The sequence below is a fragment of the Condylostylus longicornis genome, unplaced genomic scaffold (genome assembly GCF_029603195.1).
Source record: "Condylostylus longicornis isolate FDR11 unplaced genomic scaffold, ASM2960319v2 ptg000017l, whole genome shotgun sequence".
Taxonomy (NCBI): domain Eukaryota; kingdom Metazoa; phylum Arthropoda; class Insecta; order Diptera; family Dolichopodidae; genus Condylostylus; species Condylostylus longicornis.
The window spans coordinates 8,128,712-8,200,800 of NW_026577986.1; the positions used below are offsets into that span (position 1 = coordinate 8,128,712).

The 72,089-nt window shown below is 25.4% G+C and overlaps 2 protein-coding genes across 2 annotated transcripts; both read right to left on the reverse strand.

The window, feature by feature from the left end:
• Nucleotides 1-4,979: 4,979 nt before the first annotated feature.
• Nucleotides 4,980-23,090, reverse strand: LOC129606043 (uncharacterized). Its single transcript, XM_055516095.1, has 2 exons — nt 23,020-23,090; nt 4,980-5,409 (listed from the first exon to the last, which is right to left on the reverse strand). The coding sequence occupies exons 1-2, from the start codon at nt 23,088-23,090 to the stop codon at nt 4,980-4,982; spliced, it is 501 nt and encodes a 166-aa protein (XP_055372070.1).
• A 40,073-nt stretch (nt 23,091-63,163) lies between these two features.
• Nucleotides 63,164-63,742, reverse strand: LOC129606044 (uncharacterized). Its single transcript, XM_055516096.1, has one exon. The coding sequence runs from the start codon at nt 63,740-63,742 to the stop codon at nt 63,164-63,166; it is 579 nt and encodes a 192-aa protein (XP_055372071.1).
• Between the last annotated feature and the right edge of the window lie 8,347 nt (nt 63,743-72,089).

Consider the following 72,089-nt stretch of genomic DNA (forward strand, 5'->3'; position numbering starts at 1 on the left):
TTTAAACTTTTAACTATGTCACAATTTCCATCGAAACTATATCATTCAAAAAGATTATTAAATTTCGAGATTCATTGTTAAAAAAAAGAAAAAAATAATTTTTATTTCAAAATAAAATTTAAAGATTTCATAAAATTGTTTCCATAGGTATTCTTTTTTCAGAACTTTTATGATTTTGTTTAAAATCTAAAGATTTATGGACTACTTTTTCTTCTTCCTTTATACTTGTTTTTTTAATCCTTTTATTTAAAATTATTTCCTTTTCTATATTTTATTTCCTGTTATTCTTTTTTTTTTCTATTTTTATTGATTACTGATGTTTTCATTTTTTTTTTCTCTGCTTGCTATTTTTTTTTTGGATTTCGCTTTATTTCCAAAATATTTATAGTTTCGACCATGCAATTTATTAAAACACTTTCATCATTTTTCGAAAAAAAAAAGAAGATGAAGAACAGAAAACTGGATATCAATCATGGTATTAAAGTTGATCTGAAGTGTTTTAATTTTCTTGGTTAGCACATTTTTATGATTTCAAAATAGTCGAATTGAATTTTGTACAATTTGTGTTCCAGCATTCAGTGTCGCTAATTCTTTACAATACCTCTTTATTTATGAATTTAAGATTTCAAAAATTTTTGAACGAGAATGGATGCGAATGTTAGAAGGTAGAAAGAATAAGATGTTTCAATGCATATAAGTCAGAAACTCCTTCACATTAATGATTTTAAATTAGATTTATGACATTTTTGGAAAAGGAATGTAGTATTTAACATTATGTGAGTATTTCTCTGATCAGAAAAGTGAGTTACAAATTATAATTAAGTGCAGTATAGTTATTAGAAAAATTTTCTATGAAATTTTTATTTTTGTCTTTTTCTTCCTCTGAATAAATCTGTTTGTAAACCAAAAAGTTAGCATTAACTTGCTTGTATTACAATAAATTACAGCGAACCTAATATTATTTTAGTTTTTTTTTTCAGTAAAGTATTGTTGTTGCCACTAGCTTTCAGTGTGAATAGTTTACAAGCGAAATGCTGTTTTTATATTGAAGTCTATTATAAAATCTGCAAAGCTCAGCTCAAAAATTTAAAAATGAAACAATCGTCATTAAATTTATAAGAGAACTAAAGTCATCTATAAGAAAAAATTAATACGACTCATTTGTTTCTTTTTACTTAGGCTGAATCAATTGGAATTTAAAAGAAATGGAATCATTTTGAGTTTATAACAGTTTTAAAAATTAATTTAATTAAGGGTAATTTCAGTATTGCGATTTTTTATTATCTATAATTACAATATTCCATCAAAGGTTATTTAATACTCTGAATATCATATGATACTTGTAATGGCACATATGGCACAAATACCTCAATGTTTTTAAAATATTAGTTGAGAGGAGTAGTTATAAATGTATTTGTTCCGGTTTAAATGGCTCAATATTTTTATATGTTAAAATAAACATCAAATCTTGAATATTCAAATTTTTATTGGTTGGATTAATCCAAAATACTCTGATAGCTTGTATAGTGTTATATTCCTTTAAATGGAACACAACAAATTTGGGTGTGTTTTCCATTTTAAATAAATTTAAAATATCCGGTTGTTTTCTTTATTTAAATTCGAAACAAACTACATGTTTTCCCCATTATCTTACCTGATTCGAATTAAAATTTGTTTTTAAGAAAATCTGTTATACGAAAGAAACCCATCTTATACTCAACTCTGTCAAAATTATTTAAATGTCAAAATTTTATAAATTTAATATGAAAAATTCATAATAATGTCAATACTAAAAGATAACAACGTATTTGACGTTATTGACACTTAAGTACGTTTTTAACTATGGTTATTTTTGATAAATGTTTCATATTTTTTTTTTCTTCCTCTTAGATTTTCTTTCTCTTTATCGTCATTTTCAATCAAAAGGATTACAAAATCATAAGAAAAAAATTAAAACAAGAAAAACACAAAACTTACATTCATGCTTTTATTCTTTCTTTGTTGAGTCCCAATATACAAACTAACACACACACACACACACACAACATCAATGTATCTATGTTTGTTGATTCTTTCAACTTGTTAAGTAGGTACATCGGAAGTTCTTATCGGATTTTAAGTATAAAAATGAAACAAAAAATATAATATAGAAGAGAAGAAATATAAAATTCAAAGTAAGTCAAACCTTTTGGAACATACAAAGGATAAGAGAACGAAAATAATAAACGAGAATAACAAAAATAACACTGTAAAATTAGAAAAAAAAAAGAAAGAATGATTTTTCTGAGAAGAAATTCAAATCACGTTTTTCACTTTTGAGTACTAAATCGAACGCATCTTTAGATTTACTCTTTTTTTTTTCTGAAACTTTTTCTGTATTATTTTTATTCCATTCATAAAAGAAATATCAAAAATAACAAACATAAAAAAGAAAAATAAAATCTTAAATAAAGGATACATTTTTATATATATATATATAAAAAAAAAACAAAAATAGGTTTGAATTGTACAAGAATAAAGGATGACTTTATCAAAATCAAAGAGTTAAAGAAGAAAAGAATCTAAATATAATTTGAACAAATTTCATTTTTATAATAAATTTTATACAATATTGAATAGATTGACAGAAGGCGTATATGCGACAAACACATATCGACGCCAAAAATGATTTGAAATTATAATCGAATTGGCCGACTGTTAAAGGATTCATGTTATTTTTGAATGGGGAATACATAATAAAAGTATTCGTAGACCCGTGAATAGAATTTTTTGTGAACGTGTTCGTATTCGTGGAAATTATTCAAAAATCCTGTATGCTATATTCAATAATTACACATAATTTTGAAAGGCAACTACAAATTTAAGCGAATAAAACTTTAGAAATATGTGTGCAAACTTCTAATATGGTATACAATTTTTTAAGTTATTCCGAGATCTTGAAGAATACTGCTGTAGCACATTCAATATAAAAGCAATAAACCGAAATTTTTAACATTGCCAAAATGAAAATTTTTATTCAAAAAATATTAGCTCGTAATAATCTTCCTCTAAAGAGAAAAGTTTTTGAATGCTTTCAAATAAAAATTCTTTCCGTTTTGAGGAAATTCTTATAAAAATATTTTATTCCCTTTTATGTAAGGAGTAAGTAAAAATTTTTGTTTTTGGCAGGATTTTTTTATCGTAAACAATGAACTATTATGACTAAGTTCTAAGAGCATATTTGAAAAATATCGGTTCTAAACACATATCTGAAATGAGAACCTTTGTCATCGTCATCACTTTGAGATATTTAGATAATGTACAGAGAGAAAATAGAAAAATAAAAACTAAAACTTCTTTTACTATTTTCGAATAAGTAAAATAATATTGAGATGCAATGATTTAATTTGAGTTAAATGCTAAATAATGTAAAATGATATAATAAACTTGTAACCAGTTTTAAAATATTACCTCTCAAAACTTCATCACCTTAAGCTATTATATTCGACCATTACATTTCATCATTGTGAAACAAAATTAATATCATAAATCTCTTTATGACTTTTACAGGATTATTTACTGTTATGCCATTATAATATAACAGTTACTATATAGCACACTTCTAGCGGATTAATGGGAATTACCTCGTAGTATAACAGTTAAAACGTAAAACTAAATTAAATTATAAAAATTGCATACTGTTAGGGGATTAATTTCTCTTTATGTCGTAATTATAACAGTTATACCTATAACATTCGGGCTGAATTTTGAATATAATTCTATTTTAATGTTACCAATACCTTGTTCAGAAACAATATTATTTTTATCCTTCATGTATGTATCCTTGTAAAAAAAAAAATAAGTAAAGTTTAAGGTTGAAATCAAGAAAAGGATATGTTTTTTGAATTTTTTCTTCAATGAATTCTAATATGAAATGTTAAAATTTTTTATCTTCTATTCTTTCTCTCTCTCTCTCTTTCTCTGTCTCTATTTCTTTTATAAAAGCTCTGTATATGAAAAAAAAATAAAAAAAATAAAAAACCCGATTTTTACATGAGAATTTTTTAAACAAAAGGATACAATAACAAAAAACATAAAACCTAAGAAAAATAAAAAAGGATTTTTCTAGCTTTGATCTACAAGCAGTCGTTCATTGTATATTTTAAAATTTATTGAGCTGAAATGTGAGATTTAAAGTATATAATATAAAAAAAAATACTGCATTATATAAAATTAAGGTTAATGTTATACAAAAAAAAAAAAGAAAATAGAAAAGGCTTTAAATATAAATTTTGCACTAATATAACTTCAAATGAAGTATTACTAAAATCGAAAATTTAATTTATTAAATTAAATGTAATATTAATAAAATTTAATATTACAGATAAATTTAAAAACAATTTATATCAATAAAATAAATCATTGTTATAAAAAATTGAAAAATTGAATTTATTGTTATTGGTGAAATTCGCCAGTTTAACAGAGAAAAGAATTGGTTTTACTTTACGAAATCTAATATTGTTTCCAATGGCTTCACTTTAAATTTCTTATTCAACATTATTGAGTATTGAATATCAAAATTAGATTCTTGTAATATTCTAAAAATATTTTGAATTTTAAAATTAATATACAGAATATTATCTTAATATTAAAAAATTCACATTCCATCTATAAATGATGATGGTTTTTGTTATAGCTACTGATAGCCGCCGTTTCTGGCTATGGGATATTTGTTTTGCTATACTGAAATGCTTCAACTAAGCAAACAGCTGATATAAAAAACCAAATCCATTTCATACGTTTTTCTAACTTGTATACTTTTGCTGTTGTTTGCACTACTTTCAAGCAAAAAAATTAAAATGAATATATAAAGTGAGGTTTTTCAAGAATATTTCAAAATAAAATTAATTTCTGAGGACATATAATCAATAATTTCAATAAATTCTAATCTAATGAATCTAATACAGAGCAGAGATAATTCTCTAATTTAATACATAGATCTACAACTCGGTGTGGGTTGTGGCTTCATCTACTAATTTCCTCCATTTATCTCTTTCAATTGCTACGTTTTTCCGATTTCTAACACCCATTTTATGTAAGTCTGTTTCCACTCCTTCCAGCCACCTTTTTCTTGACCTTCCTCGCGACCGACTACTTTCTAGGTTGGCAGTAAGCATTTTTTTCGAAGTTTGGATTTGTTCCATTTGTATTTCATGGCCAGCCAATCTGATTATATTTAATTCAGCGAATTCAACATTCAGTTCATCATTATATCTGATTCTCCAGCTATTTTCATCTTTTTGTATTGTTCCGAATATTTTTCTCAGTATTTGTCTTTCGAATATTCTAAGGGTGTTCTCTTCAATTGCTGTACGCGAATAACATTCTAAACCATATGTAACTACAGGTCTAATTAAAGTTTTATAAAACCTAAATTTTATGTTACGTGATATGATTTTGGATTTAAATAGTTTTATGTTTGCATAATAGCTTCTGTTTTAGACTTGAATACGTTCTTGTATGCATTTGCTAATAGTATTTTTATTATTGATTTGCACCCCCAGGTAGTTAAACTTAGCTATACTCACTCGAATTTATATTCTCCAACTGAGATATTCTGAGAACTCCTTCTTGCTTCACTTCTTGATAGATAGCTCCCAAATAATTAAAGTAAAATTTTTGCTTCTTAAACTTATATGAAATTATACGAAACTATATGGGGTTCTGAAAATACGACCTTACACGTACTTGTTTATACCGTATTTTTGTATAAAGAAATTATTTACTTACAGGCTAAAACAGTGCCTAAAAATGTTTGCCCACCACAGTATAAAATTATTAATATGGAATTACAAAATTTCCTTAAGGAAAAATTTTTAATTATTATTTAAAATTTATATTATTAAACCACAATTAATTTTTATATAACAGTTAAAAATTTCAATTAAAATCTCTTGAAAAATTTCTATTTAGCCATTTAGATTTTCTTTTAATCCCTCACCTTTTTAAAAGTAATCAAAAAATACTATACATTCAATTTTGATATAATCTTAGCTTCGAAATTTTCTAAAAATAAAAAAACTTATTTTTAGAAATACCTCTGTATAATAAGAAACCCCTTAAGAATATAAAAATGTTGAATTTAAAATTATTTATCGATTTTAATTAATATTTTATTTTACTGGCAATCTATAGCAATGGTTATCGTTTTTGTAACAAAATTGATAATAAATCATTTAATATTATGGTTCTTGTATTGGGTATATGAGGTGTTCGACTTAACTAATTAGAAAATGAAATATAATAATCCATACATAGAAAAAACATTTTGTGTGTTATAAAAATAGTAATGAAAAAACAATATTGGAATTCAAATTCAACTTGCCTTCAGTGCCAAAGTAATTAACCTTTAATATTAAAATTTATAAAATGTTATCATATTAAACCCACACATGAGTATAGTAAGTATATAAAATGTGATAATGATATTGAAAATTTGTAGGACCAATATATGAAAATAAACAATAATGATTATATTATATACAGTGTTGTACTCGACCGAAGATAATAACCCATAAGTAGAATTAATAAATAAGGGGACTTTAAAACTTAGAACAAACAAGTAAAGACCCTTTTGAGTAAATTTAATACTTCCTTACCAGAAATTGGGTTAAGGATAGATTTTCCATTTTAATCTTAAAATAATTTTTATCAAATTTTATAAGACTAATTAAAATTCAATATTAAATTATTTTCCTATCATAATTAAATAATTATTATTATAGGGTTTAATTATTAAACTCTTTCAATTTTACCCAATTTAATATACACAAATACGAGTATTTGATAAAAATTATAAGATAAGTAAGTAAAAAAAATTCAATAACATTTTGAGCAGTGCCACCGATTTGCACTTGTTTATTATTTATATAGTAGGTCTAGCTACCTGCGAAACTCTATAATAAAACCAATTTCATAGCTCTACTTACCTGACGTTTAAATTAAAATATATAGGCTTTTAAGGAAATCCAGAAGAGCATGAAATATTCGAATTCTTTTTTGTTAGATTAAACTTCCTTTCAACTTTCTGCCACTTCCGTTGAATTTTATGTAATTAAATTAAGCATGTGGCAGTGTATATATGTAATTGCTTTCTGAAAAATCATATGGTAATGCTGATTGCCATAACAACCTCACACTTAAAGATGTAAGTAGAAAACTATTATGTCAGGTACGTAGGTACTACCATCTTTTTCCTCCGAAGACAGACTACCTTTTTCTTCCTACGTGAAGGGCATATTATTTTTGATATGGAGCTTGTAATCATTTGAAGGTGTTTTCTCAGGTATGGAAATGTAAATATATTCTAGGCAAGCAATTACTCCAGAAGTATCGAGTAACTGCTATATATAAAAATGAAAGGTGCAGGCTATTACTACAGGCAATTCAGTGGGTTTATACCGACTGGAACATTTTTACTTGTTCTTAAATGGAAAATTTTAATTTGGAAACATCTTAAGCGTAATCAAAATTGCTCTAATGATTTTTTTAACAGAATCTCTTACCATAATACTTTAGATTTATGAGAAATCAATATAAAATTTCTCTACTTAATTATATAATAAACATTTCTAATTATAATTTTAAATCTATATGTATTTATAGTAAGGATCTAGATTATAAAAAATGTTTATTTAAAATATATACTTAATTATAGCACGAATATTCTAATTAAGTAAGAGTTTAATCATAGAATTTTATTAAATCAACTAAATATCGATTAGATCTGTTAAGAGGATAAGCGAATACAAGAATTCTATGCTTATATAACTACATACATACATATATTATATAATTTTGATTAAAAATAAATTTAATATCCTTAATAAAATCCCTTCAAGTTTTTTGTTCTTTTCCTATATAATTTTCCTATATTGGGAACTAAAAATATCATAAACTAAATTAAGATTATATTATTATTTGAGTTCATTAATTATGCGTTTTTAAGATTAATGTTTGCGAGTAGATCGTGTTATATCATAAATAATTTATTCATTTTACGAGTATATATAGGGATAGGTGCTGGTGGTAATAAATTTTTTAATATCCGATATTCCAAAATTTTATAATATGAAGGAAGAGCAATAAAAGAAAATCTCATTACCTCAATATACAATTATAAATAGTTTATTTAGCTCTTAATATAAAAATTAAATTAAGCGTTTTTATATCGTAAAATATCTACGTGAATTTTAATTTTATTAACGTAATCTTGTATGCTCCTTAAATGCTTGAAGTATATACGATAATTATTCATTATTGATTTTTACGATAATTCACAATGTGTAGAAATTAATCGATTACATAGTAGCTTATTTAATAGTATCTTGAATATCTTTTAGAATCTAAATGTAATATGGAATAAATAAAATTATTTTCCTGTATTTAAGTGTTACAGAATTCTTATGAATATGTCTTAGTAATATACAGCGGAGTCGCTTTATAATGAACACTCCATAAAACAAAATTCTTAATCTATTTAATTGCCACTTAATTTAAGTGGCAATTTTATTTTTAAGAATTTTGTTTCTTAACTTTTGGTTTCAATTCCCTTATTATAAAAGAAACTAAAAGAATATTAGGTGTCCATCCTCTATAGAGATTCTAGTGTATCTTCTCTAGGAATTGTATGATTCTATAGGGATTCTAATGTATATATAGTAATATTCTGATATAATATTGAAATGATAGAAATAGTGGCACAAATACATTGTGTTTTAAAGAACTGTAATGGAGAATTACAAATTTTTGAAGGTTCTGAGTCATAATTTTAAGGCATGTATTAAATTATACATATATCAACCCTTTTGGTATACAATTCTGAATTAGTATATTGAAAATTTTTTCAAGAGTTGAAAGCAGATGGTGTCAGATAAGGACAATAAAAATTGTCCTTATCGGCTGATCTGGAAATAATCCTGCTCTAAAACAGACCTATTAAATATGAATTTTTATCTAGTTTGCTCTAAGATAAATAAAGCATTGTGAGGGTTAACGAATATCCTTGATCTCTTAGTGCAATTCCATAAATATGAAAGTACATATACATGACTCTTTTGATCTGAGAAAATAATTCGACTTTAATTAAAATTTTAGATAGAAATTTTCAGTAAATACAGCTGTTATACTTTAAAAAAAATTTTATACAAAATTAATTCTATATTTCTACCTTGGATTTTCTTAGTAATGCGTAATGCACTATTTCAAAAACATCATAAACTTTCGTTTTAACGTATTTATCCACGTATAATATTTAGAGCGGAAAAATTTGAATTTTGAAGAGATTTGAAAATTCGTTTAAATTTTAAAAAGAAAAAAATCAAAATTTACAAATACAAATTTTCTTCCTTTTCAAAAAGGATCTTATGTACTTGACAAGGTTTACTTCCGTTTAAGGATTTTTCTTTTCGAAATTTTTGTTTTCGCTGTTTGTTTTTTGTTTTAGTTTCATATTTTGATATTTTTATTCCCATGGGAAAAATCTGAGATTTTCCTTAAATAACTCTTTTTATGAAAATCCTTTATAGTTTAAGATAAAAAACAAAACAAAAGTAGAAAGATTACAGAAGTGAAGGAGTTGGAAGGAAATTTGTTTTTCTCATAAAAAATGGAAAAATAAAATATACTCAAAAATTTTGAACTTTCTCTTCTTCTTTTGTAAATCCATTTGGAAATTTTATGTCAGGTATTTATAAAAATTGATCCTGTTTTGTTCTCTTAAATTATTATTATTTTTGACAAGGGTATTTTTTTTTTTCCAAAATTAATGTTATATAAAATTAGCTGAAAATACAAAACTAAAATGGATCATTTTATCGATTAATAAATAAAAACAAAAAAAATAAAGTTGGGTCAAACCAACGGTTTGTATTGTAGCACTTTTCCCTTCAACAAGTGAAAATTCTGCTTTTAAATACAGTCTATGTATACCTATCAAACTATTAAAATTATTTTCATTCATATACAAAACTATTTCTAGAATTGCATATATTTAGGATGACGCATATATGCAGTGTTTGAAATAAAGCAAAAATTAATATAAAAAGGGGTTAACATAATGCTCGATTTTAAGGGTTAATTGTGTGAGTTAAGAGAAATAATTATATTTTTAATTTCATGGAATTTACCGTTAGCTTTTTGCGTTTATAAAAATTTGGAAAAGCTTGCGGTTTTGGAAATATAAGGTGTCAAAAATTCAAATTTTACAAATTTCAAGAGGCGATAACTTGAGAGGGGGTGGAGATGGAAAAAAATTTTCTTCTAACGAAATGAACTATTTGTTAATGTCTAAAAGCTCCTAAAATTTCAAGCTTCTACAGGCTGGGGTCTAGAAGAAAAATGACATCAAAAATTTGGAAAAAAAGGACTTTAGATAACGGTAAATTTGAACGGCCATTTTGTTTTTCTAAAGTTTAACTATAGTATATCACGCTAGGGGAAGCAAGCCACTGCCTTTCTGCGTTTGCAAAATTTCAAAAATGCTTATGGTTTCATTGCAACAAATATTTAAAAAAGGCCATTTTTAGAGTTTTGGGGGGGTATAACTTCTAGAGGGGGGGAGATAGGTAAAAATTTTGTTCTACGGAAATAAGTTTCTAGTAAAGATCTATGTACGTATGAAGTTTCAGCTTTCTATCTTAAAGGGTGTAGAAGTTTTGTAAACAAAAAAAGTGTCCACGGACGGACGGACGGACGGACGGACAGAGTGAAACTAATAAGCACTTTTTTCAAAAAATTTTTTGGAAAAGTACTAAAAACAAAAAAATGTCGAAGGATGAAGAATAAAGTTTGGTACTATGATGGTATTAAAATAATTTTTTCCTTTAGGAATAAGGGTTTTCTTTAAGGAATTTTTTGTTTTTTTTTTTGTTTTCTTGAGGCTAAAAAATTTCATGTAATAAGGAGATATATTTTATTAATCTCATTGGTTTGAACAGGGTGGTTTAAGAGATGTATAAATTCCTAACTGCACAATATTATGGATATGACAATAGTTGAAGAAAGTGACCAATTTTTTGTAATTGTCATTTTTAATTTTAATTACATTTACTATAACAAGTTCGAAAAATCCTGTGCTAAAAAGTATATAAAAGCCCTCATAGCATAAAGTAGTCTGAATAGTTAAATTGAAATTTCAAGCTCTCATATCAGACACTGAAATACATATATACGCTTTATTGAAAATAATTTTCAAAAGAAAAAATTCCTGTATATAAGTGCAGTAAAAAATTTAGAGTGCCGTAATGTTATTGTGAGAAAATCCATACTATACGGCAATTTAAATTGAAACTCCAGAGAAAGCTTAAAAATGAATTAGTTCAGGATCAAATTAAAGGTCAAAATCTATACTTTTTAAATTATGAAAATCTGAAGCTCTTTAATATTTTGTGATTAAAATTTTTTTCAATTATTTGCATTATTCTTGAAACAATGAGTTAATATTTTTTAAAAGAACATAAAAGGCGTAATTCCTGCATTAATTTAGGCGGAAATTAATAAAGTTAATTTGGAAAGAGAAGTGTAAGAATAAAAATTACATAAAATCAAATTTAGTAAGGATATTTTTTTTTTAAATATTTCTGATTGCTTAAAATTAAACCTCACAGAATTTCACATTATAGTATGATTAACTAATTATAAGATTTTCCTTTTACATAAGCATAACACTAAATACAATATGAACTAAAATTTCTTGAAACAATAAAATTATATTTTTAATAATTCTATTGGATGTAATTAAATCTTAAATGAATTTTGTCTATAATATAATTTTAATTGAGTAAAAATTATAAAAATGTCATGAATAACTTTTAATAAGAAGAAATTTTAATAAATTTTGTGTATCATTTTGTTACAGGAATTATTTTTAAACAAAAATAATGGTAATTAAACTACTGAAATATTAATTGACACTAATATTCACCTGCATTCAATTCAAATCACTAAAGATAAGGTGTTGATATGTATAGATAGATTTCTGAGTAAACAATTATAATAACCATCTTACATTATTATGTGCTTACAATGGTCGCAAATAGTAAAAAATGTTCTGTACGAATTACAGTCGCATCCGTTTGTAAGAAATGTAAGACTCATATTGAACATAAAAATTTTTCTAAATGGTTTACTCAAACCGGCCTCTTAATGAATTACGCCTTATGTTAAATAAGAAATACTTAATGAATTTCAATATTCTTTGTAACAATAATTTTGACATTAAACTAAGAATAATCAATATAAATGAAAGTAGTTCTCTTTAGTTTATATTATTCTTTTATAATCCCCCCTTAATTATACTGATCATCAATGGCACTCACTCTTTAACATCACGTTTTAATTATTATTATTTTTCCGATACACTCTTTAATTTCTAAGTTCTTCTCTATAATTTAATAATAACATTGGTATTAGTTTAGAGCAAATATATTTTTGTTCCCATAGTTAGTAAAAATTATTAGGTCCTTACTGACTTCAAAATAAATAAAATTTTGCCATTCTATTATATGGAATAATATTATTGTTGTCAATTTAAAATTTCAGTGAAACTTTTATTGGTAAATCTTATTTTTCCCTTTTATATTATTTTCGATTATGTAATAACAAATCTTGAAAGGAAAACAATAATAATATTATACTTACACTGGAAATAATTTTTTATGTAAAATTGCAAAAATTAAAGAAATGTATGCATGTAGGCCCATTCAGTAATAGTGATAAAATATTCAATGAAAGTAAAATGCTACTCGTACTCGAAAATAACAAATTTAGAGTAAAATTTTTTCTAAATTTTAAAGTAAGTCTAAAATAAGTTTTACTGTCGCAAATAAGATCGCTGCAATTTTTCCTCCTATGTTGCGTAATCTTACATTTTATAATTGTGAGTAATTTTTCTTCAATTTCTCATAATCACAATTTAAGTGAGAAAATTTAAGAGCCTTTACCAAATCGAATCAAATTTTGTTAGCTATATTCAAAATTCTAAATTGAATTAGCATTAAGAAGCCATTTTAAGCTTATATTTTTAACAGTGTATTCAATTCTATATTAATTCTATATTAATTATTCTCTTTTAAAATTCGTCTATATTGAAATGTAAAGTTCTCTTTTTAAGAATTTTATTTAATTAATATTGAATTTTTGATTGCATACCAAAAATAAAATTTCCATTTTAATTTATTAAGAACAATATTGTTAGCTTGCTATATGGCAATAAGCTTATTTGATTTTGAATATATAAATTTGAATTTTAAAATTTTATTTTGTTTTAAATTTAATAATATTAAATTCAATATATGTTTTTCAAAATATTCACAATAATCATATTATGGTTTATTTGGTATTCTTATTGAATTTTATATTTTATAGAATTTCAAGTAAAATTTCAAATACAATCTGATTTAAAATCAATAATATTTTTGTTAATAATGTAGGAAATTTTATGTTTTATTCTTTTAAATATAATATTTGGACTTTCTTTTATTCCAATTTATTAGTCAGGTTTCAAAATTTATAGGTGTATTAGGTTATACATGCAGAAATATAGAGCATTAGAAATCATTTAATTGCCAACAAAGACTAAAAACTTCACAATTAACGAGAATTTATATAGCTGACCGTGTCAACTCTGTGACACACGTACGAATAAATGATTTTAAATGTCCAAGATAATTAACATAGAGTTTCATACAACCTCTTACTTTTTATGTATTGTGCTATTTTATACATATAAGAGTTTAACTGAAAATGATAACCATATCACTAAATTTCTTTGTTCGACATTTCAGCTTTGTAGCTACAATTGTTTCTGAGCTATGACGAAACAGTTTATAAGGTTCTATGAGAAATTTATACGGCTTATAGAGGTTTATAGAGAAATTTTAACGGCTTTTATCGAACATAACAGTCCTAGCAACATAATCACTTGTGCAAATATACAAAACTATCTACTCAATAATTTCTGAGATATAGCTAAAAAAATTTTGAAGTTGTATGTCTGTTACCCGAACCAGTACCTCGATCGTATTCAATTTAATCGGGATTCTGGTGTATTTCCTATAATAAATAATTTGTACAAATTTGTTGAACTTATCTCAATTAGTTTTTGAGTTATCGTTGGGATGGAGAAACGGACGGACAGGCATTTTTAAATTGACTCAACACTCGACGCTAACCGAAATAATACACTCGAGTCTATATCTCAGACTATTATTTCTTAGCATTTCAAACGGTAAGGCAAGTTTAGTATACCGTTCGAACATGTGTTCGTACGAGTATAAAAATAGAAGTTGGTTAAAATTATTTTCTTCAAATTTTAAATTAAACAAAATATTATTTCGTTTGGGGATCGCAAATAATAGATTAAATTTTAATTTCCTTTAAATTAACAAAGATCATCATCTCACAATTCAAAGAATTTTAACTTGAGCGAAATACAAAATTAATTAATATTTTCTTATTTTATATAGAATTTTCATTGTTGATTGCCTTCGTTCCGAAATTTACAGATTATACAAGAATATCCAATTAATTTATTCTAAGCACGGATTTAATATCAAAATTCTTTGAATTCTCTTCAATCTTTTTAGATTTCCTCTTCCTTGAAAATCTTTTTATTACTTTTACTATATGCTTGTCTGTCTAAAATGTTTCCTATTTAATGTAGGATCCTGAATAGGTAATTATTTGATGTGAAAAATAATATCAATGGAATAATAATAATTAATTCTGATTATATTAACGAAATTATTAGTCCTTGAAATTTATAATAATTTATAATATAGGAAATTTGTAAATTTCAAGGAAGTGAAAAATATTTTAATGTTCTATATGAGATTGCCTTGTTAAAGATTAATTTTACATTAAATTTTTATACAATTTAACTTGTTCAACAATTTTAAATAATTTTATTATAAAATATTTAATTTTGTTATTACATTTTCTATAGTTGAAAATTCCTAAGAGGAGAACGCTAAACTCATATGGAAAATAGAAGTAGTGAGTAAATTAGATGGTTCATTTATTTTATCAGGTTTATTGCTGTCTAGATTGCATTATATGCACATTGAGGCTCTTTACTTTCGTGCAGAAGTCTGTGATTTCCTTCCAGAATAGCAGAGTCTATAAATTATGTCTCTACGACATAAATTTTTTTAAATGGCCCCGTCATTAGGAAGTTACTTGTTTAACAACTTTAAAAATTTTTTTATTGGAAAGAACATTTTCACAAAAAATATCACGTTAACATTCCCTAGAATGTAAGTATCGTTTGATATTTACTTATAATGTCGTTTGATTTTTACAGTTGGAATCGTAAGTAATATCACAAATCAAAAAATTATGTCTTTAACAAGAAATCGGAAACTATTTAGAAAATTGCTTCAGAATCTATAAATTAATTCAACATGGAAGGTTTCCTTCAATAAAAAATTTGGAAATACTGTAAATTTCGGTTACCAAACTAATTTTCTAAAAAAATTTAATAATTTCATTTATAACCAGTTCAAGGGTATTCCATCAAAAATACTTGCTACATCACATTGTAAAAATTTTCTTATACAAATTTTTATTAATATTACCATAATAATTACTGTTATTCACCTCATTACTGTTATAGTATATACTTACAGTTGAATAGTATATTAGTTTTAATAAACCGAATAAATGAACAAAATGTTTTTTCATATACAACCAAAATAACCATGAAATGACTCATCAACATTATCCCCCTGAATCTGTTTATGTATATTATTAAATGCTTGCGGAACGAAAAATAGAAAATATTCTCCTGACATTTTCAATTCACATACACTAATTTCAGGACGTTCAGAATGTTGCGTTTATTACAATTTCTTATGTTTTTATTATATTGCGAGTGAACTTCAAATGAACTATGACCGTATGACATACATACACACATATGCATGTATTTAGGCATTACTAAAACAAAGTAGCATAAGGATAATTTTTGTTAGTATGTAATAGATTGACACTATGATATTATTAATATTATACAATATGTACATTTGAATTTGTGAAGGACGTCACTTGCACTTAACAATTAAGGATATAACAAAAGAATTGTTATATTCTTCACATATACGTTCCGTATATATATTGAAATTTTTGGAACTAAATAGGATTACATTACAAGGACTTACTAATTAAATAAAGTATTTTATTAATAAAAGGGCATATTACGTAAATTGTATATATCTACTTTTAATCTTAACTTAAACAATGGGCTTACAATAAAATATAATATTTAGATGTATGACATTAAGAGTAAGAAATGTAAAATTTAGAAATATTATTAATTTTTGGTTTTTGTAAAATTAAATTATAAGTACATCGTGAGATTGCAAGAAATTCAGTATAATAAATGAAAATGATTTTGTGTTGCAGGTTTTTTGTTTGTAGATTTTGAATCGAATGTTGCATTCCATATGAAAAGTTAATGAATAGTTTTGGTTTTCTCTAAAGAAATGCCTGAGTTATTTATAAATTAAAGCAAGAGTACATAGAATTGACTGTGTTAACTTTGTGATACTCGTACAAGTGTGTGATTTTAAGTGCAGTATGTTAATATTGTCACCCACTGTCAGACGTACTCCTGGTGTTTTATACGTATAATGCTTTTATACGTTACTCGCAGTTAATGAAATGAATTAAGGGCCATACTATCAAATTCGTTTGTAGAAAATTTCAGCATTATAATTCCAATAGTTTTCATAATATTCGATTAAATGGCTTTCAAAGTTATCACAAGGAGTCAAGAAATTTTAACTATTTATTACTTAATACAGCCTTAATAATATATTTACTTTTGGTATTTACTGTTATGAACGGACCTACAGACGAACAGACATGGTCAAATCTACTCAAAAGTTGATGCTGATCAAAAACATACTCGTATTTAAAAATAGTTCTCCTCTCTCTGATGATGTGCCGGAAATCCTTTTATAAAGTAAATCAGCGGTCTAAAAATTTTACAACTCTTTTAATACTTAATTTGTTACTCACACTGACACTTGAACACTTGAATATTCACAAATTTCTCAAAGAGTAGCGAAATGAGCACAAAAGCTTAAAACCAAAATTTTGTATAATATACAAATGTTAAAAATGTCTTTAATGTTCGAAATTTTCGAGAGATTTAAGTTCGAATAAAAATAAGTTCGAATTAAAAACAAATTCAAATTGTAGAAGAGTTTGACTTTGACTAATTTTCAGTGATGGAGGTACATGGTCTTCATAATATTAAAAATTTAATTATGTATAAGTTTAATAAAATATTCATTTAACAACTACTGTTATGCTAATAAAAAACAAATAAAATAAAAAACTTCAAAAACAAATAATTATTATAAGGCCAATTCAAGCCCAAATCTTAAAAGTCATTGGAAAATCCTTTCAGTCCAAATTTATTAATTTTTTTTTATTACTACATTTTGATTTTTATTATCATGACAGTTAATATTGTATTTCAATAAACTATTACTAACAGAAATAGAATATTTTGATAGTGTTAATTAAGTGCAGACAAAATTTTTCTCAAATAACTTTCACTCTTACTGGAATTTTTTTAAGATTTATAAGAAATTTTCTCAATTAAAAAGGTCATAATTATGTACAAACATACTTACATATTGTATATTTGTACTTGTAATATTGAAATGTTATGATTGGAAAATTAAAGGAAAAGAAAATTTCTATAGATAAATGATAGAAATTCGACGACGAATTTTAAGTTAAAGTTCATTGGTAGTAATCAATAAATTTCCATTTCAAAACAGAATATTTGCATGAAGGGAATGTTCATTTCGCTTCAATTCAATTGAGATTAGAGGCGGCGAGGTATAATGTGTTGGGATTTTAAATTGAATAAGCGCCTCTAACGTATATACTTTTTGAACAGATAAGAAGTCGGTGAAAATATTAAAAATTTATTAACGGCATCCATGTGCTCAGAACATAAATTTGTGAGAAAATCAATTTTTTTGGTTAATTAACAACAAATAAATCCTTATATTATGTATGATTTAAATCAGAAATTATAGTAATAAGAATTGTTTTTCAAAATAATATTCCCGCAATATTTGTGCTATTGATTTGCTTTTTCATTCTTTTTAATTAACTAACATATAGCACATTAATTCTTACTATCTCACATATTATTATTGGGATAAAAATTTACTGACCTATACAACAAAAATCTGTACCTATAATATAAAAGAATTTAATGCAGATCACGATTTAATAATTTATTATAATTTAATAAACAAAAATTCAAATAAATATGTGAATATTACATAAAAATATGTTTGAGTTATAAATAATTAATTAAATTCTATTTATATGTAGATTTATTATTAAAAAAAATATACACACATACAAAATCAAAATACCTTAATATTCAATTAATATTGATAATAAAAATGAAAATATTGAAAATTTTCCATTTTATTCAATAAAAAAATTTCGACTTATCAATAATAAACGACCATCGAGCAAGGATATGAAATTTTTTATTAGTGTTCCTGTATGTAAATAAAATGAAATGAAAAAGGGACAACTGTACTATTGTATTGTATAGACATTAAAAATTGATATTTATTTAGGTATCCATTGACTAATTCATATTTTTTTTTGGGGTTAATCAAAAATCAAAGAGGGAAAAACAAAAATCTTTGCTGCTCTTTTTATGGACCAAAATAATGAAAGATAATAAAATTAACAAACAATAAAGTTAATCTATTGTAAATTTATCATAAAATAACGATAATAATAAAAAATATTCCTAAATAAATATTTATGTATTTTCAAAATTTGGGTAATATAAAAATTGGACGGTGGGAAATTTCTATTGGCACCCACAAATAATTTTGTAGGTGCTTTTTTTACAATAAATTTCCTTTAAATATGATTTTTTAACTTTAAAATCTTTTTTAAAATCTCGACATATTTTTCAATTATTGACGTTTTATTTAAAGAAATTTACGATTTTGGAGCTTCTAAAGAATTTTATTGTCATATACTACATCTTGGGGAATTTGCGGTACTATATGGCGAAATTCGGTGAGCAATAAAATATTGGTTATATTATGATTTATGAATTTTTCAAATGGAGTAAGAGATTCAGTATTTTTTTTTGAATAATTTCAGATCAAAGAAAGAGGAAACGAAAAAATATGAACAGATCCTTATATTTCGTTTTAAACTCCTGCTGCAGAATACTCTTATATCAGGTCTAAATTGCTTTTAAATAAATGTCCTTTTATAATAAATAAAATAAATTCCTCCATAAAATTGCAGAACAGATAAATGATGTAACGAAAGAAACCAGTTAAGACAAAAAAATTAAAATAAATTTTGTCCTCGAACTGGAGCCGAACCACATACCTGCCGCTTTCAAAGCGGATGCTCTAGGAACTGAGCTACAAATATCTTTTACAATTTAATAGTTTTAAATGAAATTTTTCACTTTCTTATGGTAGATTTCGTTTCGTTTTCATACGATTCATTTTTGAAAAATATTTAATTATCAAGGGCAAACGTGCACAATTTTTTTCGTTTTCGTTTGTTTTATTGCAGATACTTATATTTTACGTAGCATGTTGCAGCCAGTTAGTAAGTAAAAATGTTTTTTATGTAAAACGTTAACCGTTTTATTGTTTTAGTAACAAAAAAAGCAAAAAAAATTTCAAAGCTTAGTAAAATTGAAGTTTAAGTATAGCGACTAAGCAAACGTGTTAGCAATTAATTCATTACATTACAAAATTTTCAAGACCAAGTCTTCCGATAATCACTTTTCCTCGTTAAATTTTAGACTTTTCCTAATAGGTATTTCAATTTCAATAATTGTACTACCCTTGAAAATTGATATACTTCGTTCGTTATAATAAGATGCTCAGATTTTATTGGAACTTTTATAATGTGGAAAATTAAAATTTTTTTTTTTATTTCAATTTACTTATGCTCATCCTTTTTACAAATTTTAAATTTATTCTTTTGGGAAATGTTGAGAATTATTGTTTGCTTTTTGTTTTATTTTTGTTATATAAAAATGTCAATCATAAAAATTATTTTTTGCAAAAACAAAAACAGAATAAACAAAGGATATTTTAATTTAATATGAACAATTTTTTATTATAATTTTGCAGGTGAAAAACTTTTTTGATGCGGATTTGATCGATTTCATTATTTAAGAGGTCACTAAATAAAAATAACAGGAATAAGTATGGTAAAACTGTATCCTTTTCAGTATTTCTAAAATTTCATATTTTTTAGTTCATATTTTTTATTTTAGGAATTTTTTTCTAAGCAATTTTTAGGTTAAAATAGAAACAAAACTTCAATATCATTGGAATTAAAAATAATATTTTCTGATTGGGTCGAAATCAGAACAAAATTTTTAAAAGAAACGCCAATGTTATTATAATTACGCCTAAATTTAGGCAATAAAAAATTTATATAGAGTAGAAGTAAAAGTAATAGTTTTAGAAAGGGAAAGAGTGCGAGGCTGGCCCACCCACGCGAAGACCATGCAGCAGGACACCAACAAAACGCATCGGCAAACATCAAATTAACACTCCACGATTCCCATGTAATGAAATCTCAGAAAGCTAATTCAATTCTTGAAAATACCAATACGTACAGCGAACAATTCTAAATTAATTCAGAATTTTAATTTTATTTCTGAAAATTCTTTTACAGGAATAATTCTATTAAAATTTACAATTATTTTGTTAACGCATGTTAAAAAAAAAAAACAATATTCTTTTTTCCTTATGTAACTTAAATTTTTCTTACTTTGAAATTAAACACAGGAATCTTATGATTATTAACATTGTCTTTTTTCTAATTACCATCAGAGCATACGAGCATATGAACGCATCCTTTAAAATTTAAGAGAAACTATTTTCCATTTCATTTCCCATCAAAAATATACAAGAAACTACTCATTAATGAATTCAAAAATTTCGTCTTCCATTTAACTTATACTTTAAAATATTTTGCAAACGTTTAACAAATAAATTTCCTTAGGAGTTGTTCTTTGACAAAAAAAAAAAACAATTTCTTATTTCGTTTTCCAACATTTGAAGAATATTATAATGATGACAATCATGAAACCATGATTATATCCCTACTACAATAATTATTACTAACATAATAGTGTTATATAAATAACTAGTACAACTTCCGAGCAAGATGACGATATATGAACACAATAGTCTTTTATGCGTTACATAAGAAAACTAACAAGTGCAATAAGAATAAGTAAAACAAAATTGCAGACAAAAAGTTGTTTCCTCTCTCCTTAAAAATGGTATAGTCTTTAAGAGATTGAAAGAAAGATGAGAAAGAAATTTACACTTTAAAATGCTCTCTAATGATATAATGGGGTTTGTTGTTCTTATAAAAAGAGAGAGACTTAATTGTTTATTGTTGATAGTACTGAAAGAGTTAATACTTGTACCACCCGCCGCTAGGAGTACTTTTATATTATTTTTTAACATAGATTTTTTATAGTTTTACTTATAACACTTTGCTTTGTCGTTATTGTCATCATGATAATATTATTTTTAAAATACTTACATTTACGTAAATTATAAGATGGTTACAGTTAAAAAAGAAAAGTTCAAGTAAAGTCACCCTTATATAAAACTGATATAATATGGAAATATGAATAAGCGTATGTATATGTACATATAAGCGTATTCACAATGTGTAATGACTAATTTGTATTGTAAGATTCACATCGTTATAGCAGTTTATTTAGTATAGGGAAAATTTATTGGGGTGGATTTGTATTAGAAGAACATAAAAATTTTTTTCTTGCTGCTTTTTGCCTGATTACAAATTAAGTGTAAGCTCCACATGAAATTAGCTGAAACTTAAGAGTTAAATATTATTTCTCTCCTATGTGTTATATTTCTGCCAGCTGTTAACAATATCCACTACGTATTGTAATTTCCAACTTCAATAGAGTATAAAAGAATAATATGCTCAAGCACGGGGGAAATTTTAAGGTAAAGGGTGTACAAAATTGAATCTCGATGGTGTGTTGACTGTTGTAAATCGTTATCTTGTTAAACACACAACACTTTCAGATAATAAGAAAAATTGGACTGAATTTTACCTTTTTTAATAAATAAAATTTTAATTACAAAGGTAACATATTGTGAAAATAATTTTATATTTTCACAATATAAAAATATTTTAATAAATTTTTTTTTAAATTTTGTTTATCTTCTTTTTTTTTTTTTATGAATAATTTCCGTGGCATCCTTTAATGAATGACTAATTGATTCTGTCCTTTCCAGTATATTTTAAATTTTTAATTTATTAACTATCATTGTTATCCTTTTTATTACAATTTTCATCATCACATATACAAATTGAATGCATAAAAGATGATTGAAAACTTCATTAATAATTTTTATTTTAGTTTTAAAATTTTTCAAAAATTTATGAGTGCAATTGTTTGTTTTAAGAGCAGAATGTCAGGAAATTTTACAACAAAAAAAATTAATTTAAATATTTTTACAATTTTTTTTTTTCATATGATCATTTGTACTCGTATTCATGAGTTGCACGTTATTTATAAATAATTTATGTTTTTTATTGTAAAAAATTAAAAATATTTTTGTTTTAAATTTATTTTTTAAAATTAATTTTTATTTTGTTTAAGCAGAAACTTTAAATGAAATATTTAATTTCTTTTCACATAGACTTGTGGATCGACAGGGATCAATCTCAGACCAGACCAATGCAGCTATAAAAATTTATTGTAACATTCCACCGCTTATAAAACACTAGGTTATAATTCTCGCGCAATTATAGATTTGTTCAAGCGTCACCTCTCACAGGCCCAAGGGTTGCACCAAACATCCCCCAAATGAATAAATCGCTTCCTCGTGAATATCTTAACAAAGGACAGAACACGTTCTGCCATGTTATCGTCCCCATGGTAAAACTTACACAAACGGTCCACAGATTGTCCTAGCCTGCAATGCCCAGTGAGGAGAAAAAGCAGCAATTTGGGCCCCCATCTTTTAGATGCCAGCAGCTCATTGGCCCTTCTGAGATACAGACCAGAACAGCCTTAGTGTGTGCATGCAAATGTGTTCACATTGTATTTTAGAATTTAATAATTTGAGATTAATTCAGTTTGTTATACATATTAAATTTTTTAAGAAATATTAATTTCTCATTGCAAACTAATTCTTTAAAATTAAAAGTGTTAACAAATTCGAACATAAAAACTTGTTGTAAATATTATGTATTTGTTTTTGCGCCCTTTGTGGATACATTTTAGGTTACGATATGTATCCAAGAATATAAATTTTTATTACATACTTATACTGTTAACCTAGTAAGGGTTTCATTTCCGTTAACAGAAATTTCTATTGAAATAAAGATTGCCAAACTATAATTCCATCTATTTTTCATAATGTTGCTTTATATATGAACACTTTAATCTATAACAGAATTTTTAACCTTTATTTTAACATTAATAGCAATAAAAGAAGAAAGCAAAAGCCTAGCCGCATTCTAATTTCGCTTTCTCCTTCTACGAGTTTTGTTTCTTGTTTCTCTTTTGTGTCTCATTTTTGCACATTTTTGCACTCTAACTTTTTGTTTTTAAAAAAATTTCTCCAATACATTTAATGTCGTCTCTTCAGTTAAAGCCTGTCTCTTTCATTTTCAAGTTTTTTTTAAGATTTTTTTCTCTGTTGTTTGTTCAATAGAAAATTACATGAAAATGAATCCATTATCATTCCAATAAACACCATTAGAATTTATGTACCTATTTAAGAATTTAGTGAGGTTAAAAAATACTAGCTAATTTTTTGTCACAAATTGAAGTTCCATCATCTTGAAAAATTGACTTGTACATTCCTGTCGAATTTCTAGTACACCTATTTGTATATCTATAAAGCAGCTGATATTTTAAAAATTGTCTTAGTTTTCAATTTTTACATTTTTACAAATATTTTCTTGTATTCACTTATTTTTCTGGAAATTCTAAAAATTACATTCATAAATTAGTAATCATATCTGCTATATTAATTAGAAGAATTAATTACTAGACTTCTGTACAAAAATATACTGAAGAAAATTTAGCAAGAGCTAGACCATCACAACAACTTTGAATGCGTAACTTTTGTGATTGACGATATTGAGATATGAACATTGAAATCAAATTTACTGAAACTGCTTTTCAATATGATAGCTAGATCAAACATTGTTAATGATTTTTTATATTTTTCAAACGAATATCGTACTAAATAATTTTATTTCAAAGTTCCCAATGTTTCTGTTATGGTATAATAGGAAACGGTATGTTGCTTCTTTTCTTCCTTTTTAAGATAAATTACCTTCATTTTTATTGTATTTGAAAATGATGTTGCTTTTCAATAATAAAGCGAAAATAAGAAAAAAATATGTCAAAGGGAAAGTTAAAAGTCATGTTATTTAAAATTTCAAAAGGAGGATTTTTTTTCTCTTAAAGCTGAGAGGAAGAAAATTCAAAGGATTTTTATAAATGACAATTAAACATCAATCCAAATATGAAAATTTAAAGAATCCTCAAAATTGTTTATAAAAATTCGGCATTATTATTCATGTGTGTATTTTTTATGTTAACAGTAAATATGAAAATTAAATTGTACTCAGCTGCTTAGCAAATTTATAAAATTGAATTTGTTTAATTAATTATTAGAGAATATTTTGCATACAACAAGACATTTTGCAATTTTCCGAGTTTTCAATATAGAAATAAAATTTTTTCATGTAAGAGAAAGGCAAATAAATGTTATTTAACAAAGCTGCTAGTCTTTCCGGCTCTAAAAAACTTCACAAATTCTTAATTAATTGCCCATCTTTTAGTTGATCTAGAAACATTATTGAAAGATATTGCATCGAATTTTTTTTAAAATATTTAAATGTAAATTCCGACTAAACCAAAAGATATTTTAATTTGCTAAAAGAGCGTTTTTAAACCAAGTTAACCTGTTTAATATAATTATTGAAATTTCCATTGTGTAACAAATATGAATGCACACAAACTGCTCATCTCTCTTAATTTTAATGGTGTCAAGTACGAACGCATAAATTATTATTAAATCAACTAAATAAACTTAAATAAATAAAAAGGAAACAACAGTTTTTCCCAACAAAATAGTTCTTTTATTTATTTGAAATTAAAATTCAAAATAAAATTTCAATTTAATTATTATGAAGAACAAAATTAAATAATAATAATGTAATTACATTCTCTTGATTCCAGTTTGAAAGTAATTATAAAGAATTTAATTCAAATATCCAAAGTAATTCAAAATGAAAATGAATTTCTTGTTAGCGGTCCACAATAATGTTAGTTATTTAAAAAATATGTTAAAAAAATGTTAATAAATCAAAAAGGATTAAATGTTTTAAGCATAACCATTGTGCTTATTAATCAGATTATAGTAATACACAGCAGAAAATTTTTGTAACTACACGATGAAGTACTTGTTTTGAGTAGCGCTAATGAATATTACGTTTTTTACTTTAAAATAGCACTAATCAAAAAGAAGTTGTTCTATTGTGTCCTTTGCATTATTTAGAAACGTCTTCTGTACATCACTGTAAACTATGTTAGATACATAATGACATAACCAAATTATTATTACACTAGATAAATATGAATAAAATATAATACAAAATTATATTGCAGCCACTTTCAATCATGTGAATGTAAATTTTTAGTTAGAAACCGGGAAAACTAATTTAAAATTAAAATAAATAAATTTGCATATATTTAGGGGCATAAATGATTTCTTTAATAACCTGGATTACAAGAGGAAACTAAGTGAAAGCACTAATTAAATACAATCGGTATTCTAATTTTTCATTTCAATATCAAGAGTCAAGAATTGTTTTTAACAAGAGAACAAAAATTACTAAAAGAATAAATCCTTGGACAATGACTAGTCGGCTTAACCGCTCGATTTATTTAAAATTTACATATAGGTTCCACAGAATTTTATTTTTGAAAATATTTTGAATTTGAAGTGTTCGTAATTATGATGTTTTTTTCTTTTGAAATTTATTCAACTTTAAAAAGTTAAATTAACTTTTTTTTTCTTAATTTTTTGTTATAAAGAAAAAAATATTTTCATTTTAATTTCTATTTCTTTATTTTCTCAACACTTTAAGGTTCATGTAACATCTTGAGAGTTAAAATTGCATTTTTTTATTAACTATTTCCAAAAGAAAGGCATAAATGCAAAAAAAACTAAAAAAATATTTTTCCTTTTTGTATTTCGAAATATTTTTAATAAAGTTTGCGAGTTGCTATGAAAAGAAATTAATTTTTAAAAGGCACATATGTAATTACGGCACTTCACATACAAATTTTTGTGTTACACATAAACCAACACTCTCATGTACATATTTTAAGTGTATGTTTTCTGTGAAATTTTTAATTTACATAAATTCTTCTCCATAAGGCATATACAAGCGAGATCAAGTCTTAATGTTTATTTCATTTTATTCCTTTCTATTAAATTGGTAGTTGTACAATATTATTCTTGCCATACAAACTATAGGAGCTGAGGTTAATTAAAATGTTTCTGTTGATAAATATAGAGTAATACATTCTATGCATTTCAGAATGGAATTTGTAAATTAAGAAAATTGCTATAGGCCCGCCAATAAATATGCAATAAATATTTTACTAATTAATTTTGATTTAATATTAAAGTGTGGGTACTTTAGGCGTTTAAATTGGAAAAGTCATTACGTTGGTGAGCTCAATTTACACGGAATTTGGTTTTTAGAGTCAAGATGTGTAAAAAGTGAGGAAGTCTATATGTTAATAAGGTTATTATTTTTCGTATTATGCAATGTATATTGGGTAATTATACTTACAAAATCCTGATAAATTTAATCTTAATCCACAGAAACAGTTGTAACAAAATTTGAAATTTTCGTTGATATAATGCCTATCATATTTTTAAAGAAAATTAATAGACATTATTAAACTATCAGTTTATCTATAAAAATGTAGTGTTAATATTTGGTGAATATTCAGTTTGCGAGTTTTCTGGTAAAACAAAATTTAAGTAAGAAGTTATAAGAAAATTCTTTGACTATCGCCTAAAATATTTGTGAAATATTTAAAATTGTTGCTGGGATGTGGTAAAACCAAAAAATTTAATAGAAGAAAATTAAGATCCTCGAGCGAATAATATTTGTTATTTAAATTAATAACATAGAAAGCGGTTAGACGTTCAAATCCATTGAAAGCTCAACACGATAAATTCTAGGACGACTGCAATACCTCGCTTGCTGTACACAGTGCGATCAGTTAAAATTAAATAACTTAACAATATTGATTATTTTACATAACAAATTAATATCTTCAATAATATTAAGGCTGAATACCTGTTCAGCTCGTAATCAAAATAATGATTTAAAATATAAATGAAGACATTTAAATTTAAATGAAAAATCTCTTTATTTTCTTGAAAATATTTCCAAATATTCAAGGTGAGAATAATGATAATAGTTATACAAGAATACTGTCTTATAGATTAGGATTGTTTCAATGCTCTTTTCAAAAATGCGATTGAGAACAATTGAGACGAAAATATTAACATTTAAACAATAAAATTGTTTGTTTAGACTTATTGGATAAAGAAATATTGTGGAATTTTCAATTTTTCTTCTTCACTCTTTCGAAATTTCAAAAATACAAGAACATTTTAACTAATGGTGGTAGTATAGGGTAATGTTAGTGCAACATTAACAGCATGAAAATGAAAACTTGAGATAAATAACAATGCTTTTAAAATTTTTATTCTGAATTATAGTTATTCTTTCTGCAAAAATATTAAGTATAAAGATAGTAAAATCCTTTTTTGTTATTATTGTTCACATTTCATAAAAGTGTGCATATGTGTGTGTCTGATAAAAATTTAGACGAGAAGGATTATTTAGAATGATAAATAGAAAATAATGAAATTTTGACAGTTATAAGTTGTTTGTTTTTAAGTTTTAATTTTTCTGTTTTTCCTCTTCTGTGTTTTCATTCTCATTTTATATGTTCCTTACATGCTTATTGTTTGTGTGTATTTATTCTATGTATAGTTGTTAGAACAAGGAAAATTAAATAAACTAAACGGATGTTCATGTTTGGTTGTTTTTTTCTGCAGAAAGATAAAAAATCGTGTCTGAAAAAAAACAATGCTTTTGGGAAAAATGAATTTACTCGTAATTACAGGATAATAAACTCGCTTTTATGATTACTTTCAACATTTTTTTTTAGTCTATTATTTTTGAAAAATTTACGCTATATAGAAATAAATTATGTGTTGTGCTCTTTAGAATAACCTAGTTTCTAATGAATGAGAGTGTGTATTGTAGTTTTAAAAAGATAAACAAAAATCTTGAAATATTGTCGAGAAAAAAAACCAAATAATTCTGAATTTAGTTTTGAGTTTGAATCATGTGCTTTGTTTATGTATTTTTGTCTTAGTATCAGGGTATGTCGGAGTTTATACTGATCGCAACATGGAAATATTAGAAAACATTAAAATTTAAAAAATAAATAGTGTGCTTTCTTGTAAATCGTTTTGTAGGCTTTGTTTACAGCATTTTTTCAAAAAATGTAGGAAAAATGTTCTAAAAACTTTAATTTTTTTTATACCCGTACGAACGTATGTTTGAAGGGTATACTAAATTTGCCGTACCGTTTGTAACGCTAAGAAATAACGGTGTTAGATATAGACTCAAGTGTATGTTTTTGATCAGCGTCAAATTCTGAGTTGATTTAGCTTTGTCTGTCCGTCCGTCCGTCCGTCCGTCCGTCCGAACGATAACTCAAAAACTAATTTAGCTAAGTTCACCAAATTTTCACAAATGATTTATTGTAGTAAGTGCCCTATTTAAATTGGACATGATCGGGGTACCGGTTCGGGTAGCTGCCATACAACTTCAAAATTTATTTGGCTATATCTCAGAAACTATAAAAGTTATGGTGTTGAAATTTCACACAAACAATTATATTAGTAGGGCCAATATGCCACATAAAAGTCGTTGAAATTACTTGGCTCCTTCTGGTACCTGCCATACAACTTCAAAAGTTATTTGGCTATATCTCAGAAACTATAAAAGCTGTGATATTGAGATTTCACACAAACGATTATATTAGTAGGGCCAATGTGTCTCATAAAAGTCGTTGAAATTACTTGGCTCCTTCTGGTACCTGCCATACAACTTCAAAAGTTATTTGACTATATTTCAGAAACTATTAAAGCTATGGTATTGAAATTTCACACAAACGAATATATTAGTAGGGCCAATGTGTCTCATAAAAGTCGTTGAAATTACTTGGCTCCTTCTGGTACCTGCCATACAACTTCAAAAGTTATTTGACTATATCTCAGAAACTATAAAAGCTGATATTGAGATTTCACACAAGTGAATATATTAGTAGGGCCGATGTGCTTGATAAAATTCGCTAAAATTTCTTGGCTCTTTCTGGTAGGTGCCATACAACATCAATAGTAGTTTGGCACAACCAGTATTTTGAATAACACATAGTACTGAAATTTTGCATAAATTAATATGGTAATACGGCAACTTAAAGTCATAGTCTGCCCCATAGTTAGTTATGGCACATTAGTTATTCGCGCATAGGATAACACATTCGTACGGGTATCACAGAGTTGACAAGGTCAACTCTATTTTTTTTCTCGTTTCATCTGGTTCCCGTTTACAAAACCCAGAAAGATAATATTTCTTCAGAGAAAAATCATTTACCAGCTTTTTCCTGCTACATTTCGGGAAATTATGACCCGCGGAAGTTAAAATTTACCTAATTAATATAAAATTTCGATTAGCTTTTTCTCTAAGAGCATACCCTTTCCCTAAAAATATGCAATCATATAAAAATTTTGTGATATTCTCAGAAAACAAAGGTTTTAATCTTGCGTTTTTTTTTGTTTTTTAAAAAAAAAGGGTTTTTCAATTGTTAAGATAAATGTGCTTAATTTCAGATCATTGATTTGAATTTAAATTAATTTTCTTGTTTTTAGGAGAACAATGTTGAAAGCATTGTATGAAATTTTAAATTTCATTTTTTTTATATTTTCGAAATTAATTGCAGGAGCCCATTTCAGATTATTATTAACAGAATATAGATCAAGTAATGAAGAATTTAAATTTTCAATAAAATTAAGAGTGTTTTCGCTTCTAATCGCCTAACCAGCTGTCGGCAAATGCGGCTCATTCACCTTCAAAATGCAAAAACTCAATCATGGATAATAAACGTAATTACATAAAATTCCATACAAATTTATTATTTGTCAAAATTAAACAACCAATAAAATTATTTGAAAATGTAGTGGGTAATGAAAGAAACTAGAGTGGCCTATACTTATACTCGCATAGTACTCATATTCGACCATAACCCACAAAAGTTTTCCGACGATTCCTTGACTCACAAATTTGAAACTTTTCGAATTTGAAGAGTTAAAACTGTTAAAAAATGAAAAATTAATTTAAATGTTGATTGTGAGTGCTCCTATAAATATGCTATTAAAAATTTGTTTTTCCAGGGAGCTTTATTTCTGATTTTGTGAATGCATATGTAATAAAAAAGAACATTAGATTTAATTTTGGAGTATGCCTTATTATCAGTACTGTAGTAGGGGTACTGATGGGCCATTGTCTGATCGGCGAACATGCAAGGGGAATGGGCCGCCCCGCAAACGATCTTTGTAGGAGTTGCTGTGACGAGGAGAGGAAGAAACAGTGACCCACCTTCTATGCTCATGTCCGGAACTGGCCAACTCCAGGCAGAGATTAATTGGGTCTTACTCCTTCGGGCACGCTACGGACTTGGCGGATGTAAGCGTTAGGAATTTGAACTAATTTTTAAAGGATTCGGGCTAGTTCAGATGAGGAGCGGAAGGGAAGAAATCCAACGGTACCACAACGGGCCTAGTTGGCCTATGTGCACCCTTCGGGGAGCCGCGACAACCTAACCCAAACCTAACCTATGCTTTATTAACCCTATTAAAATTTACCTTTAAAAATTAAGTGCAAATTAATTTTAACTCTAAATTAAGATTTAGGAACTTGTTTGTGTTAAATTTGAGGAACTCCAATGATACCATAATGTTTTTCCAAATTTCATTTTAAAAACTTTTTAATTTATTCTGATTAGCCTTTAAAAATTTTATAAATATTTGATTAAAAAATTTTTTTCATTCATTTTGCATTCATTAGAATTCCAAAATAGTAGAGTACAATTTTTTAATGAAGTGCTGATTAAAGAGTACAATAATTTTTAAATAAAAATTAGTTTTTAATATTTGTACTTTAATTTAATTTTAAAATCTTTTGAATATATAAGCTGGTCTTTACAAAAAGAGGATAAAATAAATGAGTACCTAGCTACCACTATTTAGTTCAGTGTTTGGTTTTAATTTCTTATTTTATTAAATTTTTTCTCTTTTTTTCATTTTCAATTTATTTCAAAGTTTTATTTAATTTTATGTTCTTTGAATAGGAAAATTGTTTTTTCTTTTTCCTTTTGGTTTTTTTTTTTGTTGCTCTACTTTGAAAATTACCTCTTAGGCGGTACATGTTTTACTTTTAATAGATTTTATTTTTAGTTTTCTTATTATATTTGACCCATACTTTTGTATTCATCTTTTATTCTACACGAAATCATTTGTGCATATAGGTAGATGTGTGTAGCTGTGTGCACTTGTGTGGTTATTTCTACTTAAAATTGTATATTTTTTGTCATACAGTGCATGGCAATTAAAATGTACAGTTTCTTAATAAAAGAGAGTGTACAGTGTTCTGTCCGACATTTTGATTTTAATTTAATAAATAAAAATTGAGGAGACAATGTATATAATTTAGAATTTTATATTAAATCTAGCACTATTACGCTCTCGCTGATTAGTCGTAAGACATTCTGCTATCATGGAAAGGAGCGATCAATTTGAATTATTTAAATTTTTCTCAACTAAATTTGTTAGTAATAAATTTTTTGCGGTATTATTGTTGGAACAATTATCATTAAGGCTGAATTGAATTGCTTGAAATTCTAATATCATCTCTGACCAATCGAAATATAGATTATGGTGTAACAATAATTATTAATCAATCACTACAACGCTGCAAGCTCTCAATTTTAATTTAACAGTTGTTCGGATGTTGGTATTAAGATTAACACCAGAATTTTTTATTATCAAAATTATATTCTTAAGTATAATTTTAATAACTCTCATTCGCCTTTAATTATATTATAATTAAAGGCAAACGAATTTGTATTTGGCTAAACATCTTTCTGTTTTCTGTTACTTAAATACTTTAAACTCTATTAATTCTTAAGACCATCTTCTCAATTGTTGGTTCAACACTAATGGTTATTTCCTTATAGGTAATGTTTAAACCACATTTCTGTATATAAAAAATTATTGTAATTCTTCGAGATACTTAAAATTATTGGTGTAATTAATAGTGACAAAAATTTTGAAATGGTGAAATTAAATATCATCATTACCCCTATAAGTATGCAATTTTAAATATTACTTTTTAAATAATTTTGTATCAAATATTTTTCGATCATTATTGCACTTATACACTCCAATTACATATGTTAATATGTTTATGTGTGTTTCTATGAAAATACGAAACATTTATACTGTTAATAACGGTGCTTTTCCTTCGTTATTATTTGTTTTTTGTTTTTATATTATTTTCCATGTTTTAACCTTTTTAGCAATTTCACTATATTTTATCCTTATTTTAATTCTTTTGAATTAAATTTTGTTTTATTAAAAATGGCGACATTTTTTTTTTTGCGATTTCAATGGATTTTTGTTCGACCTAATTTTTTTACGTTTCTTATTTATTTTTAAGGAATTTGTTCTTCCTTTTACTATTGGTTTCTGTTCCTGTTGTATTTTATTTATTTATTTATTTATTTTGTACTTTGCGATTTTCTTTTATTTTTTTTTATTATAGAATTAAAGAGTTGTTTTTAGATTTAATTGCAATTGCAACATTTCAACAAAAAAAAAGGGATATTGTTAGTTTGAGAATGATATTGCTGCAAAATATATTTGAAGAATTTTTAAAAATTCAAAACTAAAAAAAATGTATTAAATAAGAAACGAGAAGAAAAAATGTGTCCGTTGAAATAATTCAGAGTACAATAATGAGGACGTGAAAGGGGAGCTTCCATATAATATAGTGTTGGGTGGTATACTTATAAAATTTATTAAAAACGAACAGTTTATTTGAGTTATTCCTGAATGATTTTATAAATGATTTGAGTACAAAATAAATTTTGTCAATTTGATTACTAACGCGAGTCTAATGTAGCTTATTATTAGTCTCATTAGAAAGTAGTAGATATTTTGGATGTATAGTGTTCAATTTGCTAGCAATTACTCAGATAATTTGGTGCCGGAAAAATTTAGTGTTTATTACAATCCACTTTTGAAATCTATATTTATTTTTTAAATAAAACTCATAGGATGTTGTTGCCATTTATAAAATTTAAAGCATTTATACCACATTAAACTCCCCAAGACGAAAAAACAATGATCAACTCACCGTTCTTAAGCGCAAGAGACCATAGAAAGGCTCTATATTTAGATTCATAATCTAACTAGACAACCCCATATTAAGAATTTTGAACTTATTTTTCATGCTATAAGTAAATTTTTTATAAAAATTATTAATGTTGACAATATTCTTAAATATATAAAAATATTTTTTTTAATCTCTTAAATCACTTTTTAAATAACACGACTTTCTTTTATTAAAAAAGAAAAAATATTCATATTTTGTTCTGTTAGTGCAATTTCAATTAGAATGCTTCACTGAACCGAATTTTAATTTTACAATGAAAAAATAATCAAAATAAAAAAAAATTTAAAATTAAAAAATACATAAAACTTTTCTCCAGTTTTTCTCACAGTTTTAATGAACATTCAGAGTAAAGGTTAAACAAAAATCCTTTTTTGAGATTTTTGAAGAAAAATTGAATGAAATAAAATTTCTGCAGCACCTCCCCACCCTTCCATATTATAATCATGTTAGTAATATAAACTGTTTAAATCAGGAAATTTTGTAACAGTCGACAATAAAAAAAAAAAATTAAATAGAAGAAGAAAAATAAGAAAAATGAAAAAAAAAAAATTTTAAATGGTTGTTAACAATTTATTGGAATAGAAGAACATAATTGTTTGATTTAAATTGAGAAAGAAAGGAAGGAAATATTAAACTTTAATAGGTTTACAAATTTATATTGTTAAAATATAAAGAGAGCGCAAAAAATAGAAGAAACAATAGAAGAAAATTTAAAAAAAAAATTTAATTTAATGCAATTTTTGTATTTTAAAACTTTAAACTAAGTAGCAATTTAAGGTTTTTTGTAGAATTTAAAAACCGGAAATTACATTAATTTAATAATCTTGATTATTGTATAACATATCAGTAATTTGCTTAATAAAATTGTAGTTTTATTTTATCTTAATGGAAACTTCTTCATGCAACTGCAGAACAGATGGATGACGTAATCAAAGGAACGAGTTAAAGGCAGAAAAATTCATTAAAATTCATTTGCAGTTGCATGAAGAAGTTTCCATTAAGATAAATTAGTAGTGTAATAAGCACATTCTTATTAATTCCGCAACTATGATGTTGTATTAGTAAAATTCATAATTTAATTAGTGCAATAGGCACAATCCTATAAATATATATGTTCTTGTTATTGTGTGTTTCAATAGTGGATTGTATGTAGCAATCAATGTAAACAAAACAAATACTTAGTAATCATGTGAATTACAGTATAAGCAATGTAGAGAACATTTCGTCGGCAATTTCTTCATGCCTCTGTAGCTCAGTTGGTAGAGCGTCCGCCTAGAAAGCGGTAGGTCACTGGTTCGAGTCTAGTTCGAGGAGAAAAATTTTTTTAATGAATTTTTCTGCCTTTAACTCGTTCCTTTGATTACGTCATCCATCTGTTCTGCAGTTGCATGAAGAAGTTTCTATTAAGATAAATTAGTAGTGTAATAAGCACATTCTTATTAATTCCGCAACTATGATGTTGTATTAGTAAAATTCATAATTGTAGTTTTATTATTTAAATGTAATTTTAAGAAAAAATTATGATATTGGCGAATGGTATACAAAATTACTTGTATAGAAAGTATGTGAAAATTTAAATTTCAAAGTACTCAATAAAATTTAAATAATTTACAATTTGTGTAGGTTTAAATCTGAGCTAAATAAATGCTACTGGACAGTAGAATTTGAAAAGTAATTGTCACATTGTAAACGGGAAATAATTATTATTTCTCATTATCATTATTGTGAAGAGAGAAATTTATGTGAGAGTTTTTGTACATCTTACTGTGATGAAATGAATATTATGGAAAAATTTCGGATAATGAAATCGAAAATGCACTCAATATTTTAAATTGTTATGCAAGTAAAGAAATAATATATTTATATTGATTTAGAACTTTCACGTAAAATTAATATGACAACACAATTAAGATATTCTTGAGAAATTTTTAATAAAAATTGCATGGGCTTGTTTTATATACTTATTGTTAGTCGAACTAAAATCGTTACTAAAATTAAATTCGCAGAACGAAAATTTGCATATGAATTTTGAGTAATTTCTTGAAATCGCCTTGTAACACAAAAAAAAAGGATATTGCTTTCACATTAATATTTCATAAGAAATTTTTTAACATGAAGGTACTTAGAAAAATTTTATATCAGTTTTTTTTTTGCGCCTCTAAGTTAGTCTCAAAATGCAACTTTATAAAAATTTATACTCGTATCTGCACTCTTCGTCGTTAACAATTTGACACGATATAATGATTAAATTGCTACCCCAGCTTTGAATTCAAAATAGTTTGTCATTCCAAATATTTGTTATTATATTTTTGTTTCATGCTTTTATGCTTGAGTTTTAATCACAACGAGACCTGAGAGTATATAGTTGTAAATACTTTGTAAATGAAAAATTTTTCTGTGTCCGAATTCTGTTACACAAGAGAGTGAAAACTAATAATTTAAAAGGAATCAGTTACTTGGTATTACTGGAAATATCAATGCTTCTTGTAATTATTGCTTAAATTTTAAATCATGTAATAACGAATAGTGTTCTATAACACTGTGCTCACAGATGAGGTGCTATACCATGTAAAATAAATCAAATTAAAAAAAATTTCTTAGATGTTTGTTTAAATAAAGTTAAGAGTCAATTTTTTATAGATAATAATTGCTTTACCCTCAAATCTTCAAACAACTTAATTTTAAATTTCAAAATTTAAAATTCGGTATTTTAGCAAATATTATTGGTTTTAAATCTATATTGGAAACACAATATAATGCCTTTCTAAGTATAATATTCAAAATATATAAAATATAAATGACAATATTTATAATAATAATACGTGCATCTATATACACACATGAATACATTCTATTTAGATTCTTCCATGTAAATTCCAAAATCTTTTGTTATAAATGAAAAGAAAAGGAAGAAAGGAAAAAAATGAAAATTCTGGAATTTTTCAATATAAAACCTAGGATCATAAAAATTTTTAGGATTTTTTAACCTCATTTTCTTTTTTTAAAAACAGCAACAACAACAATAATATCGAATAAATTTTTATTGGTACATGACAATATGTTGAGTTCATATGAGTGTGTACATATAGTATATTAAAAAAAATATTCATGAGAATCTTCTTATATTGGAATGGAATATTATGCGTACATTATGGAATATTTAACTTTGAACACACTCACATACATATATGCGTTTATACACATAAAAATATTGCTTAATATTATCCTTTAACATATAAGGTTTTTGTCCTTTGTATATTTTCAGTTGGTTTTACTTTTAAGATTTTGGAAGAAAGAAAAGAAAAATATTACGATAAAAATATTATTAAAATATAAAAAAAAAAAAATATTTTTAATTCAAAAAGAAAATGGGTTCAAGGTAAGGAAATATAAATGGAAAATTATAATAAAAGAGAAATCTATGCCAGGTGCATGTTAAATTTTTTTTTTCTTCTGCGGTATTATTATTATTAATTTTTTTAGAAATTAAGAGTTCAAAAGAGAAATGTTAAGAGTGAGAATTGTTAGAACAAAATTGCAGAAATTTTAACTTGCTTCAAACGTTTGGAAATTTCAAATACTGAATAATGTAATCCGATAGCGGAACTGCATAACATGAGAAAACGATAAATTCTCTTTAGCTTAATAATTGTGATACATTCAGTTTTCACGCTCTTTTACGACGCTCGGTTACAATTACTTTTAAAATTACAATTTGAACAATTTTGTTTGTCATTCTTCTAGATTTTCGCACAGATTTCTCATTCTTTCCTAACACATCATATAAAAATTTCCGAAATAGGATAAATGATTTTTCATATATTGACTATTTGTCACTTAAAAACTATGTGATATAGAAGCATGATTAATTCACTCATTTCTTTTAGAATAAGAGCGACTACATATATACTATTACAATTATAATATTAAGTGGAGTTTTGCAAAATTTAACATTTTAAAGCTATAAAATTTTTAATTATAAAAATTGTTAACTAACAAGAGCAAGTAACATAATATTATAATTTTCAAATTTATTCTATTTTTCGTTTGTATGTTGATTCCAAAGCTTACCAAAGATTCGCCTACTCTTTTGTTAGTTCTAATTTAACAGAAATTAAATTTAACTTACCTTAATTAGTTATGGAACATCGGGAAAAAAATTGAATTACAATTTTCACCTTAATCAGGACTCAAAGTTTTATAATTATTGGTCAAATAAATTGTATATTTTCAAAAGGAGAATCCCTTTTAATACTCTTAAAAATATATTCTTCCGGATTAATGGAATTTTAATGTTAATATGTCAATATATTAGTGTAAATGAGTGTAATCGAGATAATTAATTACTCACATTTATTGCATTTACTCACAGAAGTGTTTGGCTGCATAATAACCTCATGTAGCTGTATAGCATACCTTATATTCGAAATTTTCGGCTAATGTTCCAAAAATTTAAATTTACAAGCGCCGAATCACCCATATTTAAATTTATAATTTAATTTTTCTTTCTGTACACAAAAGACATTCCCATAATGGAAGAGTTTTCGATTTCTAGAAATGGTTTGAATAATAATTTTAGGGTTATATACCCTTTAGTAGAGTTCTATATACCCTTAAAAGGAACTTAATCAATATCTTTTTCTAAATATAAATTAATTATTTTCAATATTTCTACCTTCTTTTCATAAATTTAAAAATTTTTACTTATCTCCTTACTTTTTTTCCTTGCATTATTTTCATTTTCTTTCAATTATTTAAAATAATTATAAGCAAATTATAAGTTTTACCCATATATGCAAATTTCATCCCAGTTAAGTTACTTCTCTCAAGAACCATAAAATTATTCAAATATTCTTCATAATTTTTCTTCCTTTTCAATTTCATTTCAATTTAAAATCATTGGAATTTGAAGTTTCTATCAAATTTATAACCAATAATCGGTTTCCATTTTAATTTTAAATTTTTCTCTGTTTTTTTTTTCTTACGTAAAAATTATATGATTAAAAAATAGTTTTAAAAAGGCATTCTTAAAAAATGAAAAAAGTAGAAATTCATCCCCTTTTTACATCATTTTTTAATTCCTCAATAATTTTATTTTCCTTAATAACGAATATTTTTCTATATAAGGATTTTTCTTTAATTTCAACTCAATTTTTTCTTTGAAAACTATTTGATCGTTATAATTCATTTTCATTTTCATTTTCATTTTATTATAAAAGCTTTTCTCTTTCATATTTTATTGAATTTTTCTTTTTTCTCTAATAAAATTGTTTAAGAATGAGAAGAAAAAAAATAAATAATAAATTAAATTAAAACCAAAAATATTTTTTCTATATAAAATACAAAATAAAAAATAAATAAAGAAAATATAAAGAGAAAAACTTTTTGAAAAGAAAAAAATTTGTAAAGAAGAAAGTAGAGAGAATTTTCATGTTATTTTTTTTAAATATATTAGAAAAAAAAAACAAGAGCGGAGCATAAGATTTTAAAGAGTTGATCTGTATAGCTTTAAAATTATGTGTGCCACCATTAATAGTCTGTTAGAAATCTATATTTTCCATTGTAATTCTTCCATTTCAACTTATCTATTTCAAAAATTAAATTTTTAATGAAATGTTATAAATACCATTTTACTAATCTAGTATTACAATCCTCTGCAAGCTTGAAGTGCCTCTTTTATTAAAAAATGTACTCATTAAAAACCCTACAAATTTAAATCATATTTTTGGTTTTATGGGAAAGTGCTCATTATGAATGGAATAAATAGAATATAATGGAATTAATCGATGTTAAATGTGCTTTTTGTTCAAATCAGGATTAGAATTGGATTTTTGAATAGACCTAAACATTTATATAGAATTGCATTTAAAATTTTTAATTGTGAATATTGATTTATGAATTTTATTAAAAATTACATAAAAATTTTACAGTTTTCTGTACTTATTTTTCTTAAAATTTAAAAATGAAATGCCTGTAACGAAACCTATAATTTCAAAGCAAACAATTTACTTTTTTTTCTTGTCTTAGGATGATTTTCAGCTTTTAGAAATATTGTAATATTTTAAATGAAAAGTTAGTATTACCTATTAGTAATAGTAAGAGAGTAAACCCTTCCCGGCCACCTACGTGAAGGCCATGCACTAAGTCAACAATTAATACAATCCTAATAACCATCTACTGGAACCAACTATTCTCCTTGGCGAATTTCAAAAGCAGCACCAAAGACTACACCGTCAGGTCCTTCAGATCATCATAGAAGAAAACCACCGATAGCATTACCTATAGTTGTGCAGAATATTAGCATTACCGAAATTCGAAAGAAAATTTTAATTTTTTTTTTTATTATTTTAAAAATGTGTATACACTCATCTTACAAATGGAAAAACAAATTAAGAATTCATATAAAATTTCAATTTTTCGAAAACAAAAACAGCAAGAAAATACAAAAAAATTTTTTTTCTAAAAGGAATTTCTAAGCATTTTTATAATCCTTTTATTTTTTTATAGCTATATTTATTTATTTTTTTCTCTTTCAAGAAAAAAAAAATAAAATAAAACTTCTTCTCCCAATATTGTTGAATATTAAGCAAAAAAAAAAGAAAGAGATAAAAAAAAAAAACTATGAGAAAGGAAGAGTTAAATTCCTTAAACTTTCAATACGATTGTATTTGACAATATTATTTCCTTAATAATAGTGTTATAACAATAATAATAGTAATAATAAAAATTTATAACAATACTCTGTGATATGCAACACTTCTCATCTCTAAGATGTTGTCATGGGATTTTCTTATTGATTTCATAATAGATTTTGAACAATATGTGTGTACTAGGTTATTCAATAAAAATAGGAAATTAATTTTTGTTAAATGAGTAAGTGAAAATTTTTTAAATTTCACGAAAATAGTTTTAGATTTTGAATTGAAATAAATTATAAATTATTTATGTTTAAATATTATAAGGCGTAAAATGATATAGATGAATAAATGAGACTATAAGAATAATTACTAGTAGGTGTATAAAAGTAGGTGAGAAATCTAGTATGAAAAAATACTTCTATATTTAAATAAAAAGTTGAAAAGTAGAATCATTTTCAAGATAGATTTCCATTAAGTTTAATTATTAGTGTAATAAGCACATACTTATTAATTTAACAACTGTGATGTTGTATTAGTAAAATTCATAATATAATTAGTGCAATAGGCACAATACTATAAATATATATGTTCTTGTTATTGTGTGTTTCAATAGTAGATTGTATGTAGCAGTCAATGTAAACAAAACAAATACTTAGTAATCATGTGAATTACAGTATAAGAAATGTAGAGAAAATTTCGTCGGCAATTTCTTCATGCCTCTGTTCGAGTCCAGTTAGGGGAGAAAAATTTTTTAATGAATTTTTCTGCCTTTAACTCGTTCCTTTGATTACGTCATCCATCTGTTCTGTAGTTGCATGAAGAAATTTTCATTAAGTTTAATAGATCAAGCTCCCGTTCTAGGAATTATATTCTGATTTCGGAATTTCTTAAAGCATAAAATTTTGAATTTAAGAATTTGTACTAAAATTTAATATAAAATATTTTAAAATATTTGATTTTATTATAAATATTTAATTAAATTCAAAATAAATCATTAAATTATTGAATTCTACATATTTTCAATGGCAATCCATTGTATGATAAGTGAGTTATGTTAAAAAATTCGAATGATCACTAAAATTTTTATTAATATTAAAATACAAATAAACGCATTAAAATATGTCTCTTAAGCAGACCAATTCTCCATTTTAGAGTCAAATCCCACTCATATCAAAAAAATATCATGTTCGATTACTAGTTTTGGGAAATTATCATCAAAAAGTGAACACATAAGAGAAGAAAATATTTAATTTTGAGTCCTTTTCAGATAAAAAATTAGATATTATTAAAAAATTAGTTTCACGAAATGAGCTCTAGATTGTTGTATTTTTCAAATATTTTAAGGAAGAACTGAATTTTTCGTGAAATACCACCTAAACTTCTCCATTCACTTATTTCATCCATTTTCTTTCTACTAAAACATATACTTGAGTTTTAGCAATACTTTCATACCAAATTTCCTATTTTAGCTTAAAAAATTTTTATGACTTTCCATTGAATATTTCCAAAATATGTGGGTTTACTTAATAAACTTATTTTATTAATAATTTATAATGTTTAAATAACATTACTAAAGGAAACCCTTTTTACAATACTAACTTGTTAAGTATAAGTAAACCACTTGTTGCGTGCAATTTACTGCAAATAAATTCACAATTATTATACAAGAAAATTACACTTAAGTATTCAAAATAAGCATTTTTTGTGTTAGGTTTTTGGTAGGTTAGATGCAAGTTTTTCCCAAAACAAAACATGTAATATTATACATATTATATAAAAGCAATATTATATAAACAATTTTACTGTGGAATCAAAAATTCGATACAAATAAAATCACAAATTTAATTTGAAATACGAGCAAAATTTAAATTCTGCTTCAAAACGTGTATACATTTGTATTCATAAACTTTAGTGAAATTTTTGTTAAAGTAGTCTGCAAATAACTCAGTGTTGCATATTTTGTTTTGTAGATGAAGGGACATATTCCTATTACGTAACGAGTTGAGAGCAAACTATAAGAGAGAAAATTTTCTGTACAAATGGAAAATGTGCAGCAACTTTTTAAATTAACTTTTCATTTCGTTGTAAACATTTTAATTTCTGCAAATTTTTCTCTTCATTTTATTAACTCTCTTTACTTTGAAACGAAGAGAAATTTTATTGATATACTTGAATAATATTAAATTTTTAATACAGAATAGTTATCTTCAAATTCTATCCAGCCATAATTTTTTTAAATAACACTTTTGCTTTTAATAAATTTAAATTTATTGGGATCTATTAAAATCTTTATTGGATTCAACAATTTTTTTTTTTTAACTAATGAGGATCATTTTCATTCTCTTCTGTCTCGGAATGTCATTCCCAATAAATAAATTATAATAATGTTAAGGATAAGAGCTCTTCATAAGGAATTGACTAAAAAAAATAACAACCAAAAGCTTTTTTTGTCATCACTGTGATATTACATTTAGTTGCTCACAAATTTTTACAGAAGATATGAAGTTATACATTATCGTATTGTTATTATGGCTCACTACATGTATACAAAATTATTGTGTACAGATATATCTGTTAAAGTAATTGTTATTACTGTTGTAACGATTTTTATGGTTATTGCTATAGGTCATGGGATATTAAGTGAAAGTTATAATTTATTTTATAAAGTTAAGAGATAGGCATACAGTAGGATATCATAGATTTGTACTTATATGTATTTGATAACATTCTCTGTTATATAGCATTAAAATACATTTTTTATGGTATTATTTCCTATAATTGTGTGGCATAGTGGTAAAATATAATTTGTGTGCTAATTAAAGACGACTGACTCTAATTTCTTAAATATTCAAAGGTTTTAAAAATAGTATACCATTCAGATGTGAAATTTCTTGAATTTGTTTGCAGAAATCAAAATGTTTTCATTTTATATAATTAAAATTTAGCAAACTACAAAAAAAATATTAATTAAAGTGTTGGCGATAAGAGAAAAAAAGAGGACCTTTAAATGAGTATTCATTGACAATTAAAATAATTTGGATTTGAAAATACTCTCTGCTGCCATTATCATATTCAGGGTGTAACCGACTCACATGTTAGGAGTTATATTGGAAAGAACATATATATCTGGAACAGCACGAATAAGCTCTTATATTGTTCCCATTGTATTGTTGGACAGGTCCAATTTTTTATGTTGTTCAACCAGGAAAGTTGTTTTCTTCCCACATCTTTTCTTTCTTCGATTTTGCCTTCAATTATCAGTCAAAGGAGTCCGAACTTTGATCCTTGCATCCCATTATCAAAATATGTAAGCTTTTTACTTTTTACGATGCGAAGGAGTTTCCTCTTAAAAATACATCATAAAAAAAATAATTGAAAATAAAATTACAATAAATCTCCTGAAATAAATAAAATTTAAGGAAAAAAAATAAGGAATCCTAAACTGTTCAAAAAAATTCCTTTTTCTTTTAAATTTTTCGTTGATTGAATCGAAAATTATGTTAAGTAAATAAAAAACAAATAAAAAGTAAATAATTAGGAACCAAGAACAAGGGATATAAAATTCACTTCCAAAGAGTAAAACCATAAAAATTAACCAATTTATTGTTGTCATAAAATAAAACTCTAAAAGAAATTTAAATGGTTTCCTTTAAATTACCGACGGTTTTCAATGTGAAATCAAAGAATTCATAATTTTTTTTTTGGCATCTGAAAATTTTAATATTTTGAAATCAATTCAAAAATTAGAAAATCGAATAAGGCAGGATCAAATCAATGTTTTGTAAAATAGCACATTTTTTCTGAAAGAAGCCTGGATAGTTAAAAATGATTGTTCTGGTAAAAATATTTTTCTTTGTTGAAATAGCTAGTAAGTAAGTTATTCTTAAATTTTATTTTTATTTATTGCATACTTTTAGGGAAATAAAAAAAATTAACTGATAATTATTAATAACGTAATGAACGAAGTAAAAACACTATTAAATGAAAATTTTCTTTACATTTAAAGCCGGTAAATTGTGATCGAAAATAACTAGAAAAATCTTTAGGTCTAATGATATTAGTTTATTCATTTTGTCTGTAAAATATTGTTAAAACTAAATCAAATTCTCACAAATTCTACCTCAAACTCTACAAATATTTTATTCAATGAATGTTATACTACATTTTGTCAAAACCACCACCCCGTAATATTTCTGAAAGTCAAATTATTTAACATTATTACAAGTTGCGTACGTATATTTAATAAAATTTAAAACTGAAAGGAAAAATTTTAAATTTATTATTAACAAAATATAAATTTAAACATTAAAAATTGAAAACACAAACTGTGTAATGGAGTGAAAAACATTAAAGAGCAAAAATAATCAAAAAGGTCAAAAAACTTATGAAAAATTTGTTTTTATTGATTTAGGAAATCATATGTCATTAAACCTATAAATAAATTCCGCAAAATAAATAAGTAAAATAGAGAGAGGAGGGTACAAAAAGAGGGGATGGAATAAAATTAATGACTTTTCTTTGCTATTTTCCTTGTTGTGGAAAATATTTATTTTGGAAGAATATCCAAAGATAATATTTAAATCATTTTCTATCCTCTAAGACAAATGAAAATCTCTATAAGAAGCTAATAAAGTACTCAAAATATAATTGTCATTTTGTTCAAAAATGATGTAAGTCAATTTTGAGAGATCGAATATTTGTTTATCGATCTAGTAGATTTCATGAATGAAATGCATAAATAAGACATTTCTTGTCTATCCTGGTAGTCCTGGGAAATGCTAAACAAAAATGTAAAAACAATAAATACAAAAATAATAATAAAGGACGTCCTGCATATTGGAACCTGATGGAAAGATAACAATTATTTGTGCCAAAATTGCTATTCGAAAACATTGTATATTGGTCAGTTTTCAGCTACTTCTTCAAAAATTCTAAATTAAATTTTTAAGAAATATTTCGATATTTAAGTATTTAATGTCAATATTATTTAATAATTCTGAAGAATAATGTGAGAAGTATTATGAATTTCTTTAGATATACGTTTTAAATTTTGAAGTTCTGTTTAAAAACTTCATCACATGTACGTTCCCTGTTTTGATAGAACCTTTCATACTCTTAGGTTCTTTATTAAAAATACGTGGTTAAAATTCTAAAATTTTCATTATTTCTGTGAGTTTTATTACACTAAAAAAAAGTAGAAAAATAACAACCAATATTGCTGAATTTTAAATGCCATGTTGCATTTCAACAAAATGATAGCATTCAACACATTTCCAACAATTTACTTTCATTTCTCATCATTTCAATTTAGTTTCATTGTTGTTATTCCTTAATTTTAGCTAAATAAATAAGAGTATAAAAAATTATTTTGAAAATACAAAGGTATTGTTGTCTTAAATTTCAAAGTTTTCAAATAAAATTGTTTACGCTTTTTAAGGATATTTTGAATAAAAAAATTATCTTTTATTTTAAAAAACCACTATAATGAATTCTCTTTGTTCTTATAAAGGTTCATATAATAAGTTTACTAAATAAATTCAAAAAATCAACATTGTAAATTAAATTTAAATTTCGAAATAAAATTTTTAAAAAAGATAAATGCGGATAATATGCAGTATTGCATTTCTAGATAATTTGCATATTAATAAGGAAAAATTTATTTGTGAGGTTAAAGGATATAATATTCCTGTATGATTTTTCTTCTCGAATAACTTATAGTTTGTTTTTTATTGAAAATTCTAATTAAACTGGAACTAATAGTTTTCTTTTAGATAAAATTGTAATTAATTTAGCTAAATACTCCGCCATGTCGATTAAGATGAACAAAATATATGTTTCACTTTTAAATTGAGAAATAAATTTGATACCGAAATCGAAAGACGTCATTCAGAAATTGTTTCAAAAAATAATGTCTTTATTGGAATAATTTTATTGAAGTTGTATGTTACACTAACAGGCGCCGTAATGCGAGCCATGATTGATTCGCAGCAATTGTGAAATTTTACAGCAACGCTCCATAGTTGCTTTCTGCGTGTCACACCAATAACTCGCCCACTTCTGTCTCTCTCTTTCTCTCTATTTTATGTGAAATTTATAACTTTTCATTACCAAATTACAACTTTAGTACTCCTGTTGCCACTGAGTTATTATTCTCTGAAAGCGTGAGTATAGATCTCTACATATGCATAGGAATCTAAAAAATAAATAACTATGAGTATAGGCGCACGTATTTTATTAATCTTAAAAACTTCATTAACAATTATCCGCAATTTTACAATAACATCGATTTGATTTTGTATTTCCGGTGAGAAAAATTAACATTTAGAAAACTTTTGACTAATTTGATCAAAATTTATGGATTCTCATTCTTTAAAAACTCAAAAATTTTTCATATTTTTATTTCAGCTCTTATCTAAATACATTTGGTTTTAAATTTATTTGAGCCCCGTCCCAAATATTCGAATGTTAATATGTAGAGATTAATATGATTCCAAGGTTGTGGCAGGCTAAGGAGCTTCTGAGAAACTATGACTAGAATTGTTTTAAGATGATTATTGGGATAGACAAGAATCAGGTGAGGACTCTCACCGGGATCTTGTTGAGTCACTGCGAACTTAGTGGTAGCGGACAATCTCAGTAGGTGTGGCCTGTTAAGTGAATACACTTGCAGTTTCTGTTGAACCTTGGAATCATATTAATCTCTCAGTTAAGACTTCAGTACACCTTCTGGGAGATTGCGTTGGTCTTGCTCACTGAAGAAAGGAAATACGGGGCAACTTTACTCTCACGGTAGTGTAGTTGCAGTTTTGCACGCCTCATGAATTAGTCGAGTAAATCAAGGGCGTTGGACACCAAGCGGTTGCTAAAGGGCCATACACCGCATTTAAGGCGTGCTACAATGCATCTTTAACGTGGTCGCGGTGCACTTTTATTCTGTTATAACAAAAGTCATTCTTTTCACCTTTATTTATGCTCACTCTTCTTTGTGCATAAAAAATTTTATAAATCCACAATATTCATATTTTATCATAACATTTTTTTAAAGTATCAATAAACCAGTGCTCGTGTTATTTACTTTTTAAATAAATTTATTAAAATATAAAAAAGAGAGAAAATTTCAATTATTATTAAAAAAAAATAAACATATCAAAAGTTTTATGCTAACAACATTGTACCATACTCAGGAGAGTATAAAAGGTGAAAGTTGAATTTATGTTTTTAGGCAAATTAAATTTGGAAACTTGGGTTTTACAAAAGCAAAAAAAAAAAAATACCTGTGTTATATAAAATAACAAAATTAGGAAAGAAATCAAAGGTCATTGAAAATGAAAATTTGGAGAAAATTTTTATGAAAAAACTCAATTTGTTATGTTTACTTTAAGATTTTAATTTTGAATAATTTCGAATGAAAAATATTATAAATTATTATTATTAAAAAATAAAATTATAAAGCAGAAAATAAGTAAATTTTTTGAATAACATCAACTTTTCAACACCTTACTAATCCAACCATATAGACGCATTAATTTTAAACGAAATTTTAAGCTTGCTTTATTTCGAAGTACAAGTGAGTTTTTCTGGAGAAATTATCATTGGATTTGTCGTTCTTGAACGTTTATTCACAAAAATTTGTGACTCTTTCTACATTAGTAAGAGATCTCTGCATTACTCCGTGCTCCAAATATTATTTATTGTAGCAAAGACCGAGTAAACCACATATTTTAAGTAAAGCCTAGTAATGAAAATTAACAATTGTCCTTACAGTTTTCAGTAATTATACTTAAAATTTATTTCAATTTTCATGTTTTCCAATATTGAGTTACTTTTGTTCTTCAATATCCTGGCCCACGAAAATCTAATTGAAAACAAAATTTAACTTCTTATGTACATTCATTTTTTTTACAATTACCCAATACATTCAATAATAATTTGAAAATTATCATTTTTAGCTATCATAATTAAAATCAGCAAGATTTTAACCACAACTTTCATGTGTATGTTGGTAAAACCATGACATTGGAAAATTTTTGTTTCGCAAATGAATTTTTAAGAATATTTTCTTTTTGAACACGAGTGAATTTGTGAAATTATAATTTTTCATTTTTGTTTTTCTTTAGAAATCATTTGATTTTCTAACATCTTTGATTAAATTGAAATTTGAAATTGTAGATGAAAATCAATAGTTATTATCCTGGCTATTACCAGATCTATCGTAAAATGTAATAATAAAATTTAATAATTTTGTTCTTCTCAAGTAAATAAGTATGTCTTAAATGATACGAAATTAATTATTATAATTTGGAAGTTTACGCTTTTGATGGTTGATTGGAATTTCGTGCAGATCTTAACTGCATATTCAAAACTCAAAAAATTAAAAAAAATGGGATTTTAACTGTGTGGAGTTCTTTAACGAAAAATAAATAGTTTTGAAATAATAAGTGAATTGCTTTTAGGGATAGCTTTAGAAATAGGTTCTGAAATTCAGAATAAAATGCAATTATATTCTAAAATTTCTAAACTTTATGATATTAAATATACAATTGGTGAATAAGCTGAAAAAATTCATTCAAAACATTTCGTTTAATTAAAAAAATCTTAACAGTTTACAAATCATATCGAAAATGGTAGTTTCACAAACACGAAATTTCTTAATTATAATTTATTAAATCTAGGTTCTTACCAGAATAAGTACTAAAATTTAATTATACCACAACTTAAGCGTAAAATGTGATCGAAATAAAAAATTTTTGCTGCTTAATTCTAATTTCATTAAAATCGGTTCAGCCGAACTTCAGATACACGTTTGCACGCACCCCGACAGGTTGCTAGAAATAGTTATTAACACTTCCCTAGTATGGAGGAATGCGTTCCCACCGAAAACTTGATATGCAATATTTGTTTCCATCACATAATCTTCTTATTGCATGCAATATGGTCGGTAATATTTTGAACGCCTAACTAATAATTAACAACGCGTAAAACGGATTTTAAAATTCATATTTATTTGTGCTACAATATTATCCTTCCCAAAAAATTTCACTTTATTTTACTTCTTAGTCAACTAATTGCTTTTAATTTTAATTATAAACTTATTTAGATCAAAATTATACAAATAATTTAGTACCTCGTTTTAAAATTCCCTTTTTTAAAAAAAATTTTATTGTATTCGTCCTTTGTAACTTTATCATACAAATAAAAGTTTTATAAATCCTGAAATTAAAGTATGCATTTTAACAAAATTTTTTTTAATCATAATGAAAATTTTTGCAATAAAAATACAAAAACTTTAAAACAAAACTGAGGTTTACAAAAAAGAAAAATTTAAAAAAGTTCAAAAACGTTTTAAAAATTTATGAAATTTTTTTATTATTTTAAAAATTATTTAGTGTAGGTATGTGTGTACCACATAATTTACATGGAAAACAAAGTGTTTGTTGAAAATGCTTTGATGAAAATTTGATTAAATAATTATTTTTGAAAAGTTGATTCTTTATAGTGGAATTTACTCTTACACTAATTTCAATTTTTGAAAACGTTTTGAACCCGAAAATAGTGAACTAAATAAATTTTTAGTTTTGCAAAAGGAGGAATTGTAAACAGAATATAATAATATTACAATTATACATAGCTACTTATGCATAGTAAAATTTGAAAATTTGAAACAGTATGATTTCGTAAAAAATTTATATTTAAAAATTAATTGATATTTCAAATGGATTTTGATGAAAATTATTCAAATACCATATTGCATTTGTATACCACAACAAATAAGGAACATCTCAGGTCATTACTCAAATTGAATATTTGGTAACCATGTAAATTACGGTATAAAACATTATGAAGAAAATACCTCTGTAGCTAAGGTGTTAGAGTGTCCGCCTAGATAGTAGAAGATCACTCGTTTAAGTCCAGTTCTTCTACCTTGACTCGTTCTTTCGATTACGTTATCTATCTGTTTTATAGTTGATGAAGAAATTTTCATATTAATTATTTTTAATAAGGGAGAACTAGTTGATGAATTATCATAATTTTTTCATAATAAAACTGTTTAAAATTCTAATTGTTTTGTAAACAATTAGTTATTCAGAAAGATCTTAATTTTAAATGAAAAATTCTTGGAATATCCGACATAAAATGAACTCTAATCATAAATACAGACTCTTTATTAAAAGTAAGAAAAAATTTAAAAAATTTTTCATTAACAAAACCATTTTCTGCTTATTAAATTAAAGCTTACTCAATTAATTAAAATATTTATCTATCATTCCTCAGAAGCTAGATAAGAACTGCTAAATATTTTCATAAAAATTTAAAAACAAAACATTTATAAAAATTTCGGACTTAAAATAAAAAAAAATCCTTAAAAATTTCAAAATTTTTATGAAATAAAAAATTCATAGAGCAGCAAAAATTTTGTATATTTTGTATGAACGCCCCTAGAAGTATGCATATTTTTTTTCAATTATTTTTAACTATAATTTTTATCAGGGTGTTAAGATGGAAAATAAAAATAAAGCGCTGGTACTCAGGTGTGTAAATAAAAATACACAAAAAAAATTATTTAGTACACTTTGCACAACTTTTGCTTGTTTTTTTTTGTCCATAAAACTATAAAACTTAATTTACTGAAAATTTTCCATTATTTAATTCTTTTTTTTTTTGTTTTTTTTTTTTTTTTATTGAAAAGAACAGTAAATTTACCGTTATATTTATTATTTATTGGATTTATTTTTGTTTGTATATGAAGTAAAAGTTTTTATAAATTAAAATAATGGATCAATTTTATATTCAAATGATTTATTTTGCATTTTTTAAACAAAAAAAAAAATATTTATTAAATTAAATGGCGGCACGTGGTCGAAAAGAATTCAAAAAAAAAAAATATTACGATTAAAATTATAATCGTTAAGTGCCTTAATTTCCTTTTTTTTTTTATTTTACTTTAAATAAAAGTTATTCACTGTTATTTGTAATGACTGTAGTAAAAGAACACTCTTTAATAGACCCATTTGATTTTAAAAGGAAAACCAAAATATTTTTTTATTCTATAGAAAACAAATTAGTGCTTCAAAAAGGCATAAATGGAACGATGATTCTAAATTACTTTAAGTGGGTGTGAATCAATAATTTAAAAGAGAAAAAATTCGAATTTTAATATAAAAGTATTGAAGCGAAATCAATTTTTTTTCAATTCAGCCAAAAATTATGCAATTTTATTTAAATTTAATATGTCAATTTAAAGTTTATTTTTTGCACATATTTATAATTAAAATTTTTAATAATATCAAAAAATTTCGCATAATATTTTAAAATTATACCAAAAATTATTTAAAAAAAAAATGTAAATTTGCCTAAAAATGTGCAATTTTCATATATAACACAAAATCTACTAATAATAAATTCACAATTAATTAAAACAATCAAAAAATAACAAAAAGAGAAGAAATGAATTTTATTTTCTATTACCTGTTTCTATTTCTTTAATTACAAATCTTGACATAATTTTATCGCAAAACAATTATAATATTAACAAAACAACTTTACACATACTCACTTATTCTACTTCTTTATATTAGCATATTATTAGGCTGAAAATTATACACGCATTGAAGTAAACAGTAAACAAATGTTTTAATTTTAATTCATAAACAAGAAACTTGAGTGTTCTCTTTTCATTCCTTTTTTTTTATGCGAAATAATTCGTACTATTTTTATACTCCGTATAACATTGTACGCTCATTTGTGTATAATTACTTTACGTTTATTATTACGTCTTATTAAGTATAAGAATGTTTAGCAACATTTTTCTTAAATACGGCAAAAAGCAATTATTGTTTTTGCAAAAAAAAATATTCAACATTTTTTTTTATTTCAGTTTTGTTTGAGTAAACTGGTAACATTTTTACTTTTTGTAAAATAAAGGCAAAGAATTTGTTTATTATTAAAATACACATCTAATTGAAACCAGAAAACTTATGACAAGATAAGCTCATATTCTTTGCAATATTTTATGTTAGATTTTAAGAGTAGTTATAAAACAGACATTCCTACAATTTCTCTATTATTGCTCGGCGACTTAACATGCAAGTTTCCATTATTGTTTCGGAGACTTAAGATGAAAGTTTCACTGTATAGTCATAGCACAATTTTAGCTTTTTGTCATCGCTTTTTGTTAGCGAAATACTACATATAAAGTATTTGATATATAAAGTATTTGTGATCATTTGGTTAGTGTAGACTAATTGAATTTATACTTATATATTTTTGGTGGTTGACGGGCAGGTAATTATTCTTTATATTTCAAAATATTCTGCGAGTTGGTGTCCTCTACTTACATTCATAAATGGCAGAATTAATCAGTATTTCAAGCCACAATTTTCATTTTCTTAAATGTATTGAGTATTAGTATGGCAGTATATTAATTATTTGCAGTTTATATAATGAAATAATTAGACCAATACTAAATAATTTCAATTAAATTTTAACAATATTTTCAACATTATTTTATTATATTTTTTCGGTTTTTGCATTGGTTTAATTAAATATTGAACATTGTTGACATCAATAAAATTATTTGTATTCAAATTTGTTAAAATTTAAAAATTTATAACAAACATAAACAATTAAGAATAAAAATACACAATATTTATATAAGAATTAAACAATAATTTACATACCATACAAAGTATGTAAATTGTACATAATTGTAATATTTTAAAAATGTTAATAAATTATTATTATTATTATAAAAAAAATCAAAAATATTAATTAAATATTAAAATTTTTTTTTCGATAAAATATGCGATAAGTTATTGACACATTTTGACAACGAATTCAAATAATTATAAAATTTATGCACTCATGTATGGCCAAAGGATACATGGCTTAATGAAAAATCTAGATCTGTAAATTAACATGAATGTAAATTATAATAATTAATAAAAATAAATTTAAAAATTTTTAATAATTAAATAAAACCAAATATTGTAAGTAAACCACATCCATTTTATATCGTAAAAATTTATTTTCGCATTTTGAATTTTTGAGTGCAACGTATATTAAAAGTGAATTGAAGAATTATAAAATAAAGGATCTGAAAATTGTGTTCGAAAAAGTAAATATATTTGTAATATATGGATTTTTTTTTTGGAATAATACTTGGTAATTTGTTTTATCCCCAGATTTTAATACGGGAAAGTACTAGGCGTAATATTATTCATATCAATGCAATGAAACTGATGAAACGACGGCATATTCAAATTTTTATACAAATTTTAAAATTAAGAGAAAATTCATGAACCTGCGTAATTCTGTATTTTATTTAAAGAGGTTTAACAGTATTAATAACTTAGAGCTTAAAAAAATTTTTTGCTAAAATAATGAAATAGCTAAATTATTTTTTGATTTATACAAAATTTTATAAGAATTTCCGTTTACGAGAAAAATAGTTTTAAAGTGTTTTTAAAAAACAAAAATTTACTTACTTCAAATGTTAATTTTAATAATAATTTTGTGCAATCAAAATTAATCTAGCCTATTATTTATAGTAGAACAAACAATACTCTTTATTCTTTTAATACACTGCAATTAATAACTTCCCTAACGGTATGCAATATATTCGATAAAATCATTTCTTTGCAATTACTTATAAAAAATAGCTATTTTTCGGACTGTTAGAAGCAAAAACATTTTCTATAGAAAAATAACATTCTCTGAAACACTTATTTGTGTTCAAAAATTTAAAGGATATAAATTTATAAAGAGGGGCGAACAGATTTCCAAGGAAAACTAGTAAAAATATTATTTCAACGTCAGTACAACTCTTAAAATACATTTTATTTCGGAATAAGGAAAAAAATTCTTCAGACCCAGAATTTTTTTGTATCGATCTATCAAAATTTTTTTATATTTCTATAAACATTTAAGCTAAGAGCAAATAATGTTTTATGGCCAATGTTTTAGTGATTGAAGTTAAGCTTAATCAATAAAAATTAACAATTAACAATTAATTTAAACGAATTTTACATGAACAAGGACTAAAATATGCTTAAAAAATTTTAATTTATAATATTTTTTACTTTTTGTAAAAATTATTTTTAATTTTTGGGATCGATTAATAAAGAAAACCTTTGTCCTTATTTTTGTAGTAACAATTTGTAAACAATAAAATATTGCTACCTATTCATTCAACTACAAAGTTTAAGATTTTATCAACAGAATTATAATGAAAAAGGATATTTGAAAAGTTCAAAGAACATTTTAAATTTTTAAAAGTGATTGCGGCGGAAAAACTAATTTCATTTATAAAAATTTCTTTTTTTTTTTAAATATTTCTGCATTGTTTTTAAAAATAATAGCGATTTGATTTGCCATTTTACCATAAATACACCAAAATAAAATAAAAAAACAATAAAAATAAGAAAATATAGGGAAAACTTGAATTGAAAAAAAAATGTGAAGCAATTAAAAACTCTAGGGGATAAAATAGGAAAATTGTTGCATGCGACAGATTTTTAATTAATGCATGAGGTTAAAAAAAAAATAAAAAAAAATAAAACAAAGCGGGAAATACGAAATAATGAGTTCCAATTTAAAAATTTTTTTTTTTTTGCATTTTCATTTGCAAGCACAACAGCCAAACAACAATGACAACTTGTTAAACTTCTTAACAATTTTTTTTTTTGCTTTTTTAATTTTTGTATCTGTTTTAAAAATGCCGTGACACGACACACTTTAATCTTATTCATTTTTGCCACAACCGTATATTTTGTAGGTGACAATTTGATAAATTTTTAAATTTAATTTATTTTATTTTTTTTTAAATAAACTTTTTAAAATATTTTTATACGATGATAGCAATGTAGAAATGTGTTGTGAACATCAGGTTATTGTTAAACGATTGCTTTTTAAAAGCTATAAATTCTAAATATTGAAAATAAATTAAAGGAAACACTTTAATTAATAAGTAAAGAAGAAAAGCCGTGCCAAATAAGAAAAGAAACACTTTTTAAATTATAAACTCGGCAATGCTGTATCTAAAATTTGTTTAATTTCATTCCTTGCAGAATTCGTAGGAAATTTTTCAAAAAGATAAGCATAAATCGAAAATTGTTTCAATTATTACTCAATTTGTTATACTCTAATTAAAAATTTTTGTATTCGATCTTACTGTACGATAATTATCCAATTATTGTAGTACAGTAGGGCCGCTTAATCCAAATTTACAATTTTTATTGTAAAAAGTGTTACGAGGGTTTAAGTTTAAGTTTATCTTTCGGCTTTTCTTATTTTATTTAAATAGGGTACCCAATACTGCTACAAAATAGCGATTAAAACTTAGTCTTAAATAAGTTATACGAAATAATATTGTAAAAATTAAAGAAAATATCATGAAATTAATGATGTGAGTATTAAACAAAATTTTTTGGGAAATACCGTAGAAAAATTAAATTTTTTTCCACTAAACGATTTATCCACTAGGTCTCTACAATTTGCAAGCAAGAATCACGGCTGCATTATAGTTTGAGTAAAAGAAAAACGTGTTAGTATTCGACATAGAGAATTAACCATAAAAAAGTATAAGAAGCAGAACTGATTCATTTCATTTTTAGTATTTTGGGATTTCATATATGGAACGAGGAATGTGCAACAGCAAATCAATTAAATCAAAAATTAGTAAAATTATAGGAAAAATGTGCTCAAAATATTCCAGGGTTTGGAAAATACTCGTAAATAAACCAACAGCAGTCCTGCGTCACAAGAATTATCTGACGTCTCTTCCTCTTTTGACTGGCGAACGTGCTAGGAGGATGAGACGCCCTTCTAACAGTCTCCACGAGCTTTTGTGGCGGGGAGACGGTGGCTCATTTTCTATGCTCATACCACGCTTTGGCACGGAAAAAACCGAGGTTACATTTCTTTTTGTGGGTTACGGACCTGGCGAATATAAATACCATGCATCTTAACCGGTTTATAAAGGATTCGGGCTGAATCACACGACCCCTAGTGTATCCACTGATGGGTGCGTTAACCTAAACATAAAAACCTAAAAATAAATAAGTGAAAATTTTTTTAAATATTTTTTCTAATACCTACCATTTATTGCCCTTCTTATTTCTCTAAAAAAATCACTTATGACTATAAATTTATATTGCCATTGCTTGTTATTAAATAGCGAACTTCAAAACAAAAATTTGTGGTTTTGACAATTACAATCATCTTTTCCTCCTACTTTGGTCCTAAAATTGCAAAAATAATAATCATTTTTGTTAGAACCCTTACATATTTCCTAATTATTGTATTGCAGCAAAAATTTTATTATTTTAATATTATAAAAATTTTCTTTATAATTGAATCTATAGAATATTAGTCAAGCGCAATATGTTTCCCATAGCTCCAACATTATAAATTCAATGAAATAACGAAATTCTTTTGTTTTAATGAGTTTGAAGGTTTTTCCAATAAAAAAATACACAGAAAAAAATAAATCTTGATTGTGAATGATGAAACACACAGAACTAATTAAGAGTTCAAACTCAAAGTAATTTTTTTGCTTTTAATTATAAACTAATTCTGGAAAAGCATTTTCTTTGAGGCATAATATTTTTTACAGAAGTAGTAGTTGAAACTTTTGAACTTAAAATTTGTTATTTAAAATTTAATTCGAAATCAATTAAAGTTCTATTGGGCGAAACAACTACAAAATTGAATCAAAATTTAAATTTTATTAAATTTTGTTTAAACAAAATTAATTAATTGCTTGAACGAATTTGCAAATTTCAAATGTATAATAATAAGTAATCGTAATTAAAAAAGTTTTGGTTATACTAAAAGGTTTTGATATAAATTTCAAGGTTAATGGTATATTCAAAGAAATGAAAAGCATTCAAAAAATATTAAAGGAGATTTGAAGGTTTTCTTCTCTCAAAGGCGAGGATTTATGAATACAAGCTATGCTGAGTAAACGAAAGGAACATAATTTTAAAAGTGCGTATTAAATTAATCGGAATTTCCTCCTCTATAGAGATCAACTTATATGTACCACTTTCGTTTAACTATCAATAAACATTCTTGCAAATTACATATTAAATTATATAGGATTACAATGCTCAATATTAATTCAAAGTATTATAAAATTAAATTTGGTTAAATTCGGCTCGAGCAAAACAATTTCAAGCTAAAATTTTTCAATTTAAAAATTGTGAAGTGCAAAAATTTAAGTTCAGTTTTGAATTTTAAATTCTTACTCTGTATTAAATTTTGGAAAATAATTAAGGTTTCATCTCTTCAAGGGGTACCTGTCCAATAAGAGGAATTATAAATTAATATCTGTGATTACCTAATAGTGATATACGAATAGGCAGAACCATTAAAATAGTTTCGTGCAAAAGAAGAATTATTTTCCAGGGAAATAAAAGTCGTGTCAATTTTGGAACATTAACTGAGTTTCAGCTACCTTATGATCAAATGTGACGTGCGAATAGATGCGCCTCCAAAATCACCAATATTAAATTCACTTGATATTTGTTGATTTTTCTACTTCATTATCTTTGTATGTATATATTTCAAGTGATAATTTGAAGAACCTATATAATCTTTAACTCATATTTTCTGCATTTGATTTTAACTATTTCTTATAGGTTGAAAAATCTAATTAAGTCGAACTTGAATATAAAATTCCAACATTTTTTCACAATACTTATAATTAACGACCTAAATTTTACCAAAAATTTTTTTACATTTTTACAACACTAATTTCTTTTCTATCATCGGTTTTCAATAAAAATGCAAATAGATTTTATATTCATTATATAATCTGAAAATACAGGCAAATATATTGTGTGCGAATAAAGGTACATACAACCCTATTGAGGTGTTATTTTCTATGTTCATTTTGTATTTAAATTTTACTGTAAAAGAATTATTTGTTGCTCAAATACTCAATTTTTTCATCCTTTGTTTTTGAAAACTAAATTTTTCCCAATTTTTGTTACCTAATTTTCTAAGAATACCATCCTAAAACAAACAGCAAAACAAAAACCAATTTCACCTTACATGGAAATTTACTACAAGAGTAATGTTTACCTATCTACATGGGTATTATGTAATTAACAACACATATGAACAGTTTATACCTAAGAGCATATAAAAAAATTTCTCTCTACATATTTACATACATTTAGTAAGCACTCAGAAAGCATCATTCAAAATACTATTTTCAATTTACATGTAATGTTTGTGTGTGTTTCTTATAGTTAATAATTTTTGATTGCTTATACATTCATACATACACGTATTAGAAAATTCTGATTTACAGAAATAGAAGAATATCATTTTATATTGGAATAAATTGCTACGTACCATAGAATTATATAGGTTTGTAGATTGTACGAAAAGCGTGAATTTTTGGTTCACACTAAGAAGAGAACTTGTACAGTTGAGCAAGTAAGATGTAACGTTTATAATATTAAATAATAAATGCTGTCATATTTTGGATGAATTGCACGCGGGGAAAAAAAATTCATTTTAAATTAAATTGCTTTGTACCTCCAATTCGGGATTCTTATAACTAAAAATAAAATTTTGTAAATGTGATCCTAAAGCAAAATTTTCGAGGATTGACCTTGCAAATAATTCTTAGTTTTAAGTAAAGATCAGATTTCATCTTGTTTCATCTTTAATTTATAAAAATTTAATTAATTTAGACTAAGTAGTTATAATGAAATAGTTTAAAGGCTAAAATTACACTGCTTTTCTAAAAATATTAAATTTAAAGTTAAAATTTAAATTTACTAGAGGAGCAAAATTTCAGCTCTAGCAAGAATTTTTTCAAAGCTGTAGTAACGTAATTTATTTCCGCAACGCTTATATGTATAAAAATATCTTTTGAGAAAAGAAAATTTAAATTTAATACGGTCTTGTTGAAAATTTTAAAATTGAACTTAAGAAATCATTCAAAGCCGCATATACGGATACTTTATTCATTTTTCTTGATATCCTAAAATAAGTGAGAACAACTTTAATTATATTGTACAAGAACACAGATAGGTACACAAATTAAAACAGGAGTAGATTAACATTGCTATTAGAGACCAGGCATATTTACAATTGACATATATTTATATAGTGTATGATACTGAACCAATATGCAATAATGTAATGAACATTGAGGGTTTTTGATAAAATTCATCTGCTCAGTCATAAGTATAGTTCAGAAACTTGAACTATTTCCAACTTTAAAAGAAATTACTAGCCTATAGCATATCAGATTTAAGAAACGATTAGCGAGAAAATACAAGCAAAATTTCTGAAAATAAAAACAGGTAATAAGCGGATTCGTGTTAGACTCGCTACTTTCTAAAACATATCAAAGAGGACTGATATAATTCAATTTATATGACAGAGCCACAGTTCTCATCTCATATACGCTTAAAATATTTTCAAGTTATATTCTTTTATATTGGACAATAATTGGTTTCTGTCAAAAACCCTCTTATCTTACATGTATACCTTATTTTGGATGCAAATTATTTTTTGACCGTTCAGTTCTCACTTAATCATTTTTTGGTTTTTTTTTTTGTGTTTAAGTTTTCCCAATATTATTATTTTGTGTTGGTGTTGAAAGGTGATTAAAATCGAATTTCAAGGAAAATAAATTGAACATAATGCAAAATGTAAATATGAACAGTTCTTGTACATATATTCATCCGGTATTACTAATTGTGCATGAAGTTAAGAGATAATAAAACTATGCAAATAAAACTAAAAGACTTTCAATTTAAATATTTGAATATCAACATCGTTGCAGTGTTTGCCATATCTGTTGTATAGGTGGATTTATAGAGATTTTTATAGAGATCGTCATTATTGTTATTTCAATATTTGTTTTATGTACCCGAAAGAAGATGAATAAATTTGGTTTTGTTTTGTAATTTCTTGCATAATTTAAATTAATTATTATAGGTATGGGACATTGATTTTATGCGTAAAGCTGTGCAGATCTTGTTGTTCTCAAAATTTATAATTTAAATTACGAGGTCCAAGAAATATGTAACTTTCAATTTAGGAATCTTCAGTTTCCGCATATGCTTCAATTAAAACACATCAACATCGGAAATACTTATTTATTTTGTAATATTGCTTTTCAGGCACTCTGATGATACATTCAAAGACGGATATTATAAAAATCCTATTGGAGTCAGTACTTATCTATACGCCTGCATGTATGTTAAAAATACTATTGGATTAGCTCTGAGTTTCATTATTTTTAATTTTTTAAAAAAATGGCTTTTGTAGAATGCAAATTTTCATAAACTAAGAAGATGATTAATTTTGAACCCCTATTTTTAAACTACAAAATAAACTCTTAGTCTACAATAATTTCAGCTGATTGCCAAAAGAATTTATACGAGATTTTATGCAAAATAGAAAGACTATGGATATTCATACAGGTACAATATTATTCTACAAGACTTAGGATGTATTTCTTACAAATATATTATTTCGGAAGCGAATATTTAATGAAAATCAAAAAAATAAATTAAATTTACGATTTATATAAAAGATTTGAAAGGTTTTCTTTCTCAAATATAAAAAAGTTTAAAATTTCAAAAGTAACTTTTCTTGTAATATGGGCTTTACACAATATACAAGCAATAATGTGCAAGCAAATCGAATGCTATATTGTATAAAAGAAATAGGGTTGCTATTATTTTAGAATTTAAAGGAAATTTTTGGAAATAGTGACTTAAAATAAACAAACCTAATGTTATAAGGAATGCTATTTATTCAAAAATATAGTTTAAAATATGATCTAGTCGAGTAGTTATCGGGCACAAATTGCAAGTTTCTAAACAGTTTAAGTTACTTTCTGTTACTGAGTGCAAGCGAATGAAGAGGAACTTTTGTTTATTGTGAAATTTCTCTACTCTCTATCTATTTTATTTTGTATTATAATCTCAAATTCGAAAAAACTAATGGGTTTTTCTGAATACTAATATCTATATGCCTATACGTAATAGTACACAATAATTTATTCGGACTTGCCACATCTACATTTTTAGAATCCCTAATAAAAAGCACTACAAAAATTACTCTTAACCAAAATAATGTTAAAAATATATACGAAACGCACGGCTTTTTTCTCACAAAAATTAAAATATTGGCAACCTTCGTCTTAAAAATTAAACTTGAATTTTCTCTTTTTGAATATTTCACTCGAATTTTTTTTTAAAATTTCAAATTTTTTTCATTTTTTATTGATCACTTTATGCATTTACTCAATATATGTATAATATTTTAGTACCTCAACGACACAGATTCAATGCACAATATAAATTTAAAATTTTCACCCACTTGCATGTACGATTTTGGGTAAATGGGTTAAAACTTTTTTGGTTTTTCTTTATTTTTTTTTCAAGTGCCTGTGCTAACAATAGGTTTAAATTCGTTATTCTATTTGATTGCAGCAGCATCCTGATAAAATTTCATTTTTTTATTCTTTTCCTACACATAAACATACAATATGTTCAAATATATTTTTAAGTATGTGCTGATTCCTCTAAAAGAACAAAAATTGTATAAAGTAAAAATGCACATAATATGTAGGAATTTAAAGTAGTTTTCAAACGATATCAAGATTTCTTTATTGGAAAAAGAGTGACAAGAAAAACATCCATCTTATGTTCTGACACCTACGGTATAGATATCCATTATGTTATTATAGAAAATGTACAACTATCGAAAATTTTTAGAATGTGACAGTGATGATTTTTTAATTTTATTTTCAAATAGCTGCTTACGTTGTCTTCTTTTTCTAATTTTTAATTTTTTGTAAAAAAATTTTTCCAATAATTCCATAATATTTTGATAACTTTTCGCTTTGTATGTAGCATAGACATGAATTTGTACAAGCGTATGTGTGTTTTTTATAAAATACTAAATGCACAATATTGGCTATTTATAATCATAATCAATCTAGTGAATGAAAATGTAGAATAAGTCGAATAACAATTTTTAAATGTAAGAATAAGGAAAGAGTCTAGAAAATATCCAGAATTTGTTCGAATCATAATTTTACTTATTTTACTTAGAACTAATTTCGACACTTAGTGAATCATGATAGGGTATGCCCCGAGATATTGCTTATGTTTAAAAATAATTAAAATTTTTTATTTGAGAGAAAATTGCATACTTCGCGGGGCATGTGTGTCCCAATTTCATTATTTTAATATCAAAATTTATTTTTTGCAGAGATTTTAAAAACAAGTAAAAATTATTCCATAGCAACCCGAACAAAATTTCCATATATGAACATAAAAGTAAAATTAATTATATTTAAAGGGTAAGCTGTTGAGATTTCAGGTTGCAATTCAAATTCAAAGAGGATCACTTTTTAATATGAATTCTGGAAATATTCTAATAATTTTAATAACCATGCCCGATTGAAAAAAAAACAAGCATTTTTTGAGTCTTATAAATTATTAGAAAATAAAGATCGATTATGTGTCTCTCACAAAATCAAGCTATCCAAAATCTGTATATGAACTTATGGAAATCAAATATTTAAATAGAAAATTAAAATTTGGTAATTAAATTTTTTGAAGAATATTCGTGTATTTCATTTACGTTGTTACTGCTTCTTCTTCTTCTTCTTCTTTATTTAGAGCCTTGCTCTGTTAATTTACAAAAGCGTTGGACATAATATGTAACATTAATACAGAATATAAATACATGTATACTGCATACATTATATATATACATAAATTTATTTGATACAATATAATATATTTGTTTCTTTGTTTTTTTTTTTTTTTTTGTTAATGATGATCTGACATTGAGCCGGAAGTCCAGCATTCCTGCCATCTCTTCGGTGGTCTTCCTGGAAGTCTACACGAACTGGGTTTCCCCATGAATGCTCTTTTAACCACCCTGTCTGGCGACATCCTTTGTACATGCTGATTCCATTCTTTTCTTCTTCTTCTACTCCATTTGACAATATCCTGAATTTCGCAAATTTCTCTTACTTCATCGTTGCGTTTATGATCGTATCTGGTGTAACCTGTTATGGATCTTAATGTAGCCATTTCCGCTGCGCTCATAATATTTTCGGTTTTTTTTGTGTCTGCCCTGCTTTCTATTGCATAAGTGATTATAGGTCTTATGCATGTCTTATATATGCGGGTTTTGCTTCTAATATTCATGTGCTTATTTTTCCAGATAACATCTTTTAAATAACCTGAAATCGATGATGCTTTAGTTGCTTGTGTTTTAACTTCTTTGGTTAGATCACGTGATGATGTTATAAGTGCTCCTAAGTATTTAAATTCCATCACTTGTTCGATGCTTTTTTCGTATACTGCAAGCTTACATCGCAGAGGGTTTTTGGATATTACCATGCTTTTAGTTGTTACTGCAATTTCAAAAAATCCTTAAAATTTCGATTAAACGTAATAATTTGTTTTTGTTAAATTTGTACATAATTTTTGGAGAGTGAAGTTTTGTCTTGATATAGTTTCCAACTACGCTGCATTTATTTTGTTTTTTATTTTTAATGGCCGTCTGTAATAACAAAATTATTATAGGATACCATAAAAAATATTTGCAACGCTTTTGATAATTTGATAAGTTTTCGACTGTTATAGTTTTCTAGAATTAGAAAAACGTGCCACACCCAAGATCTGTTCATAATAATTATTGCTTTCCTTTAATAATTTTATTAATATTAAAAATTGAAGTTGACTTTAAATTTATTTTCACCTTATCCAGTTAAAGGTTTTTTTTTGTGTTTACCGAAAATGACACAAAAATAAAATCAGATTAAAAGTGGCTCGAAAACTCTTTAATAGTTTTCACAATTTTCAAATAGAAAAAAAAATATTATCCTAAAATCTCGTTTTTTTATTGCAATTTCTTTAATAGAAAATTGAAAAAATTTTCTTGTAGAATTCATTTTCACTAAATTCGTAAATTTTGTTGTATAATTTTAATCTATTAGAATTTCAGATAAAAAATTTTTCTCATGAATTTTTAATGCATTTAATTTTCGGCTACAATGAAATTGTGTGGCACCGCTATGATAAAAATATAAAAATTTCTATAAGAAATTTCTTCATTTTGTGACAGTGAAATAAATTGAATTTTTTTAGATTAAAGGAAGAAAAACTTATTTGATTTTATACAGGAAATTGAAGGCAATATTGAAAAACTTTTATGCAATTTTTATACTTTAATCCTAAAATTAGATAGTCAAAAATTCAAAGATATGTGAGGACATGGTTCTACTTATGATTGACTTGTTATTGATAAATTTCCTTCTTTAACAGGTCTAACTACTCTACTGTTATAATTGCAATTTCAATTTAATACTTTAATTATTAAATTAACTCAAAAGGCTAATCATTTTTAAATTAAAGATTATTGGACTGCTTTGTGTTTAATTTAATTTTAAATGGAAAATTAATTGTTTATCTAATCCTTAAATATTTTTCCACTATTTTTTCAATCTTTTAATTTTATTCGAAAGCAAACCCAATTTTTATTATTATCCTTTGTGCATATAGTGACATCTATTAAGGAAACAATATTACAGTTTGTAAAGTGCATTTATCTATGAAAAAAATCTTAAGCTAAAAGATTATTTTAGATTGTCTTCTGAGTTTTTATGATTCAAAGGTTTTTTTTTTTTGCTTCATGAATCAAAAAGGACCCCGTAGCGAAGTATTGAATTTTTCATTATATTTCATTAAAAGACAAGAATGACGGTGTTTTAAAATTTTTTTTTAATCCCAATTCTTCAAATCCTTAAGTAAAAGTCTTGTTAACCCTTGTTTTATATTTTTTTGTACGTTTATTTCTTATTTTTCTTTTTATCCTTTTTTTAATTTAATTTTTTTTTAGCTCTTAGTAATTTTTCTCTATTTGATTGAATTTTCCTATAGTAGACCTTTTTAATTAATTTGATCATAAATTTCCCTTTTAAAATATGAAGAAGAGCTTTTATTTATTGTGGAAAATTAGAAAAAGTATGGAAAGTTTTTCCTTTTTAATTATTGGCTATTATAAATGTAAGGAAAATTAAATTAAGAATTCAAGCGGGAGGGAAAAAAAATTTTTTTCATTTTTTTTGTAGACCGCCCAAAAAAGTGCTTAAAAATCTAACTATTTACTTTGATTTTTCGCGTTTATATTTTAGACAAATTCGGAAGCTAATAACAATGTAATTTTGAACAACGTCAAAAAATGTTTTTTTTTTTTACAAAATTAAAAGGTGATTAACGATCTGTATTGCATATAACAGTACGTGAATAATTTTGAGCCACTACGGCCAGAAGCGGTACAGAATAGTCACAGAAATGGACAGGAATTATACGAAAACTTTCGCTCATTTCCTGAGTGGGTATTAATGACTCAGAAGCCACTTATGAAAATTATGTCTAGCGGACTATTACAACTATAGATTGTATGGGAAAACCTCAATCAAAATTTATAGTAATTATTATTATTATGTCGGATATTAATTACGAATTAAGCATTAAAAATTTAGATCCTTGTAAATTTTTGATACAATTAAGAAATCTGTTCTTTAATATTGGCACTCTAGGTAAACAACAGCTGAGAATAATTTTAAATACCTATCTTTTCCCTTGAAAAATTTTGGAAAGAAAAGAACGTGTTCTTTAAAACCCATTTTTTTAAAATAATTTTCAGAAACACGACACCCTCCAAGACTTTTATTTGGCTATGTCATTATTTTAAAAATTTTTATTTTTAAAGAAATTTACAAGAGACTACAGAAAAATTTTCAAATTGAAGGCATCATCTAGAGATTTTATAAATATTCATAAATTTTTAAACCAAATCCAGTCATTATTAAAATTTTCACATTTGAATATTGATTTTTATGTATGGTAATTAATTTTTAATGCATAAAATAACACAAATTACTTCAAATACAAAACAAAAATTTTTGTATAACAAATTAATAATGAAAATTTAATGAATAATTTACGAAAAATTGAACGTATACTTTACGAGTAATTAACTTTCGAAATATTTAAGATCTAAGGATTAATAATGAAAAATCATGCAGTTTACAGAAGTAATTACACGTATTTAACAAACAGATTAAATATTTGTTTTAACATAAAAAAAATAATATTGTAATTACCAAATGCAAATGAATATTAATGATGGTTGTAATGTTTGCAACCAGATCCTTGTGAATTAACAAAAATATATATTTTAAAATCAGCATTCTTTTGAATAATAACAATAATTAAAATTAATTTTTAAAATTACAATTTTCATTAGTTCATTCCAAATGCACATGTAAGATTAAAATCTGTTTATATTTCCTGAAATTCCAACTGTGATGTTTTAATAATTGGAGAAGGGAAGCCACCCGAGAAGTAATAATGTCACTAGGTATTTTTTGTTCGTCTGGGGGTATTCTATCATACTGCTTCAAGAGTTCTATCTAGTCTCGGAAATCCTGTATAAATTTAAATAAATATTATATTTAACATGCAATTTTCGTCTTTCTGTGCGTGGAGATTTTAGTGACCCTTAAAAAGTATTCACTTATTTCATTTCTAAATAAAAATCCTGAAAAACGTTTCATTATCATATAGTTCTCTTAATCCAAATATATGCTGCGTTATAAATTTTAAACAGTACCCGAAGTACAATAAGTTAATCTGTCTGGAATTAGTGTTAACACTTCAAGATTAAATTACCAGCAAATTTGATATTTTATTTTAAGAATTTTTAAAAAAGCGAAACAATTGAAATTTTTTTCGTCACTCTGCTATTACAAAATTAAATTTAAAATTAATTATGGAATAAGAAATTCTGAATCAATTATGGAATAAGAATTATAAAACTGTTTTAATGCAATATGAACTAAATTAAGAAAATTTTTAAACAAATTGCAGTCAACATTATGATGTCAATGGTCAATTTGCAAAGATTTGCAAAGTACGAGTAGCAAATTCAAAATCTTTAAAGAGATTTGAAAATTTGCCAATTTGCGAAAAGAAGCCATAGTTCGAATAACGCTGCTAAGTTAAATTGTTTTTCTTTGTTTTTTTTTTTAATTCTTCTTCTGAATATCCACTGCTGGATGTTAACGTGCATCAATAATGTACCAAAGCAATACTGGCAATGATAATGACTCACGACTATATGCTGTGTGGATTAGCTGACCAATGGATGTCATGTTCGTCCAATTTCTGATATTTCGTAAACACGATAATTGTTTCCGCCTCACATCTCTTTTTCCTTCTCTTCTACTTTGAACAATAAATTGCTAAAGTTCATATTTGTGTCCTCTAATAATATGAACAAAGTAAGCAGCTTTGCGCTTTTTAATTGACACAAGTTATTCTCTTTGTTTCTAATTAAACAATTTAATAGTTTTTGATTTCAAATAAATTTTTTTAATAAAATTTGAGTTTTTTATAAAAGCTTGTGCACTTAATATATTTGTGTTTCATTAGTATATCAGTTTTTTCAATAGAAACACTTAAACTGTTACTTTGACATTGAACTTAACCTATTTTGTATTACGTCGATCTCGGAAAATAATGCATGTGTATGTCACTGAAAATTATAACGCAGAAAGAGGGCCGTTGCATTTTGAAAAATTTTCTATTCAGCATATTTGTGCACTTCACCATCGATATGCTATTAAATTTTTCAAACTCAGATGTATGTACATATACATTAACATTCAACTAGCATCTTAAAATTTTCAGTTACAATTTACATAAGTATTGTAAAATCTTCTGACTTCGATGTCCTTATACATTTTTCAAGACTTTAATCATAAAATGTTCTCAATCACTTAACCCAATTTTCTATTTAACTATTACGCGGTCCACACACCTCTGATAAGAGTTTTCCTATTCCAAATATAGAAGAAACAAAGAAGTCATTTTTAATTGGTCATGAAGCCCATTAGAACATATTTTTCTAATTATACTCAAGGATTTTGGCTATACAAACAATTTTTATAGAAGTAACAAAAATTTTGATTTGAACTTTGCCACTTTAATATAAGTGGCAAAGTTCTACACTTCATAAAACATTTTTTGTAATAAAAATGTCAATTTTAAATAAAGAAAAACTTATAAAAACTTGTTCATAAAAATTTCATTTCAGCGTGTTAACGTAACGATTACATTGCACTTTATTCAACGTTAGATAAATTAAACTTGATGTACTCGTTATGCCTATATGCGAGGCTTTTCAAGTGAACTTTATTCAATTTTCACAAAAATTTTCCTCCTGATTTTTATTAAGAGGAACGAACGTATGTATAGGTATACAAAACAAAATTTCTTTTTTCATGAAAATTTTTTTTTTTGGTTGTTCGACTAATATGTCCTACTTTTTAAGTATTGTAAAACTTAATAACTTCAGAAAGATGTCAGTCATTCATTATTTAAAAGTTGTGATAAAAATTTAGAGTTGAATATTTTTAATGTGTGATTTTAATAACGTGATAACAACTTGAGCATACAAGAATATCAAATATGAAACTTAAAATTTTTCATTTGATTTTCATAGAAAATTTAATTAAACAGTGTGAATGTAAAAACTGTTATTGCATCTAATAAAAATTTTTCGCAAATTTTTGTTTTTATCGTAGAATACTTCTTTTTTTGGTACGAAATTAAGATCTTACAATTAAAATACTTTCAACCATTACACGAAGTTTAAAACCTGAACGTTATTAAAAGGGTACAAGCGAAATACACTGGACTTCCCACATAACTAACATATTACAATAAATTAGGCTGTTAATTCACGTGACCACTGCATTAGGTTCATCTCGCTCCAATTAGAGCAAATGTGCTGTTTTGCTACTATTACCCCGTAATCACTACGCCATCATTGAGCATACAACTACAGGTGGTCTATTTAAGCTCCCCGGTTCTCTATACTAGATATTATAGATAAATTTTTAAGAGAATATGAATTTCTTTTGTAAATGTAATTTAATTTGCCTAAGGAACATCATATCGAAAAAGGCCAAAAACAATAGAAGTTTTTGTAAAAGTTTCCTTTTATGCTAATATTACTTGCAATTCCGCATACGTATATGGAATGTTAAATAACTTGACTCAGCAATATAAGTAATGAGGCAACGAATGTGCTGGTGGAAAAGGGAGCTAACACATCGTTCGTTCGTAGGGACGGAATTCTATTATGCGGCATAAACGGTCAGATAATTTATTAATCACTCAAAAGAAAAATTGAGCATTGAGGTCGGAGCTTTAGAGAAATCATCTCGGCTTTAAGTAAGCTTTCTCAATTGCTTTCATATCAAAAACTTTGTTTTTTTTATTGATTATTGAAATTTTAAGTTTATAGTCTTCAACATGATAAATTTAATATAACTCTTTGCTACAAAAATATTTTTAAAATATGCGAAGAAGTTTTTAAATTTCCATTTAAACTTCATCCAAAATAAGAAATGATAATGTGAAACGAGGAAGGTTTTTAAATTCTATTATCATCACATAGAAGATCAGTGTTAAATTGATTGGAAAATTTCCTTTCTTTATTTTTTGGGAAAAGTATTTTAAAATTAAGAAGTTGAAATAATTTCCGCAATGCACTTTAGTTTTTCTAGTACAAGTTTTTCCAATTATTTAAAAAGAAGAATTTTCATTGATTTTCGGAATTTTTGTTTAAAGCTTGAAGGAATCAAAATTCTTTTTATTGGTGGTTTTTATTGGAAAATTTGGAATTTGAATATTCATATGACAGCGACTAAAGCGATTTGATAATTTAGTTGTATATCTTTGTATGTTTGGGAAAGAAGCGATAATTTTTAAAGATCTCAAGGAATTCAATTTTTGTTGTTGTTCTGTCTTATCAGAAAGATTTATGCTAATTAATCAGCTAAAAATAGGAATTATTTCAATTATTTTTCCATTTAAGACAGCGCGTAACAAACAATATCGTAATTTGATATTCTTTACGAAATTTATTGGACAAACTATAGGCTTTTTATCACTGCGAAGTTGTAATTGGAAAATTGTGTCTGCTGGTAATTAAAAATTATTAACTATATAAAACTTAAAAAGTTTTCGGTATGGGATGTAGGTGTATATGATTTGCACTAATTAAACAAATTTGTAAATTTTTCAGGGAGCAATTCAAGCTATTCATTCATATCAGGCAAGGAAATTTTTATGTAAATGAGGAGAGCAGGATTTAAGAAAAGGATAAACATTTAATTCGAATAGAAAAAAGTTAAAATATTTCAAATTTTGATAAAAGTCTTATTCGCAACAAATAAGAAAGTTTTCAATATTTCTACGCTTCTGCACAGAATTTCTCTGGCATATATGTGATTTTTCTCATCTTATAACCAGCTCAATTTCTTACATCACCTGTTCCGTCGAAACCTGACTACCCTAATTATTTTACTGTTATTTCGAACTGTTAAATTTAACACACACTTTAAATTTTATTTAACATTTTGTTCATTAATTTTTTCAAGTTAAATTTTTTGTTGTAAACTTCAATTTTCTTGAAGTGCGAAAGGATAATTTTAAAAACTTTTTTTTTTTAAAGCAAAATACAAGAAAAAAACGATTTTATTTTCTAATTTTTTCTTTCGTCACATTTTTTTATACTTTTAACTCAAATTAGTAGAAGAAAAATGATTGTGCACAAAAAAAAAAGTGAAAAAAAGGATAAAATAAAGCAAAATATTTTTTGTCCTTTTTTCTGTTTTTGTTTTGATTTTTTTGTTACTTAAGGGTAATAAAGAAAACCACGAGTAGAAGTTTTTCTAGGATCTTATCCAGATCAGTAAAACAAATACTTTTTCTCTTGTTTTCTTAGAACCTAGAAAATGACAATGAGCAAACTTTTTTTTTGTTTTGGATCCTGGATTTTTAACCGTTTTCCTTTTAATTTTTTTTGGATTATTATGAAGAACACCATTAAATCACACCAAATTATATTAAAATGTTGGTCTAAAATGTTTGAAGGACATTGTAATAGAATTTATAAGATTAATAATAAATTTGCAGTAAATTAACTACATTGTAGATTTGTAGATTTCTACAACGGGGGCAACAGTGCACCGCGACCAACTTACGCTCGAGACCCACGCTCCTGATGAACTCAAGAAACTTGTGAGGACCAGAAGACAGCAAGTCTGAGAAACTGCAAGTATCCTCATTTTCCAGGCCCAGCCGATTGAGGTGACCCCTAATCTTGCAGTGACCCGTCAAAATGCCGGTGAAGACTCTCACCTGGTTCTTGCCCATCCCTATAATTTAAAAAGCGCCTCTGGTCATAATCTCCCAGGAGCTCGTTGGCTTTCCGCAGCCCTGGAAGATTTCTCCAGCGCTCCGACCGCTTTTTTTCTGATTCCTTCCATAATTCCCAACGAATAGTATGTGGTCCGGTTTCGCAGAAATTAACTGCATTCTTTGATAAGATTTTGACATATTGAACAGCCCGGAGTTCCTCAACCGTAGTACGAAAGGTAACAAGGCAACTAAATGTGCTAGTGGAAGGGGAAGCTAAAACATCATTTGCGGTGACGGAGTTATATTACATCATAGACGTGCAGATGATTTTCATAGACGAGATAAAAGCTCTAAATAGAAATTGAGTGTTGAGGTCGGAGCTTTAGAGAAATCATTTCAATTTGTGAAAAAAACTTTGTAATGGAGAGGAACCAGTTGAGAATTCAGGTGTTTTTCAGGCAATCGA

What these genes read in the sequence shown, in the direction of transcription:
- LOC129606043 (XM_055516095.1), bottom strand. Translation starts at nt 23,090, where the DNA reads ATGGGGGCCCAAATTGCTGCTTTTTCTCCTCACTGGGCATTGCAGGCT. An exon ending in ACAATCTGTGGACCGTTTGT is followed by an intron (nt 5,410 to 23,019) that starts GTAAGTTTTACC and finishes CATAAAATTTAG; the next exon opens with GTTTTATAAAACTTTAATTA.
- LOC129606044 (XM_055516096.1), bottom strand. Translation starts at nt 63,742, where the DNA reads ATGGTAATATCCAAAAACCCTCTGCGATGTAAGCTTGCAGTATACGAA.